At 41.5% G+C, this 67,562-nt stretch overlaps 6 protein-coding genes across 6 annotated transcripts; all 6 read right to left on the minus strand.

Moving 5' to 3' along the window:
* Positions 1-2,181: 2,181 nt before the first annotated feature.
* LOC110152873 (keratin, high-sulfur matrix protein, IIIA3) lies at positions 2,182-2,947 on the minus strand. Its single transcript, XM_020916690.2, has one exon. The coding sequence runs from the start codon at positions 2,898-2,900 to the stop codon at positions 2,502-2,504; it is 399 nt and encodes a 132-aa protein (XP_020772349.1). The 5' UTR covers positions 2,901-2,947; the 3' UTR covers positions 2,182-2,501.
* Positions 2,948-15,521: 12,574 nt separating this feature from the next.
* LOC110152865 (keratin-associated protein 4-11-like) lies at positions 15,522-25,953 on the minus strand. Its single transcript, XM_070479444.1, has 2 exons — positions 25,266-25,953; positions 15,522-16,299 (listed from the first exon to the last, which is right to left on the minus strand). The coding sequence occupies exons 1-2, from the start codon at positions 25,907-25,909 to the stop codon at positions 15,969-15,971; spliced, it is 975 nt and encodes a 324-aa protein (XP_070335545.1). The 5' UTR covers positions 25,910-25,953; the 3' UTR covers positions 15,522-15,968.
* A 4,577-nt stretch (positions 25,954-30,530) lies between these two features.
* LOC139039123 (keratin-associated protein 4-11-like) lies at positions 30,531-31,711 on the minus strand. The gene has a single exon (XM_070479442.1). It carries the CDS (start codon positions 31,669-31,671, stop codon positions 30,940-30,942), a length of 732 nt encoding a protein of 243 aa, XP_070335543.1. The 5' UTR covers positions 31,672-31,711; the 3' UTR covers positions 30,531-30,939.
* Positions 31,712-36,110: 4,399 nt separating this feature from the next.
* On the minus strand, positions 36,111-37,310 carry LOC139038961 (keratin-associated protein 4-11-like). The gene has a single exon (XM_070478427.1). It carries the CDS (start codon positions 37,271-37,273, stop codon positions 36,524-36,526), a length of 750 nt encoding a protein of 249 aa, XP_070334528.1. The 5' UTR covers positions 37,274-37,310; the 3' UTR covers positions 36,111-36,523.
* A 6,665-nt stretch (positions 37,311-43,975) lies between these two features.
* On the minus strand, positions 43,976-50,817 carry LOC139038962 (keratin-associated protein 4-9-like). The gene is made up of 2 exons (XM_070478428.1): positions 50,178-50,817; positions 43,976-44,792 (listed from the first exon to the last, which is right to left on the minus strand). The coding sequence occupies exons 1-2, from the start codon at positions 50,777-50,779 to the stop codon at positions 44,393-44,395; spliced, it is 1,002 nt and encodes a 333-aa protein (XP_070334529.1). The 5' UTR covers positions 50,780-50,817; the 3' UTR covers positions 43,976-44,392.
* A 4,726-nt stretch (positions 50,818-55,543) lies between these two features.
* LOC139038963 (keratin-associated protein 4-11-like) lies at positions 55,544-56,697 on the minus strand. Its single transcript, XM_070478429.1, has one exon. The coding sequence runs from the start codon at positions 56,658-56,660 to the stop codon at positions 55,926-55,928; it is 735 nt and encodes a 244-aa protein (XP_070334530.1). The 5' UTR covers positions 56,661-56,697; the 3' UTR covers positions 55,544-55,925.
* Positions 56,698-67,562: the final 10,865 nt, after the last annotated feature.

The following is a 67,562-nucleotide window of genomic DNA, read 5'->3' on the forward strand; positions in this document are numbered from 1 at the left end:
TTCTTCATAATCCAAGTTTATTATAAAATCCATAAAAATGTAGAAGACAGACGATATGGGTATTATTAATTGAAAAGAGAAAATATTTTAGTTGGAAAAGACAAAAGGTCTGTGTGATCAGGGAACTAGTGGGATTTATTTCTGGAATTAAAAAAAATAAATATCTCTTCTAAGTGGTTTAAGTGTTTATCTCCTTAAATCTAAGGAAGGCTAAACAAGTAATCTTTTGGAGTCTCCTACAGCTTGGTGTTTAATTCCTTTGGGTTAGGGTGAAAGGGAAAGTGCAACTATCAAATGCATATATATCCCCAGTTCTTATTACCCCTGATGATAAACCACTATTCATATTCATAAATTCTGCCATCAAGGACTCTTTCCTCCATACTGTAAATCAGCCTTTAAAGAGCCCTTTCATCCTGAAACAGCCCTGACCTAATGACGAAATTTTTGTGCCATCTTTATTATATTTACTAGGAAATTAGTCTCTGGTTATGGATTATTCTGAAAAAAGTCTTCTCCTAAATGCCTTCCAACTTAAAATAACATAATATGCAATAAGTAGCACATCTTTTGAGCCTGTTTGTTATAGCAATGATCAAATATTCAACAAATATGAATGGTATTAAAACAGGCCAGTATGCTGTGGGGCCTTCCCAGGAAAAAATTCCCCCATGTCCACTGCCTGCTTTTTATTTGCAGAAAGGCTTTAGCTTCCTAAGCCTCCCCCAAGTTCCAAAGAGCAAATTTAATTGAAGAAATGAGAAAACACAGAAACAAAGGAAGACAGTCAAGCAAGACAAAATCATGATAGTTCAGCCATAAAACAAAGTCAAGGACTTTCAGTTCCTTGTCAAGGATACTATTCTGAGCCATATCCTTCAGCTGTTTTGCAGACACTAAACCTGCCGTCAGGCGGAAGAAATTAATTGCATGCTGGTCACAAGCAGAGAGACCCCAGACCAATTGGAATCAGAAGGTTGAAGGCAGATTCCTGAAACATCACCTTGTTAACCTCACCATCAACCAATCAGAAAATTGAGTGTGAGCTGATCCTGGACCCTAAGACCCTCCTCCTCACCTTGCTTTGAAAAACACTTCCCTGAGAGCCACTGGGGAGTTCGGGTCTTTTGAGCCCAAGCTGCCCATTCTCCTTGCTTGCAATCAACTCTGTACTTTTCTTCACCACAATGCAGTGTCAAAAGATTTGTTTTACTGTGCATGAGCGAGCAGATCCAAATTTGGTTTGGTAACAGTAGGGGTGCTTCCTATGTGCCAGGCACTTTATATTCATTAAGTTGCTTAACTTACCCAGAAATCTACATTGATAAATATTAAATTTCTCATTTTGTAGATAGGGAAAACTGGAGGTCAGAAAATTTAAGTTAAACTGATGAATTTTTTGCTTTAAGTAAATATATAGCTTTTAGAATTCTCTTCATAAAGACAATTCCCTTCTAGTGTATTTTGATTCAATAAATAGAAATTGAGTACCAGCTATATTCTAAACATCGACCTCAGTAATGGGAACCAGGCAAATTGTGGCCCCTTCATTGGAGGTAGAGAAATAGATAATCTCAATACTATTCCTTGTGAATAGGGAAGGAAGTATAGGATGTTATTGGCACAACTTAGGGGCATCTATAGCTTGTGGGTGTGTGCATGTGCGTTCATGCATGTTATACATGTGTGTTTGTGTAATGGAGGGCTTAGGACAGAACAATTGGAGAGGACTGAGCTGAATCTTGGAAATGACTCAGAGTTAGGTAGGTGGAGAGGGTGGAGGGAAGGGGTAGATGAAAAGATGTTCCAGATTAAATGAAGAACATGACAAAAGCAAAGACATGGAACTTCGTGACTTGTGCCAGTTACTGTGAGAAGTTCAGAGTTGTTTAAAGTGAAATATAGTTGGGGAGTGTTGAGACGTGAGCCTGGAGATGTGGGCAAAGGACAAGCCACGGAGGACCTAGTGTGCCCAGATTTCCTAGGCACGTGGGCAGTCTGAGGACTAGTCTCACAGTCCTGTACCAATGGTTAAGACTCCTATGTGGATCCCTAGTACCTCTTCTTTCCCTCTCCTGTCTCCTTCATCCTCTCCATCTGTCTTTCTTTTCATTGATTGTTCATCTGTGTACACCAATAAACATGCACTAATGAATGAATCAGGTAGCGGGGAGATTACAGGAAAAAATCAGTTTATTGAAAAATAAGCATGCAAACACATTACAAAAGATGGAGGAGAGAGTTTGAGCAGCCTCTGGAATTCAGAATGGGTTTGCAACACTCACTCTGGGGACTTTTAAAGATGGATTTAGCATCCATAGTGACTTCTGTTGATGGAGACACCTAGAAATTTGATTGGACATCTGCTTATATATCAGATGGTAAAATATAAAAATGACTATTGTCACCTTATGAAAAAATGTCTATTTTTCTTTCAACGTGATTAAAATGCAGAGTGGACGCTTAGGCTCCAGGATGTTGCTTTATGGGATAGTGGGGTCTCAGCAGCAGGGGGAGGTCCTGCAGGTGCGGCAGGTGGTGCGGCAGGGGGCGGGCCGGCAGCAGGTGGGCCGGCAGCACGGGGACTGCACAGAGATGGGCTGGCAGCTCGTGGTGGCCCAGCAGCAGGGGCGGCACACCACGGCCTGGCAGGACGAGGGGCAGCAGGTGATGGGCCGGCAGCAGCCCTCCTGCAGGCTGCAGGGGTCGCAGCAGACTGGGCGGCGGCAGGGCTCGCAGATGGGGCGCGTGCAGCGGGGCACGCAGGTCACGGGCCGGCTCACGGTGGTCTGGCAGGACACGGGGCGGCAGCAGCAGGGGTCGCGGTAGAAACAGGGCTGGAGGCAGCCTCCGCCACAGCTCAGGGAAGAGACGATGGGGCCGCAGCAGGAGCCGGTCATGGTGGTGTGTGGGGCTGAGTGGGGTTGAGCTGGTGAGAGGAGTTGAGTGTTTTCAGGTGTGAGTGTCTTCCTCCTGCTCTGGGCCCTTTATATACCCTGGCCAGGAGCTGATGATCCCCAAAGACTCATGCCATTCCTTGTTAATATTCTAGCCAATTAAGTGAGGATTTAGCATTGACTAATATCAGTTTGGGTAACCCTCTACCCCTATATTCACGCACACACCCCACAGATATTTTCTATTTTCTTGTTTTGTTTATATTCACCAAATCAAGCCACATGATTTGAAGCTAATGAAATTTCCTTTGAAATATTCTAATCCATATAAAAAAGAATGTGTTTCCCAAATTATACTAGTATCTAATTGCTTTACCCTTTGGCCCTGTAGTTAGCATTTTATTTCTGGACTTCAAAGACTCCCATAATTGCCACCCAAACAGTGACCTGGTATTTACAACCATGCACATGAAGGTAACAGGCTCGTAGTAGCACTCTGGTGCAGCCCAGTTGGCACCTGTTTCCCAGGTGTCTCCTTCCATGACTCACCGAAAGGCAGGTTTGTGGTTTGCCATGTGAGGAGGGACCACATGGCACCAGGCTGTCTGCCACATGGTTTAATCACTCCTCCCCAGGAGGGCCTGGGTGATCCTGCCTTGATTGTTGGTGCCTTCCCATTCACCTCCAGGTGGATTCTGCACCCTCCTCACCGTCCAAACCAAACTCAACCTCTACCTTAATGATGAAACACTCATCAAGGATCCATTGCAATTTTTACCTGTGTAATTTATTTGGGGTTGTCATTGCCATGACAATGGGGTTGGGGTGCCATGTGTAGATTCTGCAAAGAGATGGCAGAGAACTTATACACATATCTCCTCATTTTACAAAAAGGGTCATGTGATTTCACCATGGTCACCTAATGGGGTCCCCAGTCTCCTCATTCCTCAGTAAACAACTTCTACTGTGACTTCTCTGTTTATTAGGCTCTGCAGATGATACAGTTGTCAGACAGAAGAGAGAATATCTTCAGTATTTTTTCCTTCCCCAGTTTTACTGGGATATAATTGACAATCTCAAGTAGGGATCACTTAGAGTGATGCTGTTGTTTAGTCGCTGAGTTGTGTCCAACTCTTCGTGATCTCATGGACTGGGGTCCCCGCCACGCTCCTCTGTCTATGGGATTCTGGAGTGGATTGCCATTTCCTTCCCCAGGGCATCTTCTCGACCCAGATTCTTCACCCCTGAACCACTGGGGAAGTCCCCAACTGGAAACAAATGAGGAAACAACTTACCCCAATGACAGATAAAGGGCCTCAGGGCTTGCGTGCTAGGTCAGGTCTGTGCACCAGCACAGAGGATCAATAGAGCTTGACTTATTAGAGCTAGGATGGGGTCGGGGGGACTGCTTTTTCCCAGGTCTTACAGTATTTTCTGGTTTCCCTTGGTAGCACACTGCGGCTCTGTGAGAGACGCACTTGTCTAATTCCTTTTATAGTTTTTCAATTGTACCTTCACCCTATACTTTACCCTTTCTGATGAGTTCTATAAATTTGTATCTTATGTATGAAGTAAATTTACACTTTTCCTTTGAATTTGAAAAAAAAGAAGAATCCTGTCCTGTCAGCCATGTACTAAATGGAAAAAGAAGGACCAAGAGCTTGCAAATCACTAATCAAATGCTTTAAAATGTCATTTGTCCTCAAATTACCCCCTTGAGCTATAAGGAGGAGGCTTTTTGTTGTCATGAGGGTATCAGTTTTATTTTTGCTTCAAGGATATCATGAAAGATATCATAAATGTGAATTATATCAAGTTCATTCTCTATATTCCTCATGCCAAGATGCTCTCTTGGCTCCTTTTATAATATTAGTTGAGTTTTACTGTACGGACTAAGTGTTCTCTGACATAATGTGGCTAGAATTACATGAAATATTGTCAGCAACGTCACATTTTAATTTGATCTAAGGATAATATATTCTGACTTGCTTACAAATAACATTTTTATTTACGACTAACACTCTGTGGACATTTTTGGCCTCAATAGTCCTTTGAACTAATGTATCACAGTTTTACAAGGAATTTCTTAACTAGGCCCTTACTGGAAGCTTATACCCATTTCCCCCTAAGAACAGTTTATAATAGTTCCCTCTGGATGAATTGTTTTGTTTGCTGATGCTCTCAGCACTCATTTTTCTTCTCAGTATGTAAGAACTTTAAGTTACTATATATATTGAGTAATAGGAGACACAGAAGAGGTGTGTTTGATCCCTGGTTCAGGAAAATCCCCTGGAGTAGGAAATGACAACCCACTCCAGTATTCTTGCATGGAAAACTCCTTGGACAGCAGAGCCTGGTGGACTAAGTCTATGGGTTTTCAAAGAGTCAGACACAACTGAGCATGTGCATGCACACACACATGCACACACATGTACATTCCAGGGACTATAATAGGTATCTTCACCTATCTTATTAGTCATCATAGCAATCAAATGAGTTACATATTATTACCTCTGTAGAAAAAGAATTGAACCTCAGCACATTTAACTAGTTTGCCCAAGGTTATACAGTTCTTAAATAATTGGAATAACACGGCTCTCAAGAGTCTGGGTTCATCCCAAGTATGTCTGACCCTTAAACTTATGTTTTAACAAACATGCTTACAAAATCCAATGGGTCCACAAGTCAGTTCTATACATCTGAGTCTCTGGGAGAAGGCGAGGGTGGGATGTTTCAAGAGAACAGCATTGAAACATATATATTATCTAGGGTGAAACAGATCACCAGCCCAGGTTGGGTGCATGAGACAAGTGCTCGGGCCTGGTGCACTGGGAAGACCCAGAGGGATCGGGTGGAGAGGGAGGTGGGAGGGGGGACCGGGATGGGGAATACATGTAAATCCATGGCTAATTCATTTCAATGTATGACAAAAACTACTGTAATGATGTAAAGTAATTAGCCTCCAACTAATCCAATGCGATTTTTCTTCAATTTAAGATGAATAATTTCACTTTTTACTATTCTTAAGAGCTTTTAAAAATATTTTCACTTATTTTTAAATAAACTATTGAGATATCTTGCATGTCCTTCAATTTCAGCTTCATGAACAAAGTGGTCTATGATGGTCCTGTTCCTGAAAGCACTGTGTCTATCAGGGACTAGTGGGGGTTACCATGACCTGGGGAGAAGCACATCCTAACATTTCAAAATAAAATTAGGGGTATGGGATTAAGGGGCTTCCCTGGTAGCTCAGACAGTAAAGGAGACCTAGGTTCGATTCCTGGGTCAGGAAGATCCCCTGGAGAAGGAAATGGCAACCCACTCCCAGTATTCTTGCCTAGGAAATCCCATGAATGGAGGAGCCTGGTGGGCTTACAGTCCATTGGATCGCAAAGAGTCAGACACGACTGAGCTACTAACACTTTCCCTTTCAGGGGATTAAGAGATATGAACTGTTTTTGTATAAAATAGATAAGCAACAAAGATATATCATACAACACAGAGGACCATAACCACTAGCTTGCAACAACCTGTAATGGAGTATAACCTATAAAAATATTGAATCATCATGCCGATCACCCAAAACCAATATAATATTGCAAATCAACTAAACTTCAATAAAAAAATATCAAAATAGAGACTGCATCTCATATGGCAAATCATAAATGTCTTAAAGCTTATTTTACAGGGTTTTTCTTTTTTTTCTTTTCAGGCACTATACACCCAGTCCATTAGGTAGTCAAGATCCTTTTCAACTGTGAGACTTGGTACCTTTCATGTTCTTCAGAAAGAGGGACAGTCCAAACCTGTGCTCCTGAAATTGACTTGGGGTTGAAGATGCTCTGTGGATTGTGTTTAGACTCTCCACAGCTATGGAAGGAAAATCTGTCCTCATGAGTGCATGCTGAGGGAAACGAATATCTGGCTCTGCTTACACATTAGCACATGCTTTTCCCACTACACAAACTGCATGTTCTCCATAAAGTAAGACTGGGTCTGTGGTGCCAAAGATGAACCAAAGTTGGGCCCACTCCTCTTTGCTCCATGTGCTGGGGTGATGGTTGGTCTCCAGGGGGTTATCCTGACTCTCTACCTCTGTCTGGTCAGCAACCTTTCCTTGCAGTCCATGTTGGGGCTGTTGTGCTGGAGTTTTGTGGGCAGGAACTTTCTCTTGTTGACTGGGTCCCCCAAAGCGTGCTCCCTAGCTCTCCTCATCTGGGCCATGGAACAATCATGTGCAGCACTGCTGGTCCTGGAGTGTCTCCTGGGGAGGTAGGGTGTGCCCGTGGCTCTCGCTGGTTATTATGGGGATGCCAGTAGTGGAACTGTCAAACAGTGTTCAGCCACACGAACTCTCAAAGAGGCAGACATCCTGCCTGGGCCATCAGCGACAAAACAAGAACTTAATCTTATCTATAAACCTAGAGATTATTATTGACCTAGTCTTCCAGAAAGTTTGAGATAAAATCAAGTCCAGCAAAACACTTGGGCACTCCCCTATTGTTATTTTATTTATGGAAAACTATCTGGTTAATCTCTTCATACCAATTGATATATTTACTAGTTTCTCATTGCCACCACAGTTGAATTAGTCAACTCTTGCTGCATAACAAATAACTCTTATAACATACAATAGCAAGTATTTATTTCTTGGCCACTTGTCTGCAGTTCAGTTGAGTTTGGCTGATTTTTAAGGCTGGTCTTGGCTTCTAGCCATGGGTTAGTTTTGGACTTCCTTCTGAATTCATGTTTCCAGAGTCAGCAAATAAAAATACACATCCCTCAGTTAAATTTGAATTTCAAATAAGCAACAAATAATATTTTAGTGTAAGTATATAATATTTTAATGCACGTATGTGCAAGTATGCACAGGGCATCCTTACATAAAAAAATATTTGTTGTTTATCTGAAATTCCAGTTTAATGAGGCATCCTGCATTTTACCTGGTAACCCTATTCCTGACAGCACAAGGAAGCAATTCCCATCATGCAAACACATTCCAAATCTTGGCTAGGGTTGTGTGTTCTAATACCCCATTGGCCAAAGCAAATCACATGGTGAAGTCCAAATCATGGATGGGAAAAGGGGAGAGGACACTTCTCCCAGAGAGGTAGGAGAGGCAGACAGTAAATATTAGTGAAGTGTGATCTAATCTGCCAGAGTGCAAATTAGCTACTTTATAACCTTTGTTATGAAGCTTGGATAAAGACTTTTAGAAAGTCCAATTGGATTTCATCCTCTGGATCTCTATTCATGTGTGTAACTTTCGTTTTACTTACTCTTTTCATCCTGAGCAACCAAGAAATGTCATTGATTAAACAGGGGCTTCCTTGTTTCTCCAAAAGAAATTCATGTTATCTGTCTCCTAATAGTTTGTGTCTTTGATTAGGTGTTCAACAGGGAAAAGTCTAGGAATGGCACTGATTTTATGAAAGCAGCTATTGATTTAATCAAATATTTCATTAGAAATCATATTTCATTGTGTACTCTACCACTTATTTCAATGACTAGCAGACAAAATTTTCTGCTAGGAAAGTTAATTGAAGGACTTCAGCAACATGGATACCAAACTGATATGAAATCTCCCCTCTGACTATATATATGCATATATATGGATTCTGGATATAATTTCTTTGTTTTATTTATTTATTTGTTGACCATACTGCGTGGCTTGCAGGATCTAACCTAAGTCCATGGCAGTGAAAGCATTAAGTCCTAATCACTGGACTGCAAAAGAATTCCCATTCTCCACATCACTTTTATTTTTTGGCTGTGCCATGGCATGCAGTGTCAGGGAAGGTTTGACGGGAGGATTCCTACGTGCTGTCTTTCATGAGTCCTTTGTCCCTCTTCAAGCGGAACAGCACGCTGCTCCCAGGGACTGAGGTCATTGTGTGAGGCAGGCTTGGGTCTCCTTTAGTAAACAGTCTCTTTAAGACAAAACTGCTTAGTCCCCTTCCCCTTTCTTGAGATATGGATTTTCTCCTGACCTTGTGACTAACATTACTCCTTGTTCCCTTGGGAACCGTTGCAGTATGTTTGGTTTGCTGAACTCTATCATTCCTGAAAGAAGTTTCTTGTACTGCAGCCTGTATATACTCATAGAAAAATCATTAAAGCACCTTTGTTCCATTAGAGCTTAGGTCCCCGGGTCTTTTTTTTCTCTCTCTCTCTCTTTCTCTCTTTTACTTTCTTATCGTTGACTCCGTACCACCAGGTTCTGGTCCATTAAAGGACCCCAACAATGCAGGATCTTAGTTTCCCAACCAGGGATTGAACTTGTGTCACCTGCAGTGGAAGCTCAGAGTCTTAAACTGAACCACCAAGGAAGTCCCTGGATATAATTTTTAAAATAATAAATTTCTTGCATTGTTTTGGGAATGTAAACCGAAACAGCCACTATGGAGAACAGTATGGATATTCCTTAGAAAACTAGAAATAAAACTACCATATGACCCCACAATCCCACCATTAGGCATATACTCTGAGGAAATTATAATTCAAAAAGACACATGTACTCCAATGTTCACTGCAGCGCTATTTACAAAAGCTAGGACGTGGAATCAACCTAGATACCCATTGATAGAAGAAAGGGTTAAGAAGTTGTGGTACATATATACAATGGAATATTACTCAATCATAAAAAGAACACATTTGAGTCAGTTTTAATGAGGTGAATGAACCTATAGCTTATTACACAGAGTGAAGTGAGTCAAAGAGAAAAACAAATATTATATATTAACCAATATATATGGAAAGATGGTATTCATGAACCTATTTGCAGGGTAGCGGTGGAAATGCAGACATAGATAACAGACTTATGGACACAGTAGGGGTAGGAAAGGGTGGGATGAATAGAGAGAACAGCACTGAAACATATACACTGCCATATATAAAAGAGATAGTTGATGAAAATTTGCTGTATGATGCAGGGAGCTCAAACCCAGTGCTCTGTGACCACCTAGAGGGGTGGGATGGGGTGGGAAGTGAGAGGGAGTTTCAAGAGGGAGGGGACATTTGTATGCCTATGGCTGACTTATGCTGATATATGGCAGAAACCAACACAATAAATTGTAAAGAAATTTTGAAAATGTTTGTTGTTCAGTCGTAAAAAGTCTGTAAACTGTAATGTTTATAGAAGTAAAGTAAGTCCAACTTTTTACAGTAAAAAAATTATCCTCCAATTAAAAATATAGAAGTTAATAAAAATTTAAAAAGAAAGAAAACAAAAATTTCCAGAATGAAGCAGGAACTTAAGACCAAATTTTTTAATCTGTGAACTTATGCTGGAGCTTCTTCTGGATATGAACCAATGACTCTGGGCTAGGGTTTTAACTCCCTTACTGGGCCCAAAAGATTACAAAAGAGTCTGGAAGGATCTCTCATCTGAGATAGCCAGAACTGGAAATTCTTAGCAAGAGAAACCCAGTGAATCTTCTTCTTTTGTGAATGTTGATAGAAGAAAAACAAAAGTTATATGTAGAACTGCTTACAATATAAATGAGTTTAAAATCCAATTTTAGTCTTTGCTATGGTGTAGGGATAACAGGCTGAGTAAATCATCTGTCTTGGGCCAGAGAAATCCCTGGGACTCCCAGCAATAGGAAGGTCTAAACCATTATGAGGGTGAACCAGTGGAGGTCCATTTCCTCTTGTGATGTGTCATTATTTATCATTAGTTAATGCTTGAACCTGGAGAAGGCAATGGCACCCCACTCCAGTACTCTTGCCTGGAAAATCCCATGGATGGAGGAGCCTCGTAGACTGCAGTCCATGGGGTCACAAAGAGTCGGACATGACTGAGTGACTTCACTTTCACTTTTCACTTTCATGCATTGGAGAATGAAATGGCAATGCACTCCAGTGTTCTTGCCTGGAGAATCCCAGGGACCATGGAGCCTGGTGGGCTGCCGTCTATGGGGTCACACAGAGTTGGACACGACTGAAGTGACTTAGCAGCAGCAGCAGCAGCAATGCTCAAACTAACGCACAATTGCACTCATCTCACACACTAGTCTAGTAATGCTCAAAATTCTCCAAGCCCGGCTTCAGCAGTACATGAACCGTGAACTTCCAGATGTCCAAGCTGGTTTTAGAAAAGGCAGAGGAAGTAGAGATTAAATTGCCAACATCCACTGGATCATCAAAAAAGCAAGAGAGTCCAGAAAAACATCTATTTCTGCTTTATTGACTATGCCAAAGCTTTTGACTGTGTGGATCACAATAAACTGTGGAAAATTCTGAAAGAGATGGCAACACCAGACCACCTGACCTGCCTCTTGAGAAACCTGTATGCAGGTTGGGAAGCATCAGTTAGAACTGGGCATGGAACAACAGACTGGCTCCAAATAGGAAAAGGAGTACGCCAAGGCTGTGTATTGTCACCCTGCTTATTTAACTTATATGCAGAGTATATTATGAGAAACGCTGGTCTGGATGAAGCACAAGCTGGAATCAAGGTTGCTAGGAGAAATATCAATAACCTCAGATATGCAGATGACACCACCCTTATGGCAGAGAGTTAAGAGGAACTAAAAATCCTCTTGATGAAAGTGAAAGAGGAGAGTGAAAAAGTTGGCTTAAAGCTCAACATTCAGAAAACTATGATCATGGCATCTGGTCCCATCACTTCACTGCAAATAGATGGGGAAACAGTGGAAACAGTGTCAGGATTTATTTTTTTGGGCTCCAAAATCACTGCAGATGGTGATTGCAGCCATGAAAATAAAAGACACTTACTCCTTGAAAGGAAAGTTATGACCAACCTAGATAGCATATTTAAAAGCAGAGACATTACTTTGCCAACAAAGGTCCGTCTGGTCAAGGCTATGGTTTTTCCAGTAGTCATGTATGGATGTGAGAGTTGGACGGTGAAGAAGGCTGAGCACCGAAGAACTGATGCTTTTGAACTGTGGTGTTGAAGACTCTTGAGAGTTCCTTGGACTGCAAGGAGATCCAACTAGTCCATCCTAAAGGAGATCAGTCCTGGGTGTTCATTGGAAGGACTAATGTTGAAGCTGAAACTCCAATACTTTGGCCACCTTATGCGAAGAGTTGACTCATTGGAAAACACCCTAATGCTGGGAAGGACTGGGGGCAGGAGGAGAAGAAGGGGACGACAGAGGATGAGATGGGTGGATGGCATCACCAACTTGATGGACATGGGTTTGGGTAGACTCCGGGAATTGGTGATGGACAGGGAGGCCTGGTGTGCTGCGATTCATGGGGTCGCAAAGAGTCGGACATGACTGAGTGACTGAACTGACTGACTGACTGAATGTTCTTCAGGAATTCTTTTTGCAGAGTAAATATTCCATCAATCCATAGTAAATATTAGTTTTAACTGCCATACCTCCTCCTAAATCAGAGAGATGTTTGGGGGTCTCTGTCTTTTGAAATCAATCCAATAACACTGAACTCTTTAGCTTCAGAGTCTCTTTCCATGTCTTCTGCAAAGCTTCAATAGTCTAGTCTCTTGATAAAAGATGTGAAAGAGATGGCACTCTCTGCCACTTGACATTTATTTTTTGGCTGGTAGTTTGTAGTTCTGTTAGTTATTATTATTTTTATTGGACTATAATTGCTATACAGTGTTGTGTCCATTTCTGCTGTAAACAAAATGAGTCAGCTATATGTACACATATATCCTCTCCCTCCGGAATCTCCCTTCCCACCACCTCAACCCTCTAGGTCATCACAGAACACTGAGCTGAGCCCTCTGTGCTATGCAGCAGCTTCCCACTAACGACTTATTTTATACATGGCAGTGTATATATGCCAATGCTATGGTCCTTTGCAGAGAAGGAATAGAGAGGCAGACATAGAGAATGGATTTGTGGACACAGTGGAGGAAAGAGAATGTGGGACAGATTGTGAGAGTAGCATTGCCTCTTGACATTTGTAGTTTTGATTTTTTAAGTAAAAAATCTCTTTTGGCTTTTTTCATCATATCAAATCTCAAGTGTGTAGGGGTCATACAGTCTCTTTTGTTACTGCTGCTGCTGCTGCTGCTGCTGCTGCTGCTAAGTTATTTCAGTCGTGTCCGACTCTGTGCGACCCCATAGACAGCAGCCCACCAGGCCCCCCATCCCTGGGATTCTCAAGGCAAGAACACTGGAGTGGGTTGCCATTTCCTTCTCTAATGTGTGAAAGTGAAGTCGCTCAGTTGTGTCCGACTTGTAGCAACCCCATGGACTGCAGCTTACCAGGCTCCTCTGTCCATGGCATCCTCCAGGCAAGAGTACTTTTGTTACTAGGAGGTGACAAATTTTCACAGCCTGTGAGGAGCTAATGTCAAGTGCACACATGGGACCATTCTGCAGTCTGGAAGTTCTCATTTTCCTTGTTTCTCCTCGTTTAAATATGAAGAGCTGTCATTACATGGAGCCCCACCTCTGCCAATAATTGTAGCCGAAACTTCCTCATTGTAATTCAGAGATGGGAATCCATATCATCTTTTAGGAATCAATGTTTTTACTTTGTATTCAAAAAAGTGGAAGACAGGAAGGAAGGGATCCTCAGGATTGACATTGACTTAGTAGAGCTTCCGCATTCTGCCTCAGCCCTGAACTGGCCAGCGTGTCTTGCAGTTTGTCCCATCAAGAGGTAAATTCTGTTTCCTTACTCTTTGTGTCTGGTTTGGCCTCATGACTTGCTTTGATCAATAGCACAACAGTGGAAATAGTGTTATATGAGTTCTGGAATCTAAGCCTTAAGAAGTCTTCAAGCATCTTCCTTTCCTTTCTGGAAGAGTCAACTTAACAGACATGTAAATCTTGGAACTTTGAGTTCCAGTTAAATTTTGAGATCAGCAAAGTGGTATGAGTGAGGACAGAAAAGATCGTCAGAATGCCCAGTCAATGCACAGAATTGTGAGAAATAAAAAATTGTTGCTGTGTTTGGCTATTAAGCTTTGGCGTGGATTGTAATGTAGCAATTGGCAACTGAGACAATCTTTATATATTCAGTTTATTTCTACATGTGATAATTACCCTTGTGGAGAAGGTGGTCCATATGTTTCCTTCAGATGAGCTCCCCCTTTCTTTCTCATCCTGGAACTAGCCAGCACAGAAAGTGTTTTAGTAGTTGAGAATGTTTGATGCTATAATGCTGCTTTAACTTTTAGTTCAGTTTTTAAATATTTTTATAGACAAGTCATAGAACATTATTTTGGAAAGTAATTTCTGACAGTATCCAAAAGTGAAAGTGAAAGTCATTCAGTCGTGTCTGACTCTTCGTGACCCATGGACTATACAGTCCATGGAATTCTCCAGGCCACCACACTGGAGCGGGGGGCTGTTCCCTTCTCCAGGGGATCTTCCCAACCCAGTGATCAAACACAGGTCTCCCACATTGCAGGCAAGTTCTTTACCAGCTGAGCCACAAGGGAACCCTAAAATACTGGAGTGGACACTATCCAAAGGTGTTGCTATTTCAATTTCTAAATCAGGAAATCTTGCCATTACTTACTCATGGGGTAGGTTTCAATCTTCTTTGTAGAATTCAGTATTAATGTGCCCCCCACCCCGAGTTAGTGTGTACCCCAACTGAGAACTGCTGAAAACTACAAATTAGCTTCAATTAAAAGAATCTTTTTAAAAACTGAACTCTGAAATTCCAACCTCCTAGGAGGAGACATTTAAGTTATGTTAAGTGAGTGAAGAGAAGGAGACATTTGAGTTGTTCAGTGAGGAGACATTTGTTAAGTGAGGAGATATTTGAATTATGAGGAAAACTCTGAGAGATACGCTCAGAAACATAGCACACCATCCAGATCCAGCATATTTTCTTAAAAATACAGTAATTTATAACTCATTGAGTTGTATTCACTAAATATATATAACTTTTTAATACATCAATCAGACCTTAATAAAGTGTTTTTTTTAAAATACAATGAAACATGGTATTTCCTTAACTGAACTCAATGGGACATATAACCGGTCTATGATTATAACTTGGAAATGTTGTATTAAGTGAAAGGAATTGAGTACATTAAATTCTTTACAGGCAATTTTTTGGCATGTACTCCACCCTCAGAAATATCCTTTTTTCCAAAAGGGAGCTAGCAGTATTAAAGGGTATAATGTGTTTTAATTAACTCTGTCCTAATTCATTGGAAGGACTGATGCTAAAGCTGAAACTCCAATACTTTGGCCACCTCATTCGAGGAGCTGACTCATTGGAAAAGACCCTGACGCTGGGAGGGATTGGGGGCAGGAGGAGAAGGGGACGACAGAGGATGAGATGGCTGGATGGCATCACTTACTCAATGGACATGAGTTTGAGTAAACTCCGGGAGTTGGTGATGGACAGGGAGGCCTGGTGTGCTGTGATTCATGGGGTCGCAAAGAGTCGGACATGACTGAGTGACTGAACTGAACTGAACTGAATTTAGTATATTAAGTCACATGCATGTGCTCATATATACATACATGCCAGTTTTGTTCTAAAATCTTAAATCATCTATATCTGATGTAGCATCTATTATCAAAGTGATTTCAACATGGGTTATTCTTCCTGTATCTTCATATACAATATAAATTGCCTAGTTAGTAAGTAAAATGATCATGAAAACAATAGGAAAAAAATGCCACTGAGTTTCTATATGCAGAGAAGTTTATTAGAAAGCAGAGAAGTGACAAAACAAAAGAAATTCACTCAAGGAGAAAATACAGGGTAATTTGGGCCCCTCCACCCCCAATCTCAGGGTGTCAACTCAGTGCTACTCAGTAGCTGCAGATAATGGCCACCTTGTGGACCACCTGCAGATCATGACCAAAATATCAGGAAGAATAAAAAATTTAGAGGACTGAGATAATTTCTTATCTGATGGATTGCAAATTAATTTTTATTTGGTGCTGATATAGAAAGGAAAATATAGCAAGGGAGAATTATAAATGAGCCAGAATATGCTCACAGAGTCAGCAGAACAGTGGTGGACCCACTGGAATCATGAGATTCAACTAACTGAATGATGTCAGCTAGACTCCATGAGTCCTAAGGGTTAGCGTGAAAAAGGATCTACATATGTAGGACAGAGTAAGTGGAGACAATGGTCACAAGACAGCGGGCTCAGCAGCAAGAGGAGGGACAGCACACGGGGCGGGGGCAGGTGGAGATGACACAGGTGGGCCGATAGCAAGTGGTGTGGCAGGAGACCCGGCCACACACTGGGCGCAGGCAGCAGCTCGGGCGGCAGCAGCTGGAGGTGCGGGAGCAGGTGGGCTGGCAGCACACAGACTGGCAACAGCGGGGCCTGCAGCAGCTGGAGATGCAGCAAGTAGGCCTGCAGCAGCTGGAAACACAGCTGGACCCACAGCAGGAGGGGCGGTAGCAGCTAGAGATGCAGCAGGTGGGGCGAGGGCAGGTGGGCTGGCAGCAGATGGGGCGGCAGCAGGTGGTCCTGCAGCAGGTGGTCTGGCAGCAGCTGGGCTGGCAGCAGGCCTCCAGGCAGAGACTTCGGCCACAGCTCTGGTCAGAGCAGACGGAGCCACAACAGGAGCTGACCATGGTGTCAGAGGGTGGAGGTTATGGGTGTGTTTCCAGGAAAGTGAGTTTCTTGAGTCTGAGAGTCTCCTTGGCCCACAGCCCCCTTTATATCCTGCTGAAAAGCTGCTATCATTATAACATTGTTTCCTTGTTATTGTTTACCCTCCTAGGAAAATTGATCATTTAATTACATAATTGTGTGTTTCTCATTCAATATTTCAAAATGGGGAAAATAACACTATTCCTTTTCCTGGTATGCTCCTGTGTGTCCAACTGAAAGCCCTGTCCCAGTTCTTCCTTAGTGGGTGTCACCTTTGCTCCTGGTGAGTTCAGTGTCTTACAAAACATTAGTTATATGACGCTAACATTTTTTTTTTTGAATGTGCTATTCTCTCCTATCATTGCTCTTTGAACATCAGAGAGAAAATGTTTCTTATATGGCTCATGTATATTTTGTTGTCAAAGGTGAGGGGAACATGGCTTGTCAGATGAAACACTGAAAAGGAATTAGACAGAAAGATGTTTGGGGGGGAGGATGTCCCACAAATAATATGGATGAATGTGATCATATGTGGGCATCTTGGATGGTCAGGAAGATAGGTAGACTACAGGGAAGTTTCAAATTCTGTGTCTGATTTCACCCCACTGTCTCAAGCACTTAGCAATACTCATAGCTTTTAAATAGAAGAAACACATTTTTGCTGTATGTCCCCCAGGCTAGGCAACCAGATGGATGTTGTGATTTATCTTTTAGTTGTTAAACTTATACACAGCATATTTCATTATAAAAGCATTCATTACATATAAACATGTTTGGAGTGATTAAGCCCTCAAAAATATGGATCCAAGACATTCTGTTGGGTAGTAAGAGAACTTGACAGATAACTCCTCATCTTTTTCCTGTAGATACTTGACTAAGACACATGCATAAGAAACAGTTTCAATCAGTTCAGTTCAGTCACTCATTCATGTCTGACTCTTTGTGACCCCATGGACTGCAGCATGCCAGGCCTCCCTGTCCATCACCAACTCCTGAAGCTTACTCAAACTCATGTCCAAAAAAAAAAAGGAAAAAGAAAAAATCATGTCCATTGAGTTGGTGATGCCATCCAACCATCTCATCCTCTGTCATCCCCTTCTCCTCCTGCCTTCAATCTTTCCCAGCATCAGGGTCTTTTCAAATGAGTCACTTCTTTACATCAGGTGACCAAAGTATTGGAGTTTCAGCTTTAGCATCAGTCCTTTCAAAGAATATTTAGGACTGATTTCCTTTAGGATGGACTGGTTGGATCTCCTTGCTGTCCAAGGGACTCTCAAGAGTCTTCCCCAACACCATAGTTCAAAAGCATCAATTCTTTGGCACTCAGCAGCTCCAGCAAGACCATAGGCCCTGGAGCAGTGGCTGTGTGGTGCTGAGGTGACTATGAGGAGACACCCCACATCCAAGGGCAGAGAAGCCCCAGCAAGATGGTAGCTGATGCTGGAGTGGTGGCTGTGTGGTGTTGGAGCAACTTTAAGGAGATACCTCATGTCCAAGAGCAAAGGAGAAGTCCCAGCAAGATGGTAGAAGGGGCAAAATCGTATTTAGAATCAAAGTCCATACGTGCCAGAGATGCTTAGAGGGCTCAAACATACCTTGTGCACACCAGGACCTAAAGACCCCACAGAGACTGAGACAGAACTATGCTGGAGTGCCCCCTGAGGAGTTATGCTTCAGCAGCAGACTGCTGAAGGGACAGGGACTCTGGGTGCAGTAGACCAGGGTATGGCATAAGCCCCCTTGGAGGAAGTCGCCATTAACCCCACCACAGAGCCACCAGAATTTACACAGGACTGGAGAAACAGACTCTTGGAGGGCACAAACAAAACCTTGTGTGCACCAGGACCCAGGAGAAACAAGCAGTGACCCTACAAGAGACTGACCCAGACTTGCCTGTGAGTGTCCAGGAGTCTCCAGCAGAGGCGTGGGTTGGCGGTGGCCTGCTGCAGAGTTGGGGGCGTTGAATGTAACAGTGCGTGCATGGGACCTTTCAAAGGAGGAAGCCATTATATTCATTACCTCCATCATAGTTTGGCCCCTGGTAAATAGCAGAGAGGGAACATAGCTTTGCCCTTCAATAGAAAATTGATAAGTATTTACTTGAAGAAAGTGGAGAAAATCACTAGACCATTCAGGTATGACCTAAATCAAATTCCTTATGACTATACAGTGGAAGTGAGAAATAGATTTAAGGGACTAGACTTGATAGACAGAGTGCCTGATGAACTATGGATGGAGGTTCATGACATTGTATAGGAGACAGGAATCAAGATCGTCCCCAAGAAAAAGAAATGCAAAAAAGCAAAATGGCTGTCTGAGGAGGCCTTATGAATAGCTGTGAAAAGAAGGGAAGCGAAAAGCAAAGAAGAGGAAAGATATACCCAATTGAATGCAGAGTTCCAAAGAATAGCAAGGAGAGATAAGAAAGCCTTCCTCAGTGATCAGTGCAAAGAAATAGGGGAAAACAATAGAGTGGGAAAGACTAGAGGTCTCTTCAAGAAAATTAGAGATACCAAGGGAATATTTCATGCAAAGATGGGCTCAATAAAGGACAGAAATGGTATGGACCTAACAGAAGCAGAAGATATTAAGAAGAGGTGGCAAGAATACACAGAAGAACTGTACAAAAAAGATCTTCATGACCCAGATAATCACCATGGTGTGATCACTCACCTAGAGCCAGACATCCTGGAATGTGAGGTCAAGTGGGCCTTTGGAAGCATCACTATGAACAAAGCTAGTGGAGGTGATGGAATTCCATTTGAGCTATTTCAAATCTTGAAAGATGATGCTGTGAAAGTGCTGCACTCAATATGTCAGCAAATTTGGAAAACTCAGCAGTGGCCACAGGACTGGAAAAGGTCAGTTTTCATTCCAATCCCAAAGAAAGGCAATGCTAAAGAATGCTCAAACTACCACACAATTGCACTCATCTCACACGCTAGTAAAGTAATGTTTAAAATTCTCCATGCCAGATTTCAGCAATACATGAACTGTGAACTTCCAGATGTTCAAGCTGGCTTTAGAAAAGGCAGAGGAACCAGAGATCAAATTGCCAACATCCACTGGATCATCAGAAAAGCAAGAGAGTCCCATAAGAACATCTATTTCTGCTTTATTGACTATGCCAAAGCTTTTGACTGTGTGCATAACAATAAACTGGAAAATTCTGAAAGAGATGGGAATGCCAGACCACCTGACCTGTCTCTTAAGAAACCTGTATGCAGGTCAGGAAGCAACAGTTAGAACTGGACATGGAACAACAGACTGGTTCCAAATAGGAAAAGGAGTATGCCAAGGCTGTATATTGTCACCCTGCTTATTTAACTTATGCAGAGTACATCATGAGAAACACTGGGCTGAATGAAGCACAAGCTGGAATCAAGATTGCTAGGAGAAATATCAATAACCTCAGATATGCAGATGACACCACCCTTATGGCAGAGAGTGAAGAGGAACTAAAAATCCTCTTGATGAAAGTGAAAGAGGAGAGTGAAAAAGTTGGCTTAAAGCCCAACATGCAGAAAACTAAGATCATAACATCCAGTCCCATCTCTTCATGGCAAGTAGATGGGGAAACAGTGGAAACAGTGTCAAGATTTATTTTCCTGGGCTCCAAAATCACTGCAGATGGTGACTGCAGCCATGAAATTAAAAGATGCTTACTCCTTGAAAGGAAAGTTATGACCAAACTAGACAGCATGTTAAAAAGCAAAGACATTACTTTGTCCACCAAGGTCTGTCCAGTTAAGGCTATGGTTTTTCTAGTAGTCGTGTATGGATGTGAGATTTGGGCTATAAGGAAGGCTGAGTGCTGAAGAATTGATGCTTTTGAACTGAGGTGTTGGAGAAGACTCTTGAGAGTCCCTTGGACTGCAAGGAGATCCAACCAGTCCATCCTAAAGGAGATTCGTCCTGGGTGTTCATTGGAGGGACTGATGTTGAAGCTGAATCTCCAATACTCTGGCCATCTGATGAGAAGAACTGACTCATTTGAAAAGACTCTGATGATGGGTAAGACTGAGGGCAGGAGGAGATGAGGATGACAGAGGATGAGATGGTTGGATGGCATCACCGACTCGATGGATGTGGGTTTGGGTGGACTCTGGGAGTTGGTGATGGACAGGGAGGCCTGGCGTGCTGCAGTTCATGGGGTCACAAAGTATTGGACTTGACTGAGCAACTGAACTGAACTACTGAGCATGGCCCCACCCATCAGAACAAGAGCCACTTTTCCCCTCAGTCAGTCTTTCCCATCAGGAAGCCTCTATAAGCCTCTTATCTTTCTCCATCATAGTGTAGACAGACTGAAAACCAAACACAGAAAACTAACCAATCTCATCACAGGGACCACAGCCTTGTCTAACTCATTGAAACTATGAGCCATGCTGTGTAGGGCCACCTAAGACAGACAGGTAATGGTAGAGAGTTCTGACAAAGCTTGGTCCACTGGAGAAGTGAATGGCAAATCACTTCAGTATTCTTACCTTGAGAACCCCATGAACAGTATGAAAACAGTTTGGCAATAGTTAAAAGAAGGGCTTCCCTGATAGCTCAGCTGCAGTGTGGGATACCTGGGTTCGATCCCTGGGTTGGGAAGTTCCCCTGGAGAAGGGAATGGCTACCCATTCCAGTATTCTAAACTGGAGAATTCCGTGAACTGTATAGTCCATGGGATCGCAAAGAGCTGGACACAACTGAATGACTTTCATTTTCAAAAGAATGACAGTTATTTAAGTCTTTATTTTTTAATTGGAAGATAGTTCCTTTACAAGGTTGTGTAGGTTTCTGCAGTACAACAGTGTGATTGAGCCATAATTATATATATGTCCCCTCCCTTTGAGCTGCCATCCCACCCCAATTCCATCCCACCCCTCTAGGTTGTCATAGAGCACTGAACTGAGCTTCGTATGTTATTGTAAATGAAGAACTGAGATCAACATATATAGTATCTGGATAAGTTCCATACATTGTCAATAAAAGGTGAGGAATGATGACATTTATCATTTGTACTCACTACTCATTATGCTAAATTCACTAGGCATTATGCTGTATTCAATAAGCATTGTGCTGAATATCTTATATTTGTTTTGAATCTTTAAAGCAGTATATAATATAGTGTGTATTCTTACTACTTCTTTAAGCAATAAACCAAAGAAGCATAGAGACATTAAGAAGAAAAAGAGAAAGCTTGTGTGTAAGATTAAACAGAAGTTAAGCTATATTAGGACACCTGAGAAGGGGTGAGAAATAAAGCTTGCAAGCCTTTGCTGAAGCCGCTTCATCTTCCTGGAATATTTCGTCTTTGCCATTATCTCTGCAAAGTCCTATTCCTCTGTCAAAACCCTAGCTTTCCTCTGAATGCTTCCTCCCAATGATTAACTACCGTGTTCAAATATAATTTGTCCCTGCATTGTGCTCCAAATTTTGCACTTTCTGCGATGCAGACACCCTGAGGGCATGAACTATAAAATTTAATTTTGTTACTGGGACAGAGGACATTAGTGACAAATGTTTGTTGAGTGAATGAAGGCTTTTGGATAAATTAAGGGTATGTAATGGTCCTTTAAAAAATTTGTCTGTTTTGCCTGGTAATGAAAAGTGGGAGAAACATTCCAAACAAAGGGATCATGGTTACACTTGAGGAAAACCACATTTGTTTACATGGCAAGCAATGTGTCACCTGATAAAACACATTCGTGGAAATTCAAATTTGACCTATAGAATGGAACTTATTTACAGGTAACCATGGATAAAGATACTGTATTAACACAGAAACAGATACGACAGAAAGGAGGTGAATACAAATGTTGACACTGGTTCTCTTCACTTCCAGACATCCCAATTTAGCTCTCTTTTGTGAGAAATAACCACCATCACTGGTCTAATGTCAATCAACTAAAAATATTTGCTGAACATCTATTGTCTTTGTTTGAATTGCACCCAAAGTAGATATTGAAACAAAGATATGAGTGCAAGTAGTTCACCTGGGGATGCAATTCTCGGAAGTACACACGAGGAAGTGGGAAAGGAAGACAGGAAAGAAGGAAAAAGCCAAAGTCTGGGTTAATAATGCAGTTGCCACTGTGGGTAACTGAGGAATGAATCTGGGGCATACCTGAGGCTGGGAGCTATTAGCTGCCATGGTTATATGCCTAGAAAATCCCACAGAATCAACTGAGTATTATTGTTAGCAGTGAAGCTGGCTGTCTTAGCAAACTGATAGATTTCTCATGCACTTTTATATTTCTTCATAAAATGTAATGGCAAAAATGTGAATTCACAGATCTGAGCAATAAATATAAAAAGATATGTAAACAAAACTGTCAAATAATATACTTATCTGGTACTGGAGGAATGTATTAACATTGCCTGAAGATGAAAAATAATATTTGAATAAACATCAGAAAAAAATGTACACGTAAAGGTGAGTTTGTGAATAAAGACATAAATTTCATACAGAAGGATTCAATAAGAATTTATCTCCATTGGTAAAAATTGGTTTTGAATGGGATTGGCAAAGACAAATGATGGGAAACTCACTTTTGATCACATTCTTTAGTGTTATTCAAAATTTTTTTAAAAAAGCATGTGTTTGTGTATAAGTGACATAAAATCCTTAGAGAAGAAATAAGTACTTCAGGTAAAATTCACAGTTCTGTCTAAAATTCAGTTCCATAAGTTTTCTACGTTTATGTTTAAGCTTGTACTTATTATATACTATCGCTCAGTCGTGTCCGACTCTTTGTGACCCCATGGACTGTAGCCTACCTGGCTCCTCTGTCCATGGGATTTTCCAGGGAAGAATACTGCAGTGGGTTGCCATTTCCTTCTCCAGGAGATCTTCCTGAACCAGGGATTAAACCTGGGTCTCGTGCATTGTAGGCAGACGCTTTACCGTCTGAGCCAGCAGGGAAGTCTTATTATGTACTAAAAGATGATAACTACACTGAGTCAGTCTTTCCGGATCTCAAATTAACTGTTGTGAATTACAAATTGCTTTTGGGGACTGAATTCCCTAGGAAGCAGACCCAGAGATGAAAATTAGCAAACAGGGTGTTTATTGAGAAGTGATCTTGGAATTAGTACTGGTAGGAAGAAAGGGAAAGGAAGTGAGCAGAAAAGGACAGTTGGTGAAATCAAGCTAGAATAGAGTTTCAGTGGACATCTAAACATGGCACTGGAAAGGTCCCTTTTTACTCTTGGACATAAAATCACAGTCACCAGCAATACCTAGGAAATGTCACCAAGTTTGTTTCATTGCTTTATATCAGCTGCCTGGCACTGAAGGTAGCCCCACTATAAGGCAGAATAAACTGAATATTCTGAATAGTAATAATAATAATAAACTAAATCTACTGAAGCTCTAGCTACCAGAATAAAGCAGAACTCCACTGTATGTGTCGGGGCTTCCATGGTGGTTCAGAAGATAAAGAATCTGCCCGCAATGCAGGAGACCTGGGTTCGATCCCTGGGGCAGAAAGATCCCCTGGAAAATGGAATGGCAACCCACTCCAGTATTCTTACCTACAGAATCCCTAGACAGAGGAGCCTCCTGGAATACAATCCACAGGGTTGCACAGAGTTGGACTCGGCTGAGTGACTAACATTTCAACTGTGTACTTGGACGAAGGACTCATTGTATGTGACCCGAAGCAGAAAATACATAGACTTTACTAAGCTATCTATGTGATGCTTTTATAAGTGAAAAAACCCTGAAAGGTGGTGTTGTTAAAAAACCATGAATTGTGTTCAATCTTTCCAAATCTTTTCTCATGTTATTATCTTCATAGATATCACTTCAATTTCACCCCCTTTCCCCATAAAGACTAGAAAATGACTAATTTTCTATTTTTCAGACATAACTAGGCAGTGATAAATGTCATTGGACCTCTCTTGAAGGTTGATTAATTTGTGTTGTTTGGCAGGTGCAGGCAAAATTAAATTACTTTGGATCAAAATGTAAATCCTTTAAAAAAAGAAAGAAAGTAGCAATCAGGTTCAAATTTCAGTGCCAATAGAAGGACGTTTATTTAGGTTTATGGAAATAAAAAGATGTAAGAAAATCTTTACCAAAGATTACACCAAAAAATCTTCATTGGATTTCCATATCAGAGAGATAGAAATCGATGGCCCCACAAGTGATAGAGACAAATTCCTTAAGCATAAAAAAACAGATGTCCTAAAGAAATAGGAATGAGTGTTGGGAGAATGTAATCTAGGATATTCTGAGTGTTCTCATTTGGAAGGGAGGGAGTTTGGAGAGAAATTAGAACATGGACTCGGTATGTCTGGTGTTTGCTTATGAAATTCAAGGGACCAGTCCTCTTGAACCCTCCACATTTTAAAAAGAAGCTCTGCACCCAACCTGGGCTGGTGATCTGTTTCACCCTAGATAATATACATGTTTCGATGCTGTTCTCTTGAAACATCCCACCCTCGCCTTCTCCCAGAGTCCACAAGCCTGTTCTATACATCTGAGTCTCTTTTTCTGTTTTGCATATAGGGTTATCGTTACCATCTTTCTAAATTCCATATATATGTGTTAGTATACTGTAATGACAGGTGCTCGGGCCTGGTGCACTGGGAAGACCCAGAGGGATCGGGTAGAGAGGGAGGTGGGAGGGGGGACCGGGATGGGGAATACATGTAAATCCATGGCTAATTCATTTCAATGTATGACAAAAACCACTGCAATGATGTAAAGTAATTAGCTCCAACTAATAAAAATAAATGGAAAAAAAATAAAATAAAAAGAAGCTCTGCAACTGTGGGGAGGGAGGAAATGAGGAAGCAGTGTGCTCAAAGCAGAGATTCAGCAGCAAGAGGAGGGACAGCACACGGGGCGGGGGCAGGTGGAGATGACACAGGTGGGCTGATAGCAAGTGGTGTGGCAGGAGACCCGGCCGCACACTGGGCGCAGGCAGCAGCTCGGGCGGCAGCAGCTGGAGATGCAGCATGTAGGCCTGCAGCAGCTGGAACCACAGCTGGACCCACAGCAGGAGGGGCGGCAGCAGCTAGAGATGCAGCAGGTGGGGCGAGAGCAGGTGGGCTGGCAGCACACAGGCTGGCAGCACTGGGGCCTGCAGCAGCTGGAGATGCAGCAAGTAGGCCTGCAGCAGCTGGAACCATAGCTGGACCCACAGCAAGAGGGGCGGCAGCAGCTAGAGATGCAGCAGGTGGGGCGAGGACAGGTGGGCTGGCAGCACACAGGCTGGCAGCACTGGGGCCTGCAGCAGCTGGAACCAAAGCTGGAAACACAGCAGGAGGGGCGGTAGCAGCTAGAGATGCAGCAGGTGGGACGAGGGCAGGTGGGCTGGCAGCAGACGGGACTGTAGCAGCTGGACACACCACAGCTGGGGCGGCAGCAGGTGGTCCTGCAGCAGGTGGTCTGGCAGCAGCTGGGCTGGCAGCAGGTCTCCTGGCAGAAACTTCGGCCACAGCTCTGGTCAGAGCAGACGGAGCCACAACAGGAGCTGACCATGGTGTCAGAGGGTGGAGGTTCTGGGTGACTTTCCAGGAAAGTGAGCTTCTTGAGTCTGAGAGTCTTCTCGGCCCGCAGTCCCCTTATATACTGCTGAAGAGCTGCTACCATTATATCATTATTTCCTTGTTATTGTTTATCCCCCAAAGGAAAATTGATCATTTAATTACATAATTGTGTGTTTCTTATGCATTATTCCAAAATGGAGACAACAATACATTTCCTTTTCCTGGTAAGTGCCTGTGTGTCCAATTAGAAAGATGGTAATGATAAGCCTATATGCAAAACAGAAAAAGAGACACAGATGTACAGAACATACTTTTGGATTCTGTGGGAGAAGGCGAGGGTAGGGTGTTTCGAGAGAACAGCATTGAAACATGTATATTATCTAGGGTGAAACAAATCACCAGCCCAGGTTGGATGCATGAGACAAGTGCTCGGGCCTGGTGCACTGGGAAGACCCAGAGGGATCGGGTAGAGAGGGAGGTGGGAGGGGGGATCGGGATGGAGAATGCATGTAAATCCATGGCTGATTCATGTCAGTGTATGACAAAAACCACTACAATATTGTAAAGTAATTAGCCTCCAACTAATAAAAATAAATGAAAAAGAAAGAAAGAAAGAAAGAAAGTCCTGTCCCAGTTCTTCCTTTTGGGTGTCACATTTTTTACTGGTTGGTTCAATGTCTTATAAAGATTTTGTCATATGACTCTATCATCTTTTTTTTTATGTGATATTCTCTCCTATCACTGTTCTCTGAACTTCAGAGAGAAAAATTTCTTATATGGCTCATGTATATTTTGTTGTCAAGGATGAGGGGAGCAAGCGCTGGTCAGGTGAAACACTGGAAAGGAATTAGAAAGATGTTTGGGGGAGGATGTCCCACAAATAATATGGATGACTGTGATCCTGAGTGGGCATCTTGGATGGTCAGAGGATAAGTAGACTACAAGGAAGTTTCAAATTCTGTGTCTGATTTCACTCCACTGTCTCAAGCACTTAGCAGTACTCACAGCTTTTAAATAGAAGAAACAGGTTTTTGCTGTATGTCTCCCAGGCTAGGCAATCAGAATGGGATGTTGTGGTTTATCTTTTAGTTGTCAAACTTGTACACAGGATATTTCATTATAAAATCATTTGTTATATATAAATGTGTTTGGAATGATTAAGCCTTCAAAAATATGGATCCAAGAATTCTGTTAGGTAGTAAGAGAACTTGACAGATAACTCCTCATCCTTTTCCTGTAGATACTTGAATGAGACACATGCATAAAAAACAGCGTGGCAATAGTTAAAAAAAAAAAAAAAGGGCTTCCCTGGTAAGTCAGCTGGTAAAGAATCTGCTTGCAATGTGGGATACCTTGGTTCGATCTCTGGGTTGGTAAGATCCCCTGGAGAAGGGAATGGCTACCCATTCCAGTATTCTGACCTGGAGAATTCCATGGACTATATAGTCTATGGGGTCACAAAGAGCTGGACATGACTGAGCGACTTTCATTTTCAAAAGAATGCCAGTTATTTTTTTAAGTCTTTATTTTTTAATTGGAGGATAGTTCCTTTACAAGTTTGTGTAGCTTTCTGCAGTACAACAATGTGATTCAGGCATAAGTATATATATGTCCCCTCCCTCTGACCCGCCCTCCCATCCCAATCCCATCCCACCCCTCTAGGTTGTCATAGAGCACCAGACTGAACATCCTATGTTTTTTTTAAATGAAGAACTAAAATCAACATATATCCATATATCTTCAATAAAGGTGAGGAATAATGATATTTATCATTTGTAGAGTATTTACTATGCATTATGCTAAATTTACCAGACACTGTGCTGAGTTCACTGAGCACTGTGCTGAATATCTTATATTTGTTTTGAATCTTTAATGCAGCATATAATATAGTGTGTATTCTTACTACTTCTTTAAGCAATAGGCCAAAGAAGCATAGAAATGTTAAGAGAAAAAAAAATTTGTGTAAGATTAAACAAATGTTTAGCTGTTTAGGACAGCTAAGGAAGAGGTGAAAAATAAAGCTTGCAAGCCTTTGCTGAAGCCATGTAATCTGCCTGGAATGTTTCATCTTTGTCATTATCTTTGCGAACTCCTATTCCTCTCTCAAAACCCCAGGTTTACCCTTCTTGCTTCCTTGCAATGATGAACTACCCCGTTCAAATACAATCTGTCCCTGCGTTGTGCTCTGTTTTTTGCACTCTCTGCTGTATCAGTTACTTTCTGTTATTCCACTATTGCCATGGAGACACCCTGAAGGCGTGACCTATAAAATTTATTTTTGTTACTGGGACAGAGCACATTAGTGACAAATGTTCATCGGGTGGAATGAAGGCTTTTGGATGACTTAAGGGTATGTCATGTTCCTTTAAAAAATATGTCTTTTTTGCCTGGTGGAGAAAAGTGGGAGAAACATTCCAGTCAAAGGGATCATGGTTACACTTGAGGAAAACCACATTTGCTCATGTGGCAAGCAACATGTCACCTGAAAAAACACGTTTCTGGAAGTTCAACTTTGATCCATAGAATCGTACATACTTATAGGACACCATGGATACATATACTGTATTAACACAGAAACAGATATGATAGAAAGGAGGAGAACACAAGTGTTGACACTGATTCTCTTCTCTTGCAGACAGCCCAATTTAGCTCTCTTTTGTGAGAAGTAACCACCACCACTGGTTTAATATCAATCAGCTAAAAATATTTGCTGAGCATCTATTGTCTTTGTTTCAATTGCACCCAAAATAGATAATGAAACATAAATGTGAGTGCGAGTAGTTCACTTGGCAGGGGGGTGGGGGGTGGGGGGGTGAATTCTGGGACATACACATGAGGAAATCAGAAAGTAAGGCAGGAACAAAAGTAAAACCCATAAGTCTGGGTTAATAACTCAGTTACCACCGTGGGTAACTGAGGAATGAATCCGGGGACATACCTGAGGCTGGGGGCTATTCACCACCATGATTATATGTCTAGAAAATCCAAAAGAATCACCTGAATATTATTCTTAACCGTGAAGTTGGCTGGCTTAGAACACTGCTAGATTTCCTTGCACTTAGCAATATTTCTTCATAAAATCTAACGGGAAACATGTATTCACAGTTCTCAACAATAAATATAAAATATATGTAAACAAGTCTGTCGAATAATATACTTACCAGGTGTTGGAGGAATGTATTAACATTACCTGAAGGCCAAAAATTAATATTTGAATAAACATCAGAACAAAAAAATGTCCAAGTAAAGCTGGGTTTCTAAATAAAGACTTAAATGTCATACAAATGCATTCAATAAGAATATATCTCCATTTATAAAACTTGGTTTTGAATGGGATTGGCAAAGACAAATGATGGGTAACTATTTTGATCATTCTTTTGTGTTATTCAAAATTTTTAAAAAAGCATGTGTGTGTATAGGTGACATAAAATCCTAAGAAAAAAATAAAAGTACTTTAGATAAAATTCACAGTTCTAAGGATTCATGTCCATAAGTTTTCTCAGATTTTGTTTAAGCTTCTACTTTCTAGACACTAAAAGATGAAAGCTACATTTCAGTCAGTCCTTCCAGCTCTCAGATTAACTGTTGTGAATTATAAATTGCTTTTCGGGACGGTTTGAGTTCCCTAGGAGGCAGACATAGAGAGGAAAATTAGCAAACAGGGTCTTTATCTCGAAGTGCTCCTAGGACTACGGCCTCTAGGAGGAAAGAGGAGGGAAGTGAGCAGAAGTGGACAGTTGGAGAAATCAAGCTGGGATAGAGTTTCAGTGGACATCTAAGCATGACACTGGAAAGGTCCCTTTTTTTGTCTTGGACATAAAATCACAGTCACCAGCAATACCAAGGAACTGTCACCACGTCTGTTTCATTCATTTATATCACCTGCCTGCCAATGAAGGTAGCCCCACCATAAGTCAGAATAAACTGAATACGCTGAATAGTGATAATAATAATAATAAACCAAATCTACTGAAGCTCTGGCTACCAGAATAAAGCAGAACTCCACTGTATGTGTCGGGGCTTCCACGGTGGCTCAGAAGATTAAGAATCTGCCCGCAGCGCAGGAGACCTGGGTTTCATCACTGGGGCAGAAAAATCCCCTGGAGAACGGAATGGCAATCCACTCCAGTATTCTTGCCTGCAGAATTTCATGGACAGAGGAGCCTGCTGGGCTACAATCCACCGGGTCACATAGAGTTGGACATGGCTGAGTGACTAGCATTTTCACTGTGTATGTGGACGAAGGTCTCTTTGTATGTGACCCAAAGAAAATACATAGACTTTGCTAAACTATCCATCCACTGCTTTTATAGGTGAAAAAACCCTGAAAGGTGGTATTCTTAAAATCATGAGTTGTGTTCAATCTTTTCAAAAACTTTCCTCTGATATTATATTCATAGAAGCTCTGTCACTTCAGTATCACCCTTTTGCCCCATAAAGACTAGAAAATGATTATTTATCTATTTTCTAGGCATAACTAATAGTGATCGGTGTTATTTGACCTCTCTTGAAGGTTGATTAATTTGTGCTGTTTGGCAGGTGCAGGCAAAATACAGTTACTTTGGATCAAAATATAAATCCTTAAAAAAAAAAGAAAGAGAGTAACATTCAAATTCAATTTTCAGTGTCACTAGGAGGACGTTTATTTACGTTCATGGAAATAACAAGACATAAGAAAATCTTTACCAAAGAGCACACCAAAAAATCTTCATTGGATTTCCATATCAGAGAGATAGAAATCAGTGGCCCCACAAGTGATAGAGACAAATTCCTTAAACATAAAAAACAGATGTCCTAAAGAAATAGGAACGAGTGGTGGGAGAATGTAATCTAGGATATTCTGAGTGTTCTCATTTGGAAGGGAGGGAGTTTGGAGAGAAATTGGAACATGGGCTCGGTATGTCTGGTGTTTGCTTATGAAATTCAAGGGACCAGTTCTCTTGAACCCTCCACATTTTAAAAAGAAGCTCTGCAACTGTGGGGAGGGAGGAAATGAGGAAACAGTGTGCTCAAAGCAGAGATTCAGCAGCAAGAGGAGGGACAGCACACGGGGCGGGGGCAGGTGGAGATGACACAGGTGGGCCGATAGCAAGAGGTGTGGCAGGAGACCTGGCCACACACTGGGCGCAGGCAGCAGCTCGGGCGGCAGCAGCTGGAGATGCGGGAGCAGGTGGGCTGGCAGCACACAGACTGGCAACAGCGGGGCCTGCAGCAGCTGGAGATGCAGCAGGTAGGCCTGCAGCAGCTGGAACCACAGCTGGAAACACAGCAGGAGGGGCGGTAGCAGCTAGAGATGCAGCAGGTGGGGCGAGAGCAGGTGGGCTGGCAGCACACAGGCTGACAGCACTGGGGCCTGTAGCAGCTGGAGATGCAGCAGGTAGGCCTGCAGCAGCTGGAACCACAGCTGGAAACACAGCAGGAGGGGCGGTAGCAGCTGGAGATGCAGCAGGTGGGACGAGGACAGGTTGGCTGGCAGCACACAGGCTGGCAGCACTGGGGCCTGCAGCAGCTGGAAACACAGCTGGACCTACAACAGGAGGGGCGGTAGCAGCTAGAGATGCAGCAGGTGGGACGAGGGCAGGTGGGCTGGCAGCAGACGGGGCTGCAGCAGCTGGACACACCACAGCTGGGGCGGCAGCAGGTGGTCCTGCAGCAGGTGGTCTGGCAGCAGCTGGGCTGGCAGCAGGTCTCCTGGCAGAGACTTCGGCCACAGCTCTGGTCAGAGCAGACAGAGCCACAACAGGAGCTGACCATGGTGTCAGAGGGTAGAGGTTCTAGGTGAGTTTCCAGGAAATTGAATTTCTTGAGTCTGAGATTCTCTTCGGTCTGCAGCCCCCTTTATATCCTGCTGAATAGTTGCTACCATTACATCATTATTTCCTTGTTATTGTTTAACCTTGGAAAACTGATCATTTAATTACATAATTGTGTGTTTCTCATGCAGTATTCCAAAATGGAGTAAACAATAACTTTCCTTTTCCTGGTAAGTGCCTGTCTGTTCAATTGGAAGCCCTGTCCCAGTTCTTCCTTTTGGGTGTCACTTTTTCTACTGGTTGGTTCAATGTCTTACAAAGCTTTTATCATATGACTCTAGCATTTTTTTTAATGTGATATTCTCTCCTATCACTGCTCTCTGAACTTCAGAGAGAAAAAATTTCGTATACAGCTCATGTGTATTCTGTTGTCAAGGGTGAGGGGAACAAGTGCTGGTCAGGTGAAACACTGGAAAGGAATTAGAAAGAAAGACGTTTGGGGGAAGGATGTCCCACAAATAATATGGATGAATGTGATCCTAAATGGGCATCTTGGATGGTCAGGAAGATAGGTAGACCACAAGGAAGTTTCAAATTCTGTGTCTGATTCCACTCCACTGTCTCAAGCACTTAGCAGTACTCACAGCTTTTAAATAGAAGAAACACAGTTTTGCTGTATGTCTCCCAGGCTAGGCAACCAGAATGGGTTGTTTTGATTTATCCTTTAGTTGTCAAACTTGTACACAGGATATTTCATTATAAAAGCATTTGTTATATATAAACGTGTTTGGAATGATTAACCCTTCAAAAATATGGATCCAAGAATTCTGTTGGATAGTAAGAGAACTTGACTATAACTCCTCATCTTTTCCTGTATATGCTTGTATGAGACACATGCCTAAGAAACAGTTTGGCAATAGTTAAAAGAAGGGCTTCCCTGATAGCTCAGCTGGTAAAGAATCTGCTTGCAATGTGGGAGACCTCGGTTCAAGCTCTGGCTTGGGAATATCCCCTGGAGGAGAGAAAGCCCCCCCATTCCATTATTCTGACCTGGAGAATTCCATGGACTGTAAATCCATGGGGTCACAAGGAGCTGGACTTAACTGAGCGACTTTCATTTTCAAAAGAATGACAGTTATTTTTTTAAAGTCTTTATTTTTTAAATGGAGGATAATTCCTTTACAAGGTTGAGTATGTTTCTGTAGTACAACAATGTCATTCAGGCCTAAGTATATATATGTCCCTTCCTTCTGATCTGCCCTCCCACCCCAATGCCATCCCACCCTCCAGGTTGTCGTAGAGCACCGGAATGAGCTTCCTATGTTAATTTTAAATGAAGAACTAAAATCAACATATATAGTATGTGGATAAGTTTCATACATCTTCAATAAAAGGTGAGGAATAATGATATTTATCATTTGTAGAGTATTTACTATGCATTATGCTAAATTTACCAGGCATTGTGCTGAGTTCACTGAGCATTTTGCTGAATCTCTTATATTTGTTTTAAATCTTTACTACAGCATATAATATAGTGTGTATTCTTACTCTTTCTTTAAGCAATAGTCCAACGGAGCATAGAAACATTAAGAAAACCAAAAATAAAATCTTAAGATTAAACAGCATTTAAGCTGTTTTAGGACAGCTGAGGAAGAGGTGGAAAATAAACCTTGCATGCCTTTGCTGAACTGTCTCATCTTCCTGGAATGTTTCATCTTTGTCATTATCTTTGCAAACTACTCTTCCTCCGCCAATATCCCAGGTTTCCCCTGAATGCTTCCTCTCGATGATTAACTCCCTGTACCAATACAATTGGTCCCTGCGTTGTGCTCCGAATTTTGTACTCTCTGCTCTATGTACCACAGATACTTTCTGCCATTCCACTATTGCGACGTAGACACCCTGAAGGCATGAACTATAAAATTTAATTTTGTTACTGGGACAGAGCACATTAGTGACAAACGTTTGTCGAGTGAATGAAGGCTTTTGGATGACTTATGGGTAGGTAATGGACCTTTAAAATTATGAATCGTTTGTCTGGTAGTGAAAAGTGGGAGAAACATTCCAAACAAAGGGGTCATGGTTACACTTGAGGAAAACCACATTTGTTTCTGTGGCAAGCAGCGTGTCACCTGGTAAAACACATTTATGGAAGTTCAAATTTGATCCGTAAAATGGAACTTATGTATAGGACACCATGGATACATATACTGTTAATACTGAAACAGATATGCTAGAAAGGAGGTGAACACCAATGTTAAAACTGGTTCTCTTCACTTCCAGACCTCCCAATTTAGCTCTCTTTTGTGAGAATACATCTTCAATAAAAGGTGAGGAATAATGATATTTATCATTTGCTATGCATTATGCTAAATTTACCAGGCATTGTGCTGAGTTCACTGAGCATTTTGCTGAATATCTTATATTTGATTTGAATCCTTACTACAACATATAATACAGTGTGTATTCTTACTCTGGTTTAATATCACCACTGGTTTAATATCAATCAACTAAAAATATTTGCTGAACATCTACTGTCTTTGTTTCAATTGCACCCAAAATAGATATTGAAACATATATGTGAGTGCACTAGTTCACTTGGGGAGCGTGATGGGGATTCTGGGAAGTATACATGAAGAAATGAGAAAGCAAGGCAGGAATGAAAGAAAAACCCATGAGTCTGGGTCAATAATGCAGTTACCACTGTGGGTAACTAAGGAATGAGCCTGGAGACATAACTGAGGCTGGGGGCTATTTAGCTACCATGATTATATGTCTAGAAAATCCTAAAGAATCACCTGAATATTATTGTTAACAGTGCAGTTGGCTGGCTTAGAACATTGATAGCTTTCTTATGCAGATAGCAATATTTCTTCATAAAATCTAATGGGAAAAATGTATTCACAGTTCTCAACAATAAATATAAAAAATATGTGAACAAATCTGTCAAGTAATATACCTACCAGGTATTGGAGGAATATATTAACATTGCCTAAAGGTAAAAAAGTAATATTTGACAGAAAAAAAAATATACAACCAAAGCTAGGTTTCTGCATAGAGACATAGATGTTATACAAATGCATTCAATAAGAATGTATCTCCATTTGTAAAAATTGGTTTTGAATGGGATTGGCAAAGACTAATGATGGGCAACTCACTTTTGATCACATTCTTTTGTGTTATTAAAATTTTTTTAAAAAGCATGTGTTTATGTATAAGTGACATAAAATCCATAGAAAAGAATAATTGTATTTTAGATAAAATTCACAGTTCTCTATACAGATTCAGTTCCATAAGTTTTCTCAGATTATGATTAAACTTCTACTTACTATACACTAAAAGATGAAAACCACATTTCAGTCAGTCTTTTCAGCTCTCAAATTAACTATTGTGAATTGCACATTGCTTTTGGGGACTGTTTGAGTTCCCTAGGAAGCAGACACAGAGATGAAAATTAGCAAACAGGATATTTATCAAGATGTGTATTTGGGATGAGTACTGCTAGGAGGAAAGGGAAGGGAAGTGAGCTGAAGTGGACAGTTGGAGAAATCAGCTGCGATAGAGTTTCAGTGGACATCTAAGCATGGCACTGGAATGGTCCCTTTCTGCTCTTGGACATAAAATCACAGTCACCAGCAAAACCTAGGAACTGTTACCAGGTCTGTTTCACTCATTTATATTACTTACCTGGCACTGAAGGTAGCCCCACTATAAGTCAGAATAAACTGAATACTCTGAATAGTAATAATAATAATAAACCAAACCTACTGAAGCTCTGGCTACCAGAATAAAGCAGAACTCCCCTGTATGTGTCGGGGCTTCCATGGTGTCTCAGAAGATTAAGAATCTGCCCGCAGTGCAGGAGACCTGGGTTTCATCACTGGGGCAGAAATATCCCCTGGAGAACGGAATGGCAATCCACTCCAGTATTCTTGCCTGCAGAATTCCGTGGACAGAGCAGCCTGCTGGGCTACAATCCACAGGGTCACAGAGAGTTGGACACGGCTGAGTGACTAGCATTTTCACTGTGTATGTGGATGAAGGACTCATTGCATGTCACCCGCAGTAGAAAATGCATGGACTTTACTAAACTGTCTATGTGATACTTTTGTTTGTTTGTTTGTTATGTTGGTGATACTTTTATAGGTGAAAAAACCCTGAAAGCTGGTGCTGTTAAAAATCGCGATTTGCGTTCAATCTTTCCAAATCTTTCTTCCTGTTATTGTGTTCATAGATGCTCTATCACTTCAGTTTCACCCCTTTTCCCCATGAACTAGAAAATGATCAATATACCTATTTCCTTGACATTGCTAGGCAGTGGTCAATGTCATTTGACCACTCTTGAAGGTTGATTATTTGTGGTGTTTGGCAGGTGCAGGCAAAATTGAATTACTTTGGATCAATATGTAAATCCTTTAAAAAAAGAGAGTAACAATCAGATTCAATTTTCAGTGCCAGTAGGAAGACGTTTATTTAGGTTAATGGAAATAACGAGACATAACAAAAGCTTTACCAAAGAGTACAGCAAAAATTCTTCATTGGATTTCCATATCAGAGAGATAAAAATCAAGTGGTCTCACTAGCGATGGAGACAAATTCCTTAAGCATGAAAAACCAATGTCCTGAAGAAATAAGGAAGAGTGTTGGGAGATTGTAACTTTTGGGTAGATTCTGAGTGATTTCATTAAGAAGAGAGGGAGTTTGGAGAGAAGTTAGATTGAGGGCTCAGTGTTTCTGGTGTTTGCTTATGAAATTCAATGGACCGGTTCTCTTGAACCCTCCACATTTTAAACAGAAGCTCTGCAACTGTGGGGAGGGAGGAAATGAGGAAGCAGTGTGTTCAAAGCAGAGATTCAGCAGCAAGAGGAGGGACAGCACACGGGGCGGGGGCAGGTGGAGATGACACAGGTGGGCCGATAGCAAGTGGTGTGGCAGGAGACCCGGCCACACACTGGGCGCAGGCAGCAGCTCGGGCGGCAGCAGCTGGAGATGCGGGAGCAGGTGGGCTGGCAGCACACAGACTGGCAACAGCGGGGCCTGCAGCAGCTGGAGATGCAGCAGGTAGGCCTGCAGCAGCTGGAACCACAGCTGGAAACACAGCAAGAGGGGCAGCAGCAGCTAGAGATGCAGCAGGTGGGGCGAGAGCAGGTGGGCTGGCAGCACACAGGCTGGCAGCACTGGGGCCTGCAGCAGCTGGAGATGCAGCAAGTAGGCCTGCAGCAGCTGGAACCATAGCTGGACCTACAGCAAGAGGGGCGGCAGCAGCTAGAGATGCAGCAGGTGGGGCGAGGACAGGTGGGCTGGCAGCACACAGGCTGGCAGCACTGGGGCCTGCAGCAGCTGGAGATGCAGCAAGTAGGCCTGCAGCAGCTGGAAACACAGCTGGAGGGGCGGCAGCAGCTAGAGATGCAGCAGGTGGGACGAGGGCAGGTGGGCTGGCAGCGGACGGGGCTGCAGCAGCTGGACACACCACAGCTGGGGCGGCAGCAGGTGGTCCTGCAGCAGGTGGTCTGGCAGCAGCTGGGCTGGCAGCAGGTCTCCTGGCAGAGACTTCGGCCACAGCTCTGGTCAGAGCAGACGGATCCACAACAGGAGCTGACCATGGTGTCAGAGGGTGGAGATCTGGGTGAGTTTCCAGGAAAGTGAGTTTCTTGAATCTGAGAGTCTTCTCGGCCCACAGCCCCCTTTATACCCTGCTGAAGTGCTGCTATCATCACATCATTACTTCCTTGTTATTGTTTACCCTGTTAGGAAAATTGATCATTTAATTAGATAATTGTGTGTTTCTCATTCAGTATTAGAAAATGGAGGAAATAATACCTTTCCTTTTCCTGGTAAGCGCCTGTGTGTCCAATTGAAAGCCCTGTCCCAGTTCTTCCCCTTTGGGTGTCACCTTTGCTCCTGGTGGGTTCAATGTCTTACAAAGCATTAGTCATATGACCTAACACTTACTTCTCGAATGTGATATTCTCTCCTATCACTGCTCTCTGAACTTCAGAGAGAAAATTTTCTCATATGGCTCATGTGTATTTTGTTGTCAAGGGTGAGGGGAACAAGTGCTGGTGAGGTTAAACACTGGAAATGAATTTGAAAACAAGATGTTTGCGGGGGTGATGTCCCACAAATAATATGGATGAATGTGATCCTATGTTGGCCTCTTGGATGGTCAGGAAGATAGACCATGAGGAAGTTACAAATTCTGTGTCTGATTTCACTCCAGTGTCTCAAGCACTTAGCTGTACTCACAGCTTTTAAATAGAAGAAACACATTTTTTGCTCTATGCCTCCCAGGCTAGGCAACATGAATGGTATATTTGATTTATCTTTTAGTTGTCAGAATAGTACATAGGATATTTCATTGCAAAAGCATTCGTTATATATAAAAATGTTTGAAATTAATAAGGGTTCAACTGAGCGAAGGCATTCTGTTGGGTAATAAGAGAACTTGACATATAACTCCTCATTTTCCTGTAGATGCTTGAATGAGACACATGCCTAAGAAACAGTTTGGCAATAGTTAAAAGAGGGGCTTCCCCGATAGCTCAGCTGGGAAAGAATCCACCTGCAATGTGGGAGACCTGGGTTCGATCCCTGGGTTGGGAAGGTCCCTTGCAGAAGGGAACGGCCCCCCATTCCAGTATTCTGACCTGGAGAATTCCATGGACTGTATAGCCCATTGGCTCGCAAAAGCTGGACACGAATGAGCAACTTTCTTTTTTTTTTTTCATTTATTTTTATTAGTTGGAGGCTAATTACTTTACAATATTATAGTGGTTTTTGCCATACATTAACATGAATCAGCCATGGATTTACATGTGTTCCCCTTCCCAATCCCCCCTCCCACCTCCCTCTCCATCCCATCCCTCTATGTCTTGCCAGTGCACCAGCCCTGAGCACTTGTCTCATGCATCCAACCTGGGCTGGTGATGGCAGTTATTTTTAAGTTAATTTTTTTAAATGGAGGATAATTCTTTTACAAGGTTGTGTAGCTTTCTGCAGTACAACAATGTGATTCAGCCTTGACTATATATATATCCCCTCTCTCTGATCTGCCTTCCCACCCCAATCCCATCTCACCCCTCTAGGTTGTCTTAGAGCACCGGACTGAGCTTCCTATGCTATTTTTAAATGAAGAACTAAAATCAACATATATAATATGTGGATAAGTTTCATACATCTTCGGTAAAAGGCAAAGAATAATGATACATATCATTTCTAGAGTATTTACTATGCACTATGCTAAATTTACCAGGCACTGTGCTGGGTTGACTGAGCATTGTGGTGAATATCTTATATTTGTATTGGATCTCTAATGCAGCATATAATATAGTGTGTATTCTTACTACTTCTTTAAGAAATAGGCCAAGAAGCATAGAAACATTAAGAGGAAAAAAAATTCTGTAAGATTAAACAGAAGTCAAGCTGTTTTGGGACAGCTGAGGAAGAGGTGGAAAATAAAGCTTGCAAACTTTTGCTAAAGCCGTTTCATCTTCCTGGAATGTTTCATCTTTGTCATTATCTCTGCATACTCCTATTCCTCTGTCAAAACCCCAGTGCTTCCTCGAAATGATTAACTACCCTGTTCAAATATAATTTGTCCCTGCTTTGTGCTCCGAATTTTGCACTCTCTGCAATGCAGACACTCTGAGGGCATGAACTATAAAATTTAATTTTGTTACTGGGACAGAGGACATTAGTGACAAATGTTTGTTGAGTGAATGAAGGCTTTCGATGACTTAAGGTTATGTCATGTTCCTTTAAAGAATATGTATGTTTGACTGGCAGAGAAAAGTGGGAGAAACATTCCAAACAAAGGATCATGGTTACACTTGAGGAAAACCACATTTGTTTATGTGAAAAGCAACATGTCACTTGATAAAACACATTTGTGGAAGTTCAAATTTGATTCATAGAATGGAACTTACTTATAGGATACCATGGATACATGTGGTATAGTAACAAAGAAACAGATATGATAGAGAGAAGGTGAACACAAGTGTTGACACTGGTTCTCTGCACTTCCAGATATCACAATTTAGATCTCTTTTATGAGGAATTAACCACCATCACTGGTTTAATATCAATCAGCTAAAAATATTTGCTGAACATCTATTGTCTTTGTTTGAATTTCACCCAAAATTGATATTGAGACAAAAATGTGAGTGCAAGTAGTTCACTTTGCAGAGTGATTCTGGAAAGTTCAGATGAAGAAGTGGAAATGAAGGCAGGAAAGAAAGAAAAACCTAAACATCTAAGTTAGTAATGTGGTTACCACTGTGGGTAACTGGGGAATGAATCTGAGGACATCCTGAGCCTGGGGCTCTTAGTCACCATGATTGTATGTCAGGAAATCCTGCAGAATCACCTGAATATTATTGTTAACAGTGTATTTGGCTGATATAGATAACTGGTGGATTTCCTATGCACTTAGAAAGATTTCTTCATAAAATGTAATGGGAAAAATGAATTCACAGATCTGAGCAATAAATATAAAAAATATGTAAACAAATCTGTGAAATAATATACTTATCTGGTATATATATATATACTCAATGGAGGAATGTATTCACATTTCAAGAAGGTTAAAAAAATAATATTTGAATAAACACCAGAACAAAAAAATGTACAACTAAAGCTGGGTTAATGAATAAAGACATAAATGTCATACAAATGCATTCAGTAAGAATGATTCTCTAAGAAAATAGGTTTTGAATGGGATTGGCAAAGACTAATAACAGGAAATTCACTTCTGAACACATTCTTTTGTGTTATTTAAAATTTTAACTAAAGCAGATATTGGTGTATAACTGACATAAAATCCTTAGAAAAGAATAAATGTACTTTAGATAAAATTCACTGTTCTCTATACAGATTTAGTTCCATAAGTTTACCACGTTTGTGTTTAAGCTCCTACTTATTATACACTAAAAGATGAAAACTACATTTCAGTCAGTCTTTCCAGCTCTCAGATTAACTGTTGTGAATTACATATTGCTTTTGGGGACTGTTTGAGTTCCCTAGGAAGCAGACACAGAGATGGAAATTAACAAATAGGATGTTTATTGAGAAGTGTTCTTGGATTAGCACTTCTAGAAGGAAAGGGAAGAGAAGTGAGCAGAAGTGGACAGTTAGAGAAATCAAGCTGGAATAGAGTTTCAGTGGACATCTAAGCATGGCACTGGAAAGCTCCCTTTTACTCTTGGACATAAAATCACAGCCACCAGCAAAACCTAGGAACTGTTACCAGGTCTGTTTCATTGCTTTATATCACCTGCCTGGTGCTGAAGGTAACCCCACTATAAGGCAGAATAAACTGAATATTCTGAAGAATAATAACAAACCAAATCTACTGAAGCTCTGGCTACAAGAAGAAAGCAGAACTCCAGTGAATATGTAGGGGCTTCCATTGGGGCTCAGAAGATAAAGAATCTGCCCCCAATGCAGGAGACCTGGGTTTGGTCCTTGGGGCAGAAAATCCGCAGAGAACAGAATGGCAACCCACTCCAGGATTCTTGACAGCAGAATTTCATGGACAGAGGAACTTGATGGGCTACAGTCTATGGGGTTGCAAAGAGTTGGATACGGTTGAGTGACTAACATTTTCACTGTGTATGTGGATGGAGGACTCATTGCACGTGACCCTAAGTAGAAAATGCATCAGTTCAGTTCAGTCGCTCAGTCGTGTCCGACTCTGCAACCCCATGAGTCGCAGCACGCCAGGCCTCCCTGTCCATCACCAACTCCCAGAGTCCACTCAAACTCATGTCCATTGAGTCAGTGATACCATCCAGCCATCTCATCCTCTGTTGTCCCCTTCTCCTCCTGCCCCCAATCCCTCCCAGCATCAGGGTCTTTTCCAATAAATCAACTCTTCGCATAAGGTGGCCAAAGTACTGGAGTTTCAGCTTCAGCATCAGTCCTTCCAATGAACTCCCAGGACTGATCTCCTTTAGGATGGACTGGTTGGATCTCCTTGCCATTGCAAGGGACTCTCAAGAGTGTTCTGCAGCACCATTTTTCAAAAGAATCAATTTTTTGGCGCTCAGCTTTCTACATAGTCCAACTCTTACATCCATACATGACCACTGGAAAAACCATAGCCTTGACCAGATGGACCTTTGTTGGCAAAGTAATGTCTCTGCTTTTAAATATGCTATCTAGGTTGGTCATAACTTGCCTTCCAAGGAGTAAGCATCTTTTAATTTCATGGCTGCAGTCACCATCTGCAGTGATTTTGGAGCCCCCCAAAATAAAGTCTGACACTGTTTCCACTGTTTCCTCATTTATTTCCCATGAGGTGATGGGACCAAATGCCATGATCTTATTTCTCTGAATGTTAAGCTTTAAGCCAACTTTTTCACTCTCCTCTTTCACTTTCATTAAAAGGATTTTTAGTTCTCTTCACTCTCTGCCATAAGGGTGGTGTCAACTGCATATCTGAGGTTATTGATATTTCTCCCGGCAATCTTGATTCCAGCTTGTGCTTCATCCAGCCCAGCATTTCTCATGATGTACTCTGCATATAAGTTAAATAAGCAGGGTGACAATATACAGCCTTGACGTACTCCTTTTCCTATTTGGAACCACTCTGTTGTTTCATGTCCAGTTCTAACTGTTGCTTCCTGAACTGCATACAGGTTTCTCAAGAGGCAGGTCAGGTGGTCTGGTGTTGCCATCTCTTTCAGAATTTTGCACAGTTTATTGTGATCTGCACAGTCGAAGGTTTTCAAGTAGTCAATAAAGCAGAAATAGACTTTTTTTTTTGGAACTCTCCTGCTTTTTCGATGATCCAGCAGATATTGGCAATTTGATCTCTGGTTCCTCTGCCTTTTCTTAAATCAGCTTAAACATCTGGAAGTTCTCAGTTCACATTTTGCTGAAGCCTGGCTTGGAGAATTTTGAGCATTACTTTACTAGCGTGTGAGATGAGTGCAATTGTGCAGTAGTTTGAGCATTCTTTGGGATCGCCTTTCTTAGGGATTGGAATGAAAACGGACCTTTTCCAGTCCTGTGGCCACTGCTGAGTTTTCCAAATTTGCTGCATATTGAGTTCAGCACTTTCACAGCATCATCTTCCAGGATTTGAAATAGCTCAACTGGAATTCCATCACCTTCGCTAGCTTTGTTCGTAGTGATACTTCCTAAGGCCCACTTGACTTCACATTCCAGGATGTCTGGCTCTAGGTGAGTGATCACACCACTGTGATTATCTGGGTCATGAAGATCTTTTTTGTACAGTTCTTCTGTGTATCCTTGCCACCTCTTCTTAATATCTTTTGCTTCTGTTAGGTCCATACCATTTCTGTCCTTTATCGAACTCATCTTTGCATGAAATGTTCCCTTGGTATCTCTAATTTTCTTGAAGAGATCTCTGGTCTTTCCCATTCTGTTGTTTTCCTCTATTTCTTTGCATTGATAGCTGAAGAAGGCTTTCTTATCTCTCCTTGCTATTCTTTGGAACTCTGCATTCAAATGGGAATATCTTTCCTTTTCTCCTTTGCTTTTCACTTCTCTTCGATTCACAGCTATTTGTAAGGCCTCCTTAGATGACCATTTTGCCTTTTTGCATTTCTTTTCCATGGGATGGTCTTGATCCCTGTATCCTGTACAATGTCATGAACCTCCACCCATAGTTCATCAGGCTTTCTGTCTATCAGATCTAGTCCCTTAAATCTATTTCTCACTTCCACTGTATAGTCATAAGGGATTTGATTAATGTCATACTTGAATGGTCTAGTGGTTATCCCTACTTTCTTCAATTTCAATCTGAATTTGGCAATAAGGAGTTCATGATTTGAGCCACAGTCAGCTCCCGGTCTTGTTTTTGCTGACTGTATAGAACTTCTCCATTTTGGCTGCAAAGAATATAATCAATCTGATTTTGGTGTTGACCATCTGATGTCCATGTGTAGAGTCTGCTGTTGTGTTGTTGGAAGAGGGTGTTTGCTATGACCAGTGCATTCTCTTGGCAAGACTTTACTAAACTATGTGATGATTTTATAGGTGAAAAAAACCCTGAAAGGTGGTGTTGTTAAAAATCGTGAATTGTGTTAAATCTTTCCAAATCTTTTCTCCTGTTATTATATTCATAGATGCCCTATCAGTTCAGTTTCACCCTTTTCCCCCATAAAGACTAGAAAATGACTAATTTATCTATTTTCTAGACATGACTAGGCAGTGGTCAATGTCTTCTGACCTCTCTTGAAGGTCGATTAATGTGTGCTGTTTGGCAGGTGCAAGCAAAATTGAATTACTTTGGATCAATATGTAAATCCTTTAAAAAAAGAAAGACAGTAACAATCAGATTCAATTTTCAGTGCCAGTAGGAAGACCTTTATTTAGGTTCTTGGAAATAACGAGACATAACAAAATCTTTACCAAAGAGTATAGCAAAAATAAAATCTTCATTGGATTTCCATATCCGAGAGATAAAAATCAAGTGGTCTCACTAGTGATGGAGACAAATTCCTTAAGCATGAAAAACCAATGTCCTGAAGAAATAAGGAAGAGTGTTGGGAGATTGTAATTTTTGGGTAGATTCTGAGTGATCTCATTTAGAAGAGAGGGAGTTTGGACAGAAGTTAGATTGAGGGCTCAGTGTGTCTGGTGTTTGCTTATGAAATTCAATGGACCGGTTCTCTTGAACCCTCCACATTTTAAAAAGAAGCTCTGCAACTGTGGGGAGGGAGGAAATGAGGAAGCAGTGTGCTCAAAGCAGAGATTCAGCAGCAAGAGGAGGGACAGCACACGGGGCGGGGGCAGGTGGAGATGACACAGGTGGGCCGATAGCAAGTGGTGTGGCAGGAGACCCGGCCACACACTGGGCGCAGGCAGCAGCTCGGGCGGCAGCAGCTGGAGATGCGGGAGCAGGTGGGCTGGCAGCACACAGACTGGCAACAGCGGGGCCTGCAGCAGCTGGAGATGCAGCAAGTAGGCCTGCAGCAGCTGGAACCACAGCTGGACCCACAGCAAGAGGGTTGGTAGCAGCTAGAGATGCAGCAGGTGGGACGAGGACAGGTGGGCTGGCAGCACACAGGCTGGCAGCACTGGGGCCTGCAGCAGCTGGAGATGCAGCAAGTAGGCCTGCAGCAGCTGGAAACACAGCTGGAGGGGCGGCAGCAGCTAGAGATGCAGCAGGTGGGACGAGGGCAGGTGGGCTGGCAGCAGACGGGGCTGCAGCAGCTGGACACACCACAGCTGGGGCGGCAGCAGGTGGTCCTGCAGCAGGTGGTCTGGCAGCAGCTGGGCTGGCAGCAGGTCTCCTGGCAGAGACTTTGGCCACAGCTCTGGTCAGAGCAGACGGAGCCACAACAGGAGCTGACCATGGTGTCAGAGGGTGGAGGTCTGGGTGAGTTTCCAGGAAAGTGAGCTTCTTGAATCTGAGAGTCTCCTCGGCCCACAGCCCCCTTTATACCCTGCTGAAGTGCTGCTATCATCACATCATTACTTCCTTGTTATTGTTTACCCTGTTAGGAAAATTGATCATTTAATTAGATAATTGTGTGTTTCTCATTCAGTATTAGAAAATGGAGGAAATAATACCTTTCCTTTTCCTGGTAAGCGCCTGTGTGTCCAATTGAAAGTCCTGTCTCTGTTCTTCCATAGTAGGTGTCACTGTTGCTCTTGGTGGGTTCAATGTCTTACAAAGCATTAGTCATATGACTCTAACTCTTTTTTTTTAGAATGTGATATTGTCTCCTCTCACTTCTCTCTGAACTACAGAGAGAAAAATTTCTTATACGGCTCATGTATATTTTCTTGTCAAGGGTGAGGGTAACAAGTGGTGGTCAGGTGAAACACTGAAAATGAATTAGAAAGAAAGATGTTTGGAGGGGTGATGTCCCACAAACAATATGGGTGATTGACATCCTATGTGGGCATTTTGGATGGTCAGTAAGATAAGCAGACCACAAGGAACTTTCAAATTCTGTGCTTGATTTCACTCCACTGTCTCAAGCACTTGGCAATACTCACAACCTTTAAATAGAAGAAACGTATTTTTGCTGTATGTCTCCCAGGCTAGGCAACAAGAATGGGATAGTTTGATTTATCTTTTATTTGTCAAACTTGTACACAGGATATTTCATTACAAAAGCATTCATTAATTACAAACATGTTTGAAGTTATTAAGCCCTCAATAATATGGATCCAAGACATTCTGTTGGGTAGCAAGGGATCTTGACAGATTACTCCTCATCCTTTTCCTGTAGATACTTGAATGAGACACATGCATGGGAAACAGTTTGGCAAAAGTTAAAAGAAGGGCTTCCCTGATAGCTCAGCTGGAAAAGAATCTGCCTGCAATGTGGAAGGCCTGGGTTCGATCTCGGTTGGGAAGATTCCCTGGAGAAGGAAACGGCTACCCATTCCAGTATTCTGACCTGGAGAATTCCATGGACTGTATAGTCTGTGGGGTCACAAAGAGCTGGACTCGACTGAGCGACTTTCATTTTCAAAAGAATGACAGTTATTTTTTTTTAAGTCTTTATTTTTAATGGAGAATAATTCCTTTTCAAAGTTGTGTAGCTTTCTGCAGTACAACAATGTGATTGAGTCATAATTATATATATATGTCCCCTCCTTCTGATCCGCCCTCTCACCCCACTTCCATCCCACCCCTCTAGGTTGTCATAGGGCACCAGACTGAGCTTCCTATGTTATTTTTAACCGAAGAACTGAAATCAACATATACAGTATGTGGACAAGTTCCATACGTCTTCAATAAAAGTGAGGGATAATGATATTTATCATTCCTAGAGTCTTTACTGTGCATTATGCTAAATTCACTAGTCACTGTGCTGAGTTCACTAGGAATTGTGCTGAATATCTTATATTTGTTTTGAATCTTTAATACAGTATATAATATAGTTTGTGTTCTTGCTAGTTCTTTAAGCAATAGGGAAAGAAGCATAGAAGGGTTAAGAGGAAAAAGAAAGAAGACTTGTGTAAGATTAAACATAAGTTAAGCTCTTTTAGGACAGCTGAGGAAGAGGTGAAAAAATGAAGCTTGCATGCCTTTGCTGAAGTTGTTTCATCTTCCTGGAATGTTTCATCTTTGTCGTTATCCCTGCAAACTCCTATTCCTCTGTCAATGGGAAACCCCAGGTTTTCCATGAATGCTTCCTCACAATGATTAACTATGCTGTACCAATACAATCTGTCCCTGCGTTGTGCTCTGAATTTTGCACTCTCTGCCATACCACACTTACTTTCTGTCATTCCACTACTGTGATGCAGACACCATGAAGGCGTGACCTATACAGTTTAATTTTGCTACTGAGACAGAGCACATTAGTGACAAATGTTTGTCGAGTGAATGAAGACTCTTGGATGACTTATGGGTATGTAATGATCCTTTTAAAAATATGTCAGTTTTGCCTGGTGGAGAAAAGTGGGAGAAACATTCCAAACAAAGGGATCATGTTTATGCTTGAGGAAAACCACATTTGTTTATGTGGCAAGCAACATGTCACCTGATATAACACATTTGTGGAAGTTCAAATTTGATGCATAGGATGGAATTTACTTATAGGATGCCATGGACACATTTACTTTATAAACATAGAAATAGATATGATAGAAAAGAGGTGAACACAAGTGTGAGACTGGTTCTCTTCATTTCTGGACATCCCAAGTTAGCTCTCTTTTGTGAGAAGTAACCACCATCACTGGTTTAATGTTAATCAGCTAAAAATATTGGCTGAACATCCATTCTCTTTGTTTGAATTGCACCCAAAGTAGATATTGAGACAAAGATGTGAGTGCAAATAGTTCACTTTGGAGGGTATTCTTGGAAGTACACATGAGGAAGTGGGAAAACAAGGCAGCAATGAAAGAAAAGTCTGAGTTAATTATGCAGTTACTACCTGAGTATCTGAGGAATGAATATGGGGACATACTTGAGGCTAGGCAATATTAGCCACCATGATTGTATGTCTAGAAAATCCCACAGAATCAACTGAATATTATTGCTAACAGTGAAGTTGGCTGGCTTAGAAAACTGATGGATTTCCTATGCATTTAGCAATATTTCTTCATAAAATGAAATGGGAAACATGTATTCACAGCCCTTAACAAGAAATATAAAAAGTGCATAAACAAATCTGTCAAATAATATACTCACCTGATGTTGGATGAATGTATTAACATTGCCAGAAGGCCAAAAATTATTATTTGAATAAACATCAGAACAAAATAATGTTCAACAAAAGCTGGTTTAGTGAATAAACACATAAATATCATACAAATGCACTCAGTAAGAATGTATCTCTGTGGATGAAACTGGAACCCATTATACAGAGCGAAGTAAGCCAGAAAGATAAAGACCATTACAGTATACTAACACATATATATGGAATTTAGAAAGATGGTAATGATAACCCTATATGCAAAACAGAAAAAGAGACTCAGATGTATAGAACAGACTTGTGGACTCTGTGGGAGAAGGCGAGGGTGGGATGTTTCAAGAGAACAGCATCGAAGCATGTATATTATCTAGGGTGAAACAGATCACCAGCCCAGGTTGGGTGCATGAGACAAGTGCTCGGGCCTGGTGCACTGGGAAGACCCAGAGGGATCGGGTAGAGAGGGAGGTGGGAGGGGGGACCGGGATGGGGAATACATGTAAATCCATGGCTAATTCATTTCAATGTATGACAAAAACCACTGCAATGATGTAAAGTAATTAGCCTCCAACTAATAAAAATAAATGGAAAAAAAAAAGAATGTATCTCTGTAAAAATAGGTTTTGAATGGGACTGGCAAAGACTATTGATAGGAAGCTCACTTTTGACCACATTCTTTTGTGTTATTTAGATTTTTTAAAAAAGCATGTGTTTGTGTATAAGTGACATAAAATCCTTAGAAAAGAATAAAAGTACTTTATATAAAATTCACAGTTCTCTCTACAGATTCATTTCCATAAGTTTTCTACATTTATGTTTAAGCTCCTACTTATTTTACACTAAAAGATGAAAACTACATTATAGGCAGTCTTTCCAGCTCTCAGATTAACTGTTGTGATTTACAAATTGCTTTTGGGGACTGTTTGAGTTCCCTAGGAAGCAGACCCAGAGTTGAAAATTAGCAAACAGGATGTTTATTGAGACGTGCTCTTGGCATTACTACATCTAGAAAGAAAGGGAAAGGAAGTGAGCAGAAGTGGACAGTTGGAGAAATCAAGCTGGGACAGAGTTTCAGTGGACATCTAAACATGGCACTAGAAAGGTCCCTTTTTGTCTTGAACATAAAATCACAGTCTCTAGGAATACCTAGGAACTGTCACAGGTCTGTTTCAATCATTTATATCACCTGCCTGGCACTGAAGGTAGCCCCTCTATAAGACAGAATGAACTGAATATTCTGAAGAATAATAATGTTAAACGAAATGTACTGAAACTCTGGCTACCAGAATAAAGCAGAACTTCACTGTATATGTAGGGGCTTCGATGGTGACTCAGAAGATAAAGAATCTGCCCACAATGCAGGAGACCTAGGTTTGGTCCTTCGGGCAGAAGATCCCCAGAGAATGGAATGCAACCCACTCCAGTGTTCTTGCCTGCAGAATTCCATGGACAGAGCAACCTGGTGGGCTACAATCCATGGGGTCGCAAAGAGTTGGACACAGCTGAGTGACTAACATTTTCACTGTGTATGTGGACGAAGGACTCATGGCATGTGACCTGAAGCAGAAAATACATAGACTTTGCTAAACTATCTATCCACTGCTTTTATAGGTGAAGAAACCCTGAAAGGTGGTGGTGTTAAAAATCATGAATTGTGTTAAATATTTTCAAAACTTTCCTCCTGTTATTATATTCATAGATGCTCTATCACTTCAGTTTCATTCCTTTCCCCAGTAATGAGTAGAAAATGATTAATTTATCTGTTTTCTAGACACAAGTATTCAATGATCAATGTCATGTGACCTCTTTTTAAGGTTGATTAATTAGTGCTGTTTGGCAGGTGCAGGTAAAATACAATTATTTGATTGAAATGTAAATCCTTAAAAAAAGAGCAGAGTAACAATCAGATTCAATTCTCAGTGCAAGTAGGAGGACATTTATTTTGGTTCAAGGAAATAAGAAGACATAAGAAAATCTTTAACAAAGAGTACTCAAAAAGTCTTCACTGGAATTCTATGTCAGAGAGATAAAAATCAGTGACCTCAGAAGTGATGTGCTGAAGAAAAAGGGAGGGGTGTTGGGAGAATGTAATTTCCTGGGAGATTCTGAGTGATCTCATTTAGAAGGGAGGGAGTTTGGACAGAAGTTAGAACGTGGGTTTGGATGTCTGGTGTTTGCTTATGAAATGCAAGAGGCCAGTTCTCTTGAACCCTCCACATGTTAAAAAGTAACTCTCCAATTGTGGGGAGGGAGGAAATGAGGAAGCAGTGTGCTCAAAGCAGAGATTCAGCAGCAAGAGGAGGGACAGCACACGGGGCGGGGGCAGGTGGAGATGACACAGGTGGGCCGATAGCAAGTGGTGTGGCAGGAGACCCGGCCACACACTGGGCGCAGGCAGCAGCTCGGGCGGCAGCAGCTGGAGATGCAGCAGGTAGGCCTGCAGCAGCTGGAACCACAGCTGGACCCACAGCAAGAGGGGCGGCAGCTGCTAGAGATGCAGCAGGTGGGGCGAGAGCAGGTGGGCTGGCAGCACACAGGCTGGCAGCACTGGGGCCTGCAGCAGCTGGAGATGCAGCAGGTAGGCCTGCAGCAGCTGGAACCATAGCTGGACCCACAGCAGGAGGGGCGGCAGCAGCTAGAGATGCAGCAGGTGGGGCGAGAGCAGGTGGGCTGGCAGCACACAGGCTGGCAGCACTGGGGCCTGCAGCAGCTGGAGATGCAGCAGGTAGGCCTGCAGCAGCTGGAACCACAGCTGGAAACACAGCAGGAGGGGCGGCAGCAGCTAGAGATGCAGCAGGTGGGACGAGGGCAGGTGGGCTGGCAGCAGACCGGCCGGCAGCAGCTGGATACACTGCAGCTGGGGCGGCAGCAGGTGGTCCTGCAGCAGGTGGTCTGGCAGCAGCTGGGCTGGCAGCAGGTCTCCTGGCAGAGACTTCGGCCATAGCTCTGGTCAGAGCAGATGGATCCACAACAGGAGCTGACCATGGTGTCAGAGGGTGGAGGTTCTCGGTGAGTTTCCAAGAAAGTGAGCTTCTTGAGTTTGAGTGTCTCCTTGGCCTACAGCCCCCTTTATACCCTGCTGAAGGGCTGCTATCATTACACTGTTATTTCCTTGTTATTGTTTATCCTCTTAGGATAATTGATCATTTAATTACATAATTTTGTGTTTATCATGCAATATTACAAATTGGAGAAAATAACACTTTTCCTTTTCCTGATATGCTTGTGTGTGTCCAATTAATAGCCATATCCCAATTCTTCTTTCCTGGGCATCACTTTTGCTCCTGGGGTGTTCAATGTCTTAACAAAGCATTAATCATGTGACTCTAACATTTTTTTTGAATGTGATATTCTCTCCTATCACTGCTGTCTGAACATCAGAGAGAAAAAGTTTCTTATACGGCTCATGTATATTTTGGTGTCAAGGGTGAGGGGAACATGTGCTGATAAGGTGAAGCACTGGCAAGGAAATAGAAAGACAGATGTTTGTGGGGAGGTTGTCCCACAAATAATATGGATGATTGTAATACCCTGTAGGCATCTTGATGGTCGGGAAGATTATTAGACCACAAGGAAGTTTAAAATTCTGTGTCTGTTTGGGCTCTTCTGTCAGAAGCACTTAACAATAGTCACAACTTTTAAGTAGAAGAAACACATTTTTCCTGTGTTCATCCCAACATGAATGGGATGTTTTGATTTATCTTTGTCAGGCTTGTACACAGGATATTTCATTACAAAAGCATTCACTATATATAAACATGTTTGGAATTATTAAGTTTTCAAAAATATGGATCCAAGACATTCTGTTGGGTTACTAGTAAGAGAACCTGACAGATAACTCCTCATCTTTTTCCTGTAGATACTTGAATGAGACAAATGCATAAGAAACAGTTTGACAATAGCTAAAAGAAGGGCTTCCCTGATAGCTCAGCTGGTAAAGAATCTGCCTACAATGTTGGAGACCTGGGATCAATCCCTGGTTTGGGAAGATCCCCTGAAAAAGGGAACCACTACCCATTCCAGTATTCTGACCTAGAGTGTATAGTCCATGGGGTTGCAAAGAGCTGAACATGAGTGAGCGACTTTGATTTTCAAGAGAATGACAGTTATTTTTTTAAGTCTTAATTTTTTAATTGGAGGATAATTCCTTTATAAGGTTGTATAACTTTCTGCAGTTCAACAATATGATTCAGCCATAAGTATATGTATGTGCCCTCTGTCTGATCTGCCCTCCACCCCAATCCCATCCCACCCCTCTAGGTTGTCACAGAACACCAGACTGAGCTTCATATGTTATTTTTAACTAAATAACTAGAATCAGCTTATAGTGCATGGATATGTTTCACACATCTTCAATAAAAGGTGAGGAATAATGATATTTATCATTTTGCATATTTATCACAATGCATATCAATATGCATTATGCTAAATTCACTAGGCACTGTGCTGAGTTCACTGAGCATTGTGCTGAATATCTTATATTTGTTTCCAGTCTTTAATACAGCATATAATACAGTGTATATTCTTAATACTTCTTTAAGCAATAGGCCAAAGAAGCATAGAATCGTTGAGGAAAGAAGAAAAAAAAACTTGTGTAAGATTAAACATAAGTTAAGCTGTTTTAGGACAGCTGAGGAAGAGATGAAAAATAAAGCTTGCATGCCTTTGCTGAAGCTGTTTCATCTTCCTGGAATGTTTCATCTTTATCGTTATCTTTGCAAACTACTATTCCTCTGTCAATACCCCAGGTCTCCCCTGAATGCTTCCCCCCAATGATTAACTACCCCGTTCAAATACAATTTGTCCCTGCATTGTGCTCTGAATTCTGCACTCTCTGCCGTAGCACAGTTACTTTCTGTCATTCCATACTGCGATGCAGACACTGTGAAGGCATGAAGTATAAAATTTAATTTTGTTACTGAGACAGGGCACATTAGTGACAAATGTTTGTTGAGTGAATGAAGGCTCTTGGATGACTTACACGTATGTAATGGTCCTTTAAAAATATGTCTGTTTTGTCTGTTGGAGAAAAGTGGGAGAAACATTCCAAACAGAGGGATCATGGTTACACTTGAGGAAAACCACATTTGTTTATGTGGCAAGCAACATGTCAGCTGATAAAACACATTTGTGGAAGTTCAAATTTGATCCATAGAATGGAACTTACCTATAGGACACCATGGATACATATGCTATATTAAGACAGAAACAGATATTATAGAAAGGAGGTGAACACATATGTTGACACTGGTTCTCTTCACTTCCAGACATTCCAATTTAGCTCTCTTTTGTGAGAAGTAACCACTATCACTGGTTTAATATCAATCAACTAAAAATATTTGCTGAACATCTATTGTTGTTGTTTGAATTGCGCCCAAAGTAGATACTGAGACAAAGATGTGAGTGCAAGTAGCTCACTTGGGGGTGGGGAGAAATTCTGGGAGGTACATATGAGGAAGCGGGAAAGAAGGCAGGAACGAAAGAAAAACCCATGAGTTTGGGTTAATAATGTGGTTACCACCTGGGTAACTGGGGAATGAATCTGAGGCGTACCTGAGGCTGGGGGCTATTCTCAGCCATGATTATATGTCTAGAAAATCCCACAGAATCACCTGAATATTATTGTTAACAGTGAAGTTGGCTGACTTAGAAAACTGATAAATTTCTTATGCACTTAGCAAGATTTCTTCATAAAATCTAATGGGAAACATATATTTACAGTTCTCAACAATACATATAAAACATATGTAAACAAATCTGTCGAATAATATACCTTACCCGGTATTGAAAGAATGTATTAACATTCCCTGAAGGCCAAAAAATAATATTTGAATAAACATCAGAACAAAAAAATATACAACTAAAGCTGGGTTTTTGAGTAAAGACAAATGTGATACAAATGCATTCAATAAGAATATATCTCTGTTTGTAAAAATAGGTTTTCAATGGGATTGGGAAAGATTAATAATAGGAAACTCACTTCTGAACACATTCGTTTATGTTATTTAAATTTTTAACTAAAGGAGATGTTTGTATATAAGTGACATAAAATCCTTAGCAAAGAATAAATGTACTTTAGATAAAATTCACAGTTCTCTCTATAGATTCATTTCCATAAGTTTTCTATGTTTATGTTTAAGCTCCTACTTATTATACACTGAAGATGAAAACTACATTTCAGTCAGTCTTTCTGACTCTCAGATTAACTGTTGTGAGTTACAAATAGCTTTTCAGGACTGTTTGAGTCCCCTAGCAAGCAGACCCAGATATAAAAATTAGCGAACAGGATGTTTATTGAGAAGTGTTCTTGAGATTAGCACTTCTAGAAGGAAAGGGAAGGGACATGAGCAGAAATGTCGCTGGTAAGGTCCCTTTTTTTGCCTTGAACATAAAACCACAGTCTCCAGGAATACCTAGGGACTGTTATCAGGTCTGTTCCGTTGCTTTATATCACCTCCCTGGCACTGAAGGTAGCCCCTCTATAAGGCAGAGTAAACTGAATATTCTGAATAATAATAATAAATCAAATGTACTGAAACTCTGGCTACTTGAATAAAGCAGAACTCCACTGTATATGTAGGGGCTTCCATGATAGCTCAGAAGATAAAAATCTGCCCGTGATGCAGGAGACCTGGGTTTGATCCCTGGGGCAGAAAGGTCCCCTGGAGAATGGAATGGCAATCCACTCCAGTATTACAACAGACTAGTTCCAAATAGGAAGAGGAGTCCGTCAAGGCTGTATATTGTCACCCTGCTTATTTAACTTATATGCAGAGTACATCATGAGAAATGCTGGGCTGGATGAAGCACAACCTGAAATCAAGATTTCTGGGAGAAATATCAATAACCTCAGATATACAGATGACTCCACCCTTATGGCAGAAAGTGAAGAAGAGCTAAAGAGCCTCTTGATGAAAGTAAAAGTGGAGAATGAAAGAGTTGGCTTAAAACTCAACATTCAGAAAACTAAGGTCATAGCATCCAGTCCTTTCACTTCATGGCAAATAGATGGGGAAACAGTGGAAACAGTGGCTGACTTTATTATGGGGGGCTCCAAAAATCACTGCAGATGGTGATTTCAGCCATGAAATTAAAAGACGCTTACTCCTTGGAAGGATAGTTATGACCAACTTAGACAGCATATTAAAAAGCAGAAAATTACTTTCTCAACAAAGGTGCACCTAGTCAAAGCTATGGTTTTTCCAGTAGTCATGTATGGATGTGAGAGTTGGACTATAAAGAAAGCTGAGCGCCAAAGAATTGATGTTTCTGAACTGTGGTGTTGGAGAAGGCTTTTGAGAGTCCCTCGGACTGCAAGGAGGTCCAAGCAGTCCATCCTAAAGGAAATCATTCCTGAATATTCATAGGAAGGACTGACTTTGAAGTTGAAATTCCAATCCTTTGGCCACCTGATGCAAAGAGCTGACTGACTCATTTGAAAAGACACTGATGCTGAGAAAGATTGAGGGTGGGAGGAGAAGGGGACGACAGAGAATGAGATGGTTGGATGGCATCACCAACTCAATGGACATGAGTTTGAGTAAACTCTGGGAGTTGGTGATGGGTAGGGAGGCGTGGTGTGCTGCAGTCCATGGTGTCACAAAGATTCGGACACGACTGAGCAACTGAACTGAACTGAACTGAACTGAAGTTTGATTAATTTCTGCTCCTTGGCAGGTGCAGGCAAAATACAATTACTTTGGATCAAAATGTAAATACTTAAAACAAAGAAAGAGAGTAACAATCAGATTAAATTTTCAGTGCCAGTAGGAGGACATTTATTTAGGTTCATGGAAATAACAAGACATATGAAAATCACCAAAACAACATGTCAGAGAGATAAATTCAGTGGACTCACAAGTGATTTAGACAAGTTCCTTAAGCATGAAAAATAGATGTGCTGAAGAAAAAGGGAGGAGTGTTGGGAGAATATAATTTCCTGGGAGATTCTGAGTGATTACATTTAGAAGTGGGGGAGTTTGGAGAGAAGTTAGAACATGGGCTCAGTATGCCTGGTGTTTGCTTATGAAATTCAAGGGACCAGTTCTCTTGAACCCTCCACAAGTTAAAAAGAAGCTCTGCAACTGTGGAGAGGGAGAAAATGAGAAAGCAGTGTGTTCAAAGCAGAGATTCAGCAGCAAGAGGAGGGACAGCACACGGGGCGGGGGCAGGTGGAGATGACACAGGTGGGCCGATAGCAAGAGGTGTGACAGGAGACCCGGCCACACACTGGGCGCAGGCAGCAGCTCGGGCGGCAGCAGCTGGAGATGCGGGAGCAGGTGGGCTGGCAGCACACAGACTGGCAACAGCGGGGCCTGCAGCAGCTGGAGATGCAGCAGGTAGGCCTGCAGCAGCTGGAACCACAGCTGGACCCACAGCAGGAGGGGCGGCAGCAGCTAGAGATGCAGCAGGTGGGGCGAGAGCAGGTGGGCTGGCAGCACACAGACTGGCAACAGCGGGGCCTGCAGCAGCTGGAGATGCAGCAGGTAGGCCTGCAGCAGCTGGAACCACAGCTGGACCCACAGCAGGAGGGGCGGTAGCAGCTAGAGATGCAGCAGGTGGGGCGAGAGCAGGTGGGCTGGCAGCACTGGGGCCTGCAGCAGCTGGAGATGCAGCAAGTAGGCCTGCAGCAGCTGGAAACACAGCAGGAGGGGCGGTAGCAGCTAGAGATGCAACAGGTGGAGCGAGGGCATGTGGGCTGGCAGCAGACCGGCCGGCAGCAGCTGGACACACCACAGCTGGGGCGGCAGCAGGTGGTCCTGCAGCAGGTGGTCTGGCAGCAGCTGGGCTGGCAGCAGGTCTCCTGGCAGAGACTTAGGCCACAGCTCTGGTCAGAGCAGACGGATCCACAACAGGAGCTGACCATGGTGTCAGAGGGTGGAGGTTCTGTTGTTAATAGGCGAGTGAGGTTCTTGAGTATGATCTCTCCTTGCCATCTGTCACTTTTATACCCTGCTGAGGACTACTTTGAGCATGTGCAGGATTATTGTTGTTGTTTTTATCTCAATAGAAAATCAGTTAGTTTTAGCAAATTATATAATTGTGTTTATCTGGTAAATATTCCTATATTTAGAAATGGCACATTTCCTTTTCCTCTTATATTCTGAGCTATCTAATTTGGTTAAAGCCAAGTAAATCAGCACCCATATTTCTTCCCTTATCTGATGTATCCTTCAAGTAGACTCATTATAAGACATTGCTTTGCTGGATTTTACAAGTTTTTATTTATGTATTTAACTCCAGGATAATATGTTGAGAGTGGATTTTATGGGGACTAAATCTCCTCTGTTGTCAAAGAGGTTAAGAGCAATCATATGAAAGGCTGGTAGGAAAATAGGATTAAAGACCCATGTTAGATTAGAGAGAGAACCACTCGTGTACAATGAAGAATACTCTGATTCCTTTGGACTACCGGATGTTCATTAAGGTGTAAAAGATCCCAAAGGAAGTGCCCATTTTCTTTACTGTGCTGTGTGTGCTAAGTCGCTTCAGTCATGTCTGACTCTTTGAGACCTTATGGACTTTAGCCTGCCAGGCTCCTCTGTCCATGAGATTCTCTAGGTAAGAATACTGGAGTGGGTTGCCCTGCCCTCCTCCAGGGTATCGTCCCGATCCAGGAATTGAACCCATGTTTATTACATCTCCTGCACTGGCAAGCATGTTCTTTGCCACTGGTGCCACCAGGTGTTTTCTTTATTGGTTCTGTCTATAAAATGTTTTCTTTATTGGATCTATTCAATTTGAAAGAGTTATACTGCAGTGATTCACTACTTCTAAATAGTGAAAACACCTTGGCATGATGGGTCCTTTTTAACATTATTAAATTATTATTGACATGTTCTTCAGAGATGACATAATTTTTTTTATCTATATTTTAGTAGGCCAACATACCCAATGGAATACGTATAACTGAGTATTATTGAAATATATTTTCTTGTATTATGAGTTATTGTCTCTTAGCAAGATATATTTGAGATTTTTCCTTGATATATATGAAAGATTAAGGGATTAAGTCTTAATTTCTGTCCCACAGGCACTTGAATAATACAAATAAGACACACACATGAGGTTTGCAGCTATTTAGAGTGTGATTACAAAATACCAATTATATATTTAAATCCATATACTTTTTATAAAATATAACACTAATAGTTACTATTTTTGAGTGCCTACTGCGTGTTAGGAATTTTGAGTCTTCTATAATTGTTATCTTGTTTACACTTCACAAGGACTCTGTGAGGTAAACACAATTTTCTTAATTCTTCTGGCATGAAGTAATTATGACTCAGATAGACTGAAGTCACACAGTAAGCAGGGAAGGTGGTTCTCCCATAGAATGTTCAAAGAAGTTATGAATATTATACTCCTAAGTCATTTTCTTGCTGTCTCTTTTGTGTAAATATGCTTTCTCCCTTGTCAACTCAGCAAACTCTTGCTTGTACTTAAATGTCCAGCCAAGACACAAAATCATCTCTAATGTCTTTCTTGGTTTCTACCACATTCAAAATGAGTCCTTCCCTCCTTTTGTTTTAAGATATGCCTGTTATCTAGAGTATCACACTTGATTGTAACTGGTTTGTATGTCTATGTCCAGTCCTTCTGTTTGCCCCTATGAGGTCAGGCAGTGTCTTTATTCAGTTTTATAGATGTGATACCCAGCAATTGCCCTGAGTGAATGTTAGTTGAATGACCATGGGATTTATTGAAAACACATGGCATTTACTTATCCTTTAACATGCTACAGATGATCTAGATGGATGGAGAAGAGCAGAGCAGACAATGGGGACATTATTGAATGAGGGCATAGGTTGACTTTTGATAAAGTAAATGACTTGTCCAGATGGTAAGTGTAGGAAAGTAGAGAAAAAGTAATGTTCACTGATAGAATGAGAGAATTTAAAGATAATCTTGAATTTATACAAAGGAAAGTATATAGCATCATACAGTTGGGAGAAAGTTGTGAATCAATATCTCAGCTTTGTAAATATTACTTAACTAGAGGTGAGTGGAGTGAGAGGAAGTGGAAAGACAGGTGTTGGTTGAAGTCTAGGGGTGAGAGGTGAATGCCTTTCTAGGTTGGTTATAGTGAGTGTGGTAAGGAAGATATTTATGCAATAGATGTTTCTGAGAGAGTCAACTAGGACCACTTACAAGATGGGAATGGAAGTGCTAGAAGATCTCATCATTAAAGAGGACCCAGTTTAATAATTTTCAATTGCTGATTACACATATATATGGATTTAGAAAGATGGTAATGATAACCCTATATGCAAAACAGAAAAAGAGACTCAGATGTATAGAACAGACTTGTGGACTCTGGGAGAAGGCGAGGGTGGGATGTTTCAAGAGAACAGCATTGAAACATGTATATTATCTAGGGTGAAACAGATCACCGGCCCAGGTTGGGTGCGTGAGACAAGTGCTCGGGCCTGGTGCACTGGGAAGACCCAGAGGGATCGGGTGGAGAGGGAGGTGGGAGCGGGGATCGGGATGGGGAATACATGTAAATCCATGGCTGATTCATGTCAATGTATGACAAAAACCACTACAGTATTGTAAAGTAATTAGCCTCCAACTAATAAAAATAAATGGAAAAAAAAAAAGAAGTTGACAACAACCAACTGAGAGCAATCATTGAAGCTGATCCCCTTACAACTACACAAGAAATTGCCAAGGAACTCAACATTAACCATTCTACGGTCATTTGGCATTTGAAACAAATTGTAAAGATGAAAAAACTCCTTAAGTGGGTACCTCATGAGCTGACTGAAAATAAAAAAAATCATTTTGTCTTCTCTTACTGTACATAACAACAATGAACATTCCCAATCAGATTGTGACGTGTGATGAAAAATGGACTTTATATGACAATCACTGATGACAAGCTCAGTGGTTGGACTGAGAAGTTCCAAAGCACTTCCCAAAGCAAAATTTGCAACCAAAAAAGGTCATGGTCACTCTTTGGTGGTCTGCTGCCCAACTGATCCACTACATTTTTCTGAATCCTGGCAAAACCATTACATCTGAGAAGTATACTCAGTAAATCAATAAGATACACTGCAAACTACAATGCCTACAGCCAGTATTGGTTAACAGAAAGGGCCCAATTCTCCAAGACAATTCCTGACTGCACATCACACAACCAACACTTTAAAAGATGGACAAATTGAACTATGAGGTTTTGTCTCATCTGCCATATTCATCTGATCTCTAGCCAACCAACTATCACTTCAAGCGTCTCAACAACTTTTTGCAGGGAAAATGCTTCCACAACTGCCAGAAGGCAGAAAATGCTTTCCAAGAATTCATTGAACCCTGAAGCATGGATTTTTATGCTACAGGAATAAACAGACTTATTTTTCATTGGCAAAAATGAGTTGATTGTAATGGTTTCTAATAAAGATGCATTTGAGCCTAGTTATAATGATTTAAAATTCACAGAAACTGTAATTACTTTTGAACCAACCTAATATTCGGTGGCAAAAAGTGATAAGGAGAATCTGTGTATGCTACTATGAAGTAATGTCTAGGATATATTGCTAAGATATGGTCAAACCAATGGATAAAGTATCTGTAGTGTTCTACAATATTTCTAAAATTGCTAAAAGAAAGCAAATATAGAAAACATTTGCTTCCATTATTTTATAAAATAATGGAAGAATAAAGAAAGAGGAGATGAGAAAACAAGAAAGAAGGACTTACACTTCCAGCTAAGAGGGAGTAATGGGGATTGACTTGGCAATCGAGGCAGAACACTGGTGCCTTAGAGAGGGGAAACAACTAAGGCGATCCTAGGACTGCCCCAGTTTATTTCTTGAAGAGAGTTTCTGGGATGCAGCTCCAAGAGGGAGAATCAGGTAGAGCCTAGTAATTGTGCTGACTTGAGATGGAGCTGGGATGAAGGAGGAAAGAGAGCTAGAATTTGCAGGGCAGGATACTAGAGAGGAGAGAGCTGCATAGAGAACCCCAGAGATCTGCAGAAAGTCCACCTGGAGTGTTGAGCTAATTACTGATCAGTGCATGCATGTGAAGAAACTAGTCAAGGGCAGAGAACCCCACCCCTAGTCATCCCAGCAAAATGCAGAGGGAGCAATCCTTAGAGCTGACACTGGGCCAAAAATAGTCTGTGTTTTCATGAGTCAATGAAGAGCCTCATAAATTATGGTTAGAATACTGTGAAAGGTATTGCCTCAAGAGTGGGGCAAATTTAAAAGCTGCTCTGGTACTATTTCACACAGCTTACAAGTAAGTCTTGAGAGGATCAAACTGTTAAATAACTTAATTTCATCCCAGAACAATCAATTAATTGGACTCCATCAAAATGAAATTTCTTTTCTCTTCAAAGGATACTGTTTGGGCAATAAAAGGGTAAGCCACATACTTGGAGAAAATACAGAACATAATCTAACAAATAATTTGTTTATAGAATATATAAAGAACTTGAACTTTTACCATTCAATAATAAGAAAATGAATAGCCCTCTACCTCCAAACGGACAAAAGATTTGAAATTCACCAATGAAAATACACAGAAGGCAAAGAAACCCAGGAAAAGATGTTCAACAACATTAACCATTAGGAAAAGTGAAGTCTCTCAGTTGTATCCGACTCTTTGCGACCCCGTGGACTGTAACCCACCAGGCTCCTCCATCCATGGGATTCTCCAGGCAAGAATACTGGAGTCGGTTGCCATTTCCTTCTCCATTAGGAAAATAGAAGTTAAAATCACAATAATACTATACACACTCTGCGTACTGACTCACTTCAGTTATGTTCAATTGTTTGTAACCCTGTGGACTGTAGCCCACCAGGTTCCTCTGTCCATGGAATTTACCAGGTGAGAATACTGGAGTGGGTTGCCATGCCCTCCTCCAGGGGATCTTCGCGACCCAGGCATTGAACCCTCTTCTCTTCTGTCTCCTGCATTGACAGGTGGACTCTATACCACTAGTGCCATCTGGGAAGCCCACACACACCTACAATGGTTAAAATTAACAAGACTGACCTTAGCAAACATTGATGTTAATGTGAAGTTATTGAAGCTGTTCTACAACAAAGGGACATAAAATGGCACAATCACTTTGTGAAACAGTTTTATGCTTTCTTAAAGAGTTAAAGATACACCTACAGTATGATCTAACCCTTCCACTTCAAAGTATTTACCCAAGAGAAATTTAAAGTATAGATCTGTACAAAGACTTGTTCACAAACGTTCATGGTGACTTTATTTGCGATAGAAAAAATAATCTAGAAATAACCCAAGTGTCCATCAATAAGTGAGTGGGTAAAAAAATGTCTCAAGTCCACATTTCTCAGCAATAAAGAGAAATGAACTAGTAATACAGACAACCACATGAATCTCAGTCTAATTGGGCTAAGTGAACAGCCCAGCAAGATAGAGTACACAGTGAAGAATTCTATTTATATGAAATTCCAGAAAATGCAAATAAATTTATAGTGACCAGAATGGCAGTTGCCCTTGGGCAGGGGATGGGAGAGAAGTACAAAAGGGGGTGATGGGTGTGCTTTATCTTGATGGTAGTGTTGATTTCCTGAATATGCACATATAAAACATCAAATTGTATATTTTAAGTATATGTAGGTTTTGTATGTCAATTGTATGTTAACAAGGATGAAAGAAGTAATGGCAGTATTACTCATAATTTTTAAAAATCTTGACCATAAAGGGTGGAGAGAATAGGATAGAGAAGACAAATGATAAAAGCTAAACCTCGTTGAATATACCCTGTTCCGTAGCTTTGACTTTGACCCTATGCAAATATTTTGCAAAATTACAAAAAATTTTTTTTCAAAAATTTCTCAAAATTGTTAAAATAACAACAGCAACAAAGGAACCTAACTATATATCGAGGTATAACTTCAGAGACAGGAACAGTTCCAAGATTGTTTTAAAAGCTAAAAAGCAATCTTGAATTTATTTTCAGTAACTATATTTTTTTTTAATGTTGGTGATATTATTCTGCACTGGTATGCAAACATTGAGGAATAAACAAAATGAGTTATTACACTTGTGACACTGAGAACTGGTATTTGAGGCATTGGTAGAAATGAGATTTGTAGGTAAGGTATCTGAAGTTAAGTAAAAACCCCGTAGTTCTCAGTAGAAACTCATGACATGGTCTGCCCTTTATATGTATGTCTTCTAGTTGTAAACATTGAAAAGGCTGATAGAAAATGCTTTAGGAGTAATGAGCATTCTCATATTTCAATTTGTGGTCTCAAATAGTGTTTCCCTCTGAAAGAAATAGGGACTCCTTGGAGAAAGGAGTGATTTAGAAGTCTGGGAAAAGAAATATACAAATGAGTCTGGAATATCTTTTTATATTAAAAAGCAAGGAAGTCCTTGAGGACTACCAGCTTCATTCACAAAAACCCCAAGGCCAATTTGAAGTTGCTTATTTGAACATCACTTGGCATGTGAACTGGAATGGATTGATACACTGTGAAGTATATGGAAATCCGTAAGTTCCTATTGATGGGAATTTTGAAAAACTCTTTGGTTGCTTTTGAAGGAGGTACCCTGGTAAATAAAGAGAAAGACTCAAGCATTTATTTTGTCTTTTGTGCAGATATTTTTTCTCAAGATAACCAAACACTGATGAGGGGAATTTTCTCTTTATGGAATTATTCTAGGTAATACATGGCAGAGGAATAATAGAACTGCAAAATGATGTTTTTGCTGTGGCAAATGAAGCAGGGATTCTAGGCAATAATCACCCACAGCATCTAATATCACAACCAGACAATATGTGCTTCTTGATGGATAAAGAACACTGCTAACTATGAAGCAGTTGGAGTCCTGCAGATCTTTTGGGAATGTAGTCTCTCATTAGCAAGTTCAAACATTTTCTGGGCAAAGCATGTTGTAACAACCCTATTCATACTGTTTATGGGGTTCTCAAGGCAAGAATACTGAAGAGGTTTGCCATTCCCTTCTCCAGTGGACCACGTTCTGTCAGACCTCTCCACCATGACCCGTCCATCTTGGGTGGCCCCACATGACATGGCTTAGTTTCACTGAGTTAGACAAGGCTGTGGTCCATGTGATCAGATTGGCTAGTTTTCTGTGATTGTGATTTCATTCTGTCTGCCCTCTGTCTGCTTATTTAACTTAAATGCAGAGTACATCATGAGAAACACTGGGCTGGAAGAAGCACGGGCTGGAAGAAGCACAACCTGGAATCGAGATTGCCATGAGAAATATCAATAACCTCAGATATGCAGATGACACCACCCGTATGGCAGAAAGTGAAGAAGAACTAAAGAGCCTCTTGATGAAAGTGAAAGAGGAGAGTGAAAAAGTTGGCTTAAAGCTCAGCATTCAGAAAATTAAGATCATGGCATCTGGTCCCATTACTTCATGGCAAATAGATGGAAAGACAGTGGAAACAGTGGCTGACTTTGTTTTTCTGGGCTCCAAAATCACTGTAGATGGTGATTGCAGCCATGAAATTGAAAGACACTTACTCCTTGGAAGGAAGATTATGACCAAATTAGACAGCATATTAAAAAGCAGAGGCATTACTTTGTCAACAAAAGTCCATCTAGTCAAGGCTATGGTTTTTCCAGTGGTCATGTATGGATGTGAGAGTTGGACTGTGTAGAAAGCTGAGCACAGAAGAATTGATGCTTTTGAACTGAGGTGTTGGAGAAGACTCTTGAGAGTCCCTTGGACTGCAAGGAGATCGAACCAGTCCATCCTAAAGGAGATCAGTCCTGGGTGTTCACTGGAAGGGCTGATGTTGAAGCTGAAACTCCAATATTTTGGCCACCTGATATGAAGAGCTGACTCACTTGAAAAGACCCTGATTCTGGGAAAGATTGATGACAGGAGGAGAGGGGGATAACAGAGGATAAGATGGTTGGATGGCATCACCGACTCAATGGACATGAGTTTGTGTAAACTCTGGGAGTTGGTGATGGACAGGGAGGCCTGGCATGCTGTAGTTCATGGGGTCACAAAGAGTTGGACACGACTGAGCGACTGAAATGAACTGAACTGAACTGAACTCTAGTCATTGGTCTGCAACAAAGAAAGGTGGGAGAAGATAGTGAGGGAGCTTGTGCTATATTTCAAGACTGAAGCTTCTGAATCATCTTCAAGAATGGAGGTAACTAAATATTGGCAGAAAAATGAACACTTCTGCAAGCCCAGAGGGATTAGGGAAGTTTGGGAACTCTGGATCTTCAAGAGTTCATCAACCCAGATGCCCCCATCCTACATCTCAGGGTCCCATTCTCCCCCACTTAGGGCTCCAATGTTGGCATGGCAGAACTGCCAAGGGGGAGAGAGCAGCCACGTATGGAGTTCCTCGACTCTTAGGATTGAGTTGTACTACTGTAGGCAAGAATCCCTTAGAACAAATGGAGTAGCCATCTTAGTCAACAAAATGCAGTACTTGGATGCAATCTCAAAAACGACAGAATGATCTCTGTTCATTTCCAAGGCAAACCATTCAATATCACAGTAATCCAACACTATGCCCTGGCTAGCAATGCTGAAGAAGCTGAAGTTGAACGGTTCTATGAAGACCTACAAGACCTTCTAGAAATAGCATCCCCCCAAAATGTCCATTTCGTTATAGGGGATTGGAGTGCAAAGGTAGGAAGTCAAGAAACACCTGGAGTAACAGGCAAATTTGGCCTTGGAGCACAAAACAAAGCAGGTCTGAGGCTAATGGAGTTTTGCCAAGAGAATGCACTGGTCATAGCAAACACCCTCTTCCAACAACACAACAGCAGACTCTACATATGGACATCACCAGATGGCCGATGCCAAAATCAGATTGATTATATTCTATGCAGCTGAAGATGGAGAAGCTCTATACAGACAGCAAAAACAAGACTGGGAGCTGACTGTGGCTCAGATCATGAACTCCTTATTGCCAAATTCAGACTTACAGTGAAGAAAGTAGGGAAAGCCACTAGACCATTCAGTTCAGTTCAGTTGCTCAGTCGTGTCAGACTCTTAGTGACCCCATGAACCGCAGCACGCCAGGCCTCCATGTCCATCACCAACTCCCGGAGTCCACCCAAACCCATGTCCATTGAGTCGGTGATGCCATCCAACCATCTTATCCTCTGTCATCCCCTTCTCCTCCTGCCCTCAATCTTTCCCAGAATCAGGGTCTTTTCCAATGAGTCAGCTCTTCATATCAGGTGGCCAATGGATTGAAGTTTCAGCTTCAACATCAGTCCTTCCAGTGAACAACCAGGACTGATCTCCTTTAGGATGGACTGGTTCGATCTCCTTGCAGTCCAAGGGACTCTCAAGAGTCTTCTCCAACACCTCAGTTCAAAAGCATCAATTCTTCTGCGCTCAGCTTTCTTTATAGTCCAACTCTCATATCCATACATGACCATTGGAAAAACCATAGCCTTGGCTAGGCAGACCTTTGTTGACAAAGTAATGCCTCTGCTTTTTTTTTTTTTTAATGCCTCTGCTTTTTAACATGCTGTCTAGGTTGGTCATAACCTTCCTTCCAAGGAGTAAGCATTTTTTATTTTTTTTTTATTTTTTTTTTTTAAATTTTTATTAGTTGGAGGCTAAGTACTTTACATCATTACAGTAGTTTTTGTTATACATTGATATGAATTAGCCCTGGATTTACATGTATTCCCCATCCCAGTCCCCCCTCCCACCTCCCTCTCCACCCGATCCCTCTGGGTCTTCCCAGTGCACCAGGCCCGAGCACTTGTCTCATGTACCCAACCTGAGCTGGTTATCCGTTTCACCCTAGATAATATACATGTTTCAATGCTGTTCTCCTGAGACATCCCACCCTCTCCTTCTCCCAGAGTCCACAAGTCTATTCCATACATCTGAGTCTCTTTTTCTGTTTCGCATATAGGGTTATCGTTACCATCTTTCTAAAGTCCATATATATGTGTTAGTATATTGTAATGGTCTTTATCTTTCTGGCTTACTTCGCTCTGTATAATGGGCTCCAGTTTCATCCATCTCAATAGAGCTGATTCAAATGAATTCTTTTTAATGGCTGAGTAATATTCCATGGTGTATATGTACCACAGCTTCCTCATCCATTCATCTGCTGATGGGCATCTGGGTTGCTTCCATGTCCTGGCTATTATAAACAGTGCTGCGATGAACATTAGGGTGCACGTGTCTCTTTCAGATCTGGTTTCCTTGGTGTGTATGCCCAGAAGTGGGATTGCTGGGTCATATGGCAGTTCTATTTCCAGCTTTTTAAGAAATCTCCACACTGTTTTCCATAGTGGCTGTACTAATTTGCATTCCCACCAACAGTGTAAGAGGGTTCCCTTTTCTCCACACCCTCTCCAGCATTTATTGCTTGTAGACTTTTGGATAGCAGCCATCCTGACTGGCGTGCAATCACCATCTGCAGTGATTTTTGGGCCCAGAAAAATAAAATCAGCCACTGTTTCCACTGTTTCCCCATCTATTTGCCATGAAGTGATAGGACTGGATACCATAATCTTAGTTTCAGTTTTGTGAATATTGAGCTTTAAGCCAACTTTTTCACTCTCCTCTCTTTTACTTTCATCAAGAGGCTCTTTAGTTCTTCTTCACTTTCTGCCATAAGGGTGGGGTTATTTGCATATCTGAGGTTATTGATATTTCTCCTAGCAATCTTGATTCCAGCTTGTGCTTCATCCAGCCCAGAGCTTCTCATGATGTACTCTGCATATAAGTTAAATAAGCAGGGTGACAATATACAGCCTTGGTGTACTCCTTTTCCTATTTGGAACCAGTCTGTTGTTCCATG

The sequence above is a fragment of the Odocoileus virginianus genome, chromosome 17 (assembly GCF_023699985.2).
Source record: "Odocoileus virginianus isolate 20LAN1187 ecotype Illinois chromosome 17, Ovbor_1.2, whole genome shotgun sequence".
In the NCBI taxonomy this organism is placed as follows: domain Eukaryota; kingdom Metazoa; phylum Chordata; class Mammalia; order Artiodactyla; family Cervidae; genus Odocoileus; species Odocoileus virginianus.

What these genes read in the sequence shown, in the direction of transcription:
- LOC110152873 (XM_020916690.2), bottom strand. Translation starts at nt 2,900, where the DNA reads ATGACCGGCTCCTGCTGCGGCCCCATCGTCTCTTCCCTGAGCTGTGGC.
- LOC110152865 (XM_070479444.1), bottom strand. Translation starts at nt 25,909, where the DNA reads ATGGTCAGCTCCTGTTGTGGCTCCGTCTGCTCTGACCAGAGCTGTGGC. An exon ending in TCCACCTGCCCCCGCCCCGT is followed by an intron (nt 16,300 to 25,265) that starts GTGCTGTCCCTC and finishes CACCTGCTGCAG; the next exon opens with GACCACCTGCTGCCGCCCCA.
- LOC139039123 (XM_070479442.1), bottom strand. Translation starts at nt 31,671, where the DNA reads ATGGTCAGCTCCTGTTGTGGCTCTGTCTGCTCTGACCAGAGCTGTGGC.
- LOC139038961 (XM_070478427.1), bottom strand. Translation starts at nt 37,273, where the DNA reads ATGGTCAGCTCCTGTTGTGGATCCGTCTGCTCTGACCAGAGCTGTGGC.
- LOC139038962 (XM_070478428.1), bottom strand. Translation starts at nt 50,779, where the DNA reads ATGGTCAGCTCCTGTTGTGGATCCATCTGCTCTGACCAGAGCTATGGC. An exon ending in AGCTGCTGCCTGCGCCCAGT is followed by an intron (nt 44,793 to 50,177) that starts GTGTGGCCGGGT and finishes CTGCATCTCTAG; the next exon opens with CTGCTGCCGCCCCTCCAGCT.
- LOC139038963 (XM_070478429.1), bottom strand. Translation starts at nt 56,660, where the DNA reads ATGGTCAGCTCCTGTTGTGGATCCGTCTGCTCTGACCAGAGCTGTGGC.